The 72,089-nt window shown below is 42.5% G+C and overlaps 4 protein-coding genes across 4 annotated transcripts; all 4 read right to left on the bottom strand.

Moving 5' to 3' along the window:
• Positions 1 to 7,630: 7,630 nt before the first annotated feature.
• Positions 7,631 to 8,461, bottom strand: LOC122048804 (protein FAR1-RELATED SEQUENCE 5-like). Its single transcript, XM_042610328.1, has one exon. The coding sequence runs from the start codon at positions 8,459 to 8,461 to the stop codon at positions 7,631 to 7,633; it is 831 nt and encodes a 276-aa protein (XP_042466262.1).
• A 10,671-nt stretch (positions 8,462 to 19,132) lies between these two features.
• On the bottom strand, positions 19,133 to 22,353 carry LOC122049626 (protein terminal ear1 homolog). Its single transcript, XM_042610988.1, has 6 exons — positions 21,688 to 22,353; positions 21,434 to 21,593; positions 20,879 to 21,334; positions 20,608 to 20,733; positions 19,651 to 19,792; positions 19,133 to 19,566 (listed from the first exon to the last, which is right to left on the bottom strand). The coding sequence occupies exons 1-6, from the start codon at positions 22,331 to 22,333 to the stop codon at positions 19,207 to 19,209; spliced, it is 1,890 nt and encodes a 629-aa protein (XP_042466922.1). The 5' UTR covers positions 22,334 to 22,353; the 3' UTR covers positions 19,133 to 19,206.
• An 11,869-nt stretch (positions 22,354 to 34,222) lies between these two features.
• LOC122048805 lies at positions 34,223 to 34,642 on the bottom strand. Its single transcript, XM_042610329.1, has one exon. The coding sequence runs from the start codon at positions 34,640 to 34,642 to the stop codon at positions 34,223 to 34,225; it is 420 nt and encodes a 139-aa protein (XP_042466263.1).
• Positions 34,643 to 48,466: 13,824 nt separating this feature from the next.
• On the bottom strand, positions 48,467 to 58,509 carry LOC122047544 (MA3 DOMAIN-CONTAINING TRANSLATION REGULATORY FACTOR 1-like). The gene is made up of 4 exons (XM_042608900.1): positions 58,383 to 58,509; positions 58,074 to 58,314; positions 50,606 to 50,700; positions 48,467 to 50,471 (listed from the first exon to the last, which is right to left on the bottom strand). The coding sequence occupies exons 2-4, from the start codon at positions 58,297 to 58,299 to the stop codon at positions 48,696 to 48,698; spliced, it is 2,097 nt and encodes a 698-aa protein (XP_042464834.1). The 5' UTR covers positions 58,300 to 58,314; positions 58,383 to 58,509; the 3' UTR covers positions 48,467 to 48,695.
• Between the last annotated feature and the right edge of the window lie 13,580 nt (positions 58,510 to 72,089).

Here is a 72,089-nt window from a genome sequence, read left to right on the forward strand (position 1 = left end):
GCCGCGCATGCTCTTCACGCCCACCGGAGTACTCTTCCGCAGCTCTCTCGTCCTTCGGACGCACCGAGCCCGTCGGCTCCCTTCCCGTGCCGTCCTTTTCGCTAGCTGCGTCTTCCGCTCGACTTCCTGTGTTCCTAAGTTCCTGTACACTTAGACACAGGGATCAAACACAGCAGGACCTAACCAACTTGGTTGATCACATCAAAACTACCACGGGGTCCAACAGGATGTTACTTGTTAATTAATGTCATTAGTCCTTAATAAACAAGGAATTCAAATGATGCATGATGATGTTATGACATGTTGGAGTGTATACTAAAAGCCTAGCTTTTGGTATAAACATTTATCTAGAAATAAGAATCACATTGGTCAAATGTCTACATTTATGATAAATGTAGTTGTTCAATTAATTTATATTGTAGATGACATGGTGTGTGGTGTCACACACAGAAGATCATGTTATCAGTACCTTATAAATTATAAACAGTAGCTCACGACCATGATGGAAAGGAACAAACCATTGGAAGGTCATAGTGTAATTAGGTATTAGTTTATCTTGACTATATAATTACACTAGTACACTCAGAGTGTATTGAGTAGGACCATTTGAAGTCGTTTCTTTTATACTGACTTTATAAAGAAACAAAGACCTCGGTTATTATGGAAGTGTGTGCTCTTAATCCTAATGTAATAACAAGCACATATATTTGATATTTATTTCTTTAATTTATCAATGGGTGAGATTTAGTTCGTTGAATCAATAAACCCGATAAGTTGGGAAATGGTATCACTTATAGTGTGTGTTGTTGATTATAGAAGGAAACTGTGTCCTAGAGATACTAGGTTGATAATGTCCCCAAGAGGAGCTCATAAGGATTGTCATGTTAAACCCTGCAGGTGGACTTAGTCCGACATGACGATAAGATTGAGTGGTACTACTCTTGGACTTAGACATTAATTAAATGAGTTGTCAGTAACTCACTTAATTAGTGGACATTCGATATCTTAAACATAGGGAGACTAACACACTCATAATAAGAAGGAGCCCAAAAATGTAATTTGGGATTGGTGCGGTAGTTCAATGATAGTTCTCTAGTGGAATGAATTATCATTGATAAAATTAAGTTGTGTGTTCGGGGCGAACACGGGATGCTTAATTTTATCGGGAGACCAAAACCAATTCCTCCTCTCGGTCCCTATCGTAGCCTCTTATTTATAGAGTTCTATACCCACCTATACCCACCTTCTATACCCACTAATAGGGGCCGGCCAAGCTAGCTTGGGAACCAAGCTAAGGCCGGCCTAGGTATATAATGGGCCGGCCTAGCTTGAACCCAAGCTAGTGGGGCCGGCCAAATTAAATTAAAAAGGGATTTTAATTTTAGTTTTTATTATGTGGAAGAAATAATTTTTTAAAGAGAATTAAAATTAAAATATCTCTCTTGTAAAAGATCTACAAAAGATTAAAGAAAGAGATTAGATCTCTTTCCTTATTTGTAGATTGATGAGTTATTTTATTTTCTCTTTAAAAATTATCCACATGTTGATAAAATTAAAATTATAGAAATTTCCTTTATCAACCATGAAGAGTTTTTTAAAGAGAAATTTTATTTTTAAAATTTCCGGAAACAAATTAGGAAGTTTTAATTTGTTGATTAAAACTTGTCTAATTTATTTCCTCTAGAAGTGGCCGGCCATTAGAGATTAAATTGGGAAATTTTATTTATTTTTTCTCAATTAAATCATGTCAAGGAAATTAAGGAAATTTTATTGTAATTAAATTTCCTAATTTGCCTAGGCCAAGGAATATAAAAGAAGGGGTGAGGGTGCCTTCATGGGTGAACCATTATTATTATTCTCCCTCTTTTTTCCTTGGTATGGTGGCCGGCCCTTCTCTTTCTCTCCTCTCCTCTTGATGGCCGAAACCTATCTTCTTGGTGGAGCTTTTGTTGGTGGCCGGATCAAGGAAGGAGAAGAAGGAGAGAAAGCAAGTCTCGTCTCTAGCATCCCTTGGAGCACTGGTGGTGGCCGAAATTCTTCATGCTTGAAGAAAGTTATTTTGGCCGGCCATCTTCTTCTTTTCTTCCTCTTTGTGGTGGCCGAAACTTATATCTTGCTTGGAGCTTTTGTGGTGGCCGGATACTACTTGGAGAAGAAGAAGAAGAAGGAGAGGAAGCTAGCATCTCTTGGAGCTTGGTTGGTGTTTTGATTTTCTTCCTTGGTGAAGCTTCCTTGTTGTGGCCGAACCTAGCTAGGAGGAGAAGAAGGTGGTTGGTGGTTTCTCATCTTGGTAGATCGTTGCCCACACAACGTCCGAGGTTAGAAGAGGAATACGGTAGAAGATCAAGAGGTCTTTCTAGAAGGTATAACTAGTAGTTTTTCCTTTTCCGCATCATACTAGTTATTTATGGAAATAATACCAAATACAAGAGGCTTACGATTCTAGAATTTCGAATATGGTTTTTCGAAGTTGTGTTCTTTTGTTTCTTTCTTTTCCTTGTGATTTGATTATTCTCTTTGGTTAACCTAAAGTTATTTTAGGAAATTAAATATTAGCTTTCTATTAAAGGTTTTGTCTAGTCGGTGGTGGTTGCTCCCATATCTAAGAAGGCCATGTGTCTCGCCACGTCAGTACTGGGAACCTTTTATGAAAATTAATATTTAATGGAATTAATAACTTAAGGAGACTTGGGTCGAACGTGTTAAGTTCCGCAGGCGATCCAAAATTTAATTTAAAAGAACACATGGTAGCTAGGAAAAGGTTCAGACCTTTGTACAAAATTTTTTGTACAGTGGAACCTCTAGGCTTTCCGAGTAGCAACCAACATGACATACATCAAAAAGAAATAATTTTCAAAAGAAAATTTCTTATAACTATATGAAGTATGGATGACATTACATGGTATTTTTGTGTTTTTCATAATAAGACATGAGTGCAAACACAAATAAATAAATATGATGTCATGACATTTGATGGGCAAACAAAGCATGGCAAGTTAGCATAGATAAAATACCTAGATTACCTACCTAAGTATTCTTAACCCCATAACTAATTTTAAATCTAACCTAGATTGCCCAAAGTGCTTCAAGACAATGCCAAAGTCTAAATTGACATTTCTAATTCTCTTGATTAATTTATGCCAATTAAAATTAATCATATTCCTCAAGTGTTGGCATATTTCACTTTTCCACAAGAGTAGCACTTTAAATTAAGGCCCGGATTGCCTTTAATCTCTTAAGAACATACTAAACTCCCAACTTGGTAGTTCTTATGATTTTCCTAAATTGTGCCAATTAAGATTAAAATCACTATTTCCAAAATTTGGCACATTTTACTCTTCCAAGGAGTAAATGATATATCTATTTCATTTTCAAAGGTTAATAATAACCTTGAAAATGCTCCTTGAGTGTCAACTTCAACATGATTAGGTTAACTACCCTTTCACTTAGAGTTGACACTCTCTAACCCATCTATGGGGTAGAGAAGATGCTCCTAGGAACCCAAAATTTATTGGTGCTCCTTGGATGCTCTAGGTACTCACTAAGGATAACCTCCCTAGATACCTTCCTAATGACCTTGTTTGGCTTGTTAGAAGCCTTTGTCACATTTTCTAGGTCAACCCTAGGAATTGCTTCCCTTGTGACCTTCTTTATGACTTTCTTGGACTTCTTAGAAGTCTTAGTCACATTTGTTGCAAAAATACTCTTAGGGATGACCTCCCTAGTATTCTTTACTTGACCACTAGACCTAGGGTTTGTTCCATAACTATATGGAACTCTATGATAAGTAGGTACATCCTTTTTGGTTTTAAGTTTGTATCCCAAACCTCTATGACCCTTGGATGGCCCTTGTTGTCCTAAACCTAAATTTTGACTCTTGGACCCTTGTGCCATAATTGTTATTTTTCGAAGAGTCATCTCTAATTTGTCAAGTCTTGACCTCAAGACTTGATTTTCCTTCCATAATTCTTCACCCTTAGGTTTTTCACTAAAACCTTGATTTTTCTTCTTCTTAGGCAAATACCTAGAATTCTTAGGGTTCTTGCCTAAATTCCTATCTACCCTTCTAGGCCTAGGTTGAGAGGTTTAGCATGATAAGCTACATGATTTTCCTTAATCTTATCATGCCTTCTATTTTCATGGTAAATAGCATTAAAATGATATAGATTAGAACTATCATGCTTTTTACCATTATTAAAGGGGGTAGGTTCAATGAACGATACCTTCCTTTTTACCTTGGAGGCTCCCCCTTGAATTGTGCTTCCTCCTTGAGCCTTGACCACCTTTTTCCCCTTAAGGCATTGGCTTCGGTAATGCCCCTTTTGATTGCAAGAGAAGCACACAATGTGCTCCTTGCTCTTCTTTGTTCTGGGAGTGGTCTCCTTAGGCTTCTCCTTGCCCTTTTGTGCCACTTGGCCCTTCTTCTTGACCAATTTAAGGCATTTGCTCTTGTAATGCCCATGTTCCCTACATTCAAAGCATATGATATGATTTTTATTATTAAATGAACTATTTATAGCTTCTTGTGTAGGGGTGGCTTCTTCTCCTTTGGATCCGGATGCGGAGGCTTCCTCTTGATCCGATGATGATTCTCCTCCAATAGATATGCCTTGATTTGTGGAGGTGGAAGCTTCTTCATCCTCTTCTCTTCTTGACCCGGATGTGGAGACTTCTCCTTCTACTTGATCCGGTGTCACCAAAAGTTGCTCCCCCTCAATCCTAGAGGTGGAGATTTCTTCATCTTCATCTTGTACATGGAATAAGGAGTATGCTCCCTCCTTGCCCTCTTTATTGCATCCCTTTGAAGATGAAGCTTTTTCTTGGACTTCTTCTTCGGAAGTTGAGCATCTCTCAACTTCGGAGTCCTCCTCTTGGTCTTGATCCAATGAGCCACCCTCTTTGGATTCCTCTTGATTCGGTACAATGGAGGGGATCTCATGGATTGATGCCAATATACTCCAAAGCTCCTTAGCATCCTTGAACTCTCTAATTTTTTCAAGAATGTGGCTAGGCAATAGATTGACCAAAAGCTTGGTCACTTTATCATTGGCCTCACATCTTTGGATTTGCTCTTGGCTTCAATTACTTTTCTTGAGGACTTTTCCCTTTGAAGTTCTTAGAGCCTCGAAGCCTTCCATTAGAGCAAACCATTGCTCTATCTCCACCATTAAGAAGTTTTCAATCCTTGATTTCCAAAGATCGAAACTAGTAGATGTGTACGGTGGAGCCACCCTTGTGTCAAATCCAAGTCCATCTTGGAATTGCATCTTGAAGTTGAGCTTCTTGAATTCTTTGACTTTGATGAATTTGCTCCAACTTCTTCACCCTCTAGCTTTGCTTGTTTTCTTTGCCCCTTCCGGCGATGATTCCGGTGAAGAGCGGCCTTGCTCTGATACCACTTGTTGGGACCGAAAGTTAGCTAGAGGGGGGGGGGGGGTGAATAGCTCATCGCGTGCTTCGTGGTTGGCGTTGCTTGTTTCTTCAAAGATGTGTAGCGGAAATGTACAAGAAACAAAATACAACGCTAACAAATAGATTTTACTTGGTATCCACCTCACAAGAGGTGACTAATCCAAGGATCCACACACTCACATACCCTCCACTATGAAACACACTCCTCTACGGTAACTACCGAAGGCGGAGAAGCCTTTACAAACTCTCAATACAAGAAGAAAGGAAAGGATATGAAATACAAGCAAAAGCTTACAATAAACCCTAGCCCTAACTTCTCTTCTTGCTTTTGATCCGCCTCTTGACTTTGAAGAACCTCCAAGAATCTTCAAGAACTGGCGATCTGAAATTGAGAGAGAGCTGTGGAGTAGCTGGTGAAGATCAGGGATGAATCTGTAAGCACTGCTGAAGGAAACGCTTGCCTATAGCTAAATACGACGCCAACGGTCGGATCCCGATCGATTGGATTGCTCCCAATCGATCGGGGAGGCTTTGGATCGATCAACCGATCGATCCAGAGTGCCTCTGTGCTCTCTGGAATAGCCTGGATCGATCGGCTGATCGATCTAGGGCTTATCGCGCACAAACAACAGCTTCCAATCGATCCACTGATCGATTGGGACCTCTGGATCGATCCACGGATCGATCCAAAGGAGTTCTGTTTGTGGGGACTCACCCGATCGATCAGCTGATCGATTAAACATGATCCAATCGATCGGCTGATCGATCCAGATCTGCTGGATCGATCGGCTGATCGATCCAGATCTGTTGGATCGATCGACTGATCGATCCAGATCTGCTGGATCAATCGGCTGATCAATCCAGATCTTGGTTTTTGCCCAAAAGCAAGTCTAAAGCCCCCTAAACCAACATCCAGTCAACCATGACTTGTTGGTACATAAAACCTAGCATCCGGTCACCCTTGACCAGCTAGGACTCTCTCACCAAGTGTCTGGTCAATCTCTTTGACCCACTTGGACTTTTCTCCTCTTGCCAAGTATCCGATCAATCCCTTTGGCCTACTTGAACTTTCACCAGATGTCTGGTCAACCTTGACCCATCTGGATTTCCCTGTGCCTGGCTTCACTCACCAGGACTTCCCTTCTGCCTAGCTTCACTCACTAGGACTTTCACCTGGCTTCACTCACCAGGATTTCCCTTCTGCCTGGCTTCACTCACCAGGACTTTCACCTAGCTTCACTCACTAGGGTTTCTTTCTGCCTGGCTTCACTCACCAGGACTTTCACCTAGCTTCACTCACTAGGATTTTCAGTTAAGTATCCAGTCAACCTTGACCTACTTGACTCTCCTTCATAATCTCCCCACATGAACAATTGCACCTGCAATGTTCATGTGTTGTCTACAAGTATTGTCAAACATCGAAACCAAATCATCAAGACTCGAGCTTGACTCACTTCAAGCTCAGTCAAACAGGTCAACATTGACCTAGGGAATATTGCACCAACATAAATCACCAACCATAGATGCTTGTTGCACATAATAACCATGACTCACACTCATTTCACTTTGAAAGTCCAACCATTTTTTTTTTGGTGTACACACTGACCATTTGATATTCCGTAGGTCAGTTTGTCTTAATCTTAGGTTACTCGACCATATCAATATGGTCGACAACTAACTCATTGTATCGTTGGTGTCGCAATGCTCTATTAAAACGTGTGATAAAATCCATCAATGAGCTCTTATGTGATACATACTTCTTGAAAAATGAATGTGAGCTTTCAGATCGCTGACTGCTTGACATTCCAGCAGAAAAAACATGGTTAAAAAATAATATGACCCACCTTTGTCTTATTTCATATATCAATGTTAACCAATCATTATTCTCCAATCCAGAACAACTGATAACTTCTTCCCATGTCTTATCAAATTCGGCTGGGGATAAGGAGTTAACAATTACATCCTTTATCGTTTGATAGTAGTTGCGAAAAGTCAAGGGGAGTAATTTATCTTGAAATTTATTGAGTATGTGCCACAAACAATACTGATGCACTGTTTGAGGTAAAACTTGGCCAATGGCCTTCGTTAATGCTGAATCTTGATCGGTGATAATCATAGTTGGTGGACCTTTAGACATTGCTTCAATGAACTTTGTAAGCAACCAAACAAACGACTCAGTTTTCTCATCACTTAAAAAGGCACAACCGAATACGATGCTCTAATGATGATGATTAACTCCTATGAAGGGTGCGAAAATCAACCCATATTTGTTGGTGTCATAGGTTGTATCAAATACTACAGCATCACCAAAGATGTTGTATGCCCTCCTTGATACATGATCCGCCCAGAAACACCTAGTGAATCTTCCTGTTGAATCAATCTCATAAGCATAGAAAAAGACGGAATTCTTTTCTTTCTCAGTCGCAAAAAACTCAATTAGTGTTTCAGCGTCAATTCCCTTTTGTTCATCCCTTAACTTTCTCTCAAAGTTTCTAATATCCCGTTCCGTGCAACCTAGAAACTCAAGGCCTTCGGAATCTATCTCCAATAATCGAACTTGTTGGCAAGTTGGGATATTAGCTTCTGCAAACTGCTGCATCAAAACTTTCTTGGCTTCAGAAACATGGTGATGTGAGCAGAGCAAATGCACCTTCGAAGGTGTTGAGAGTGGATGATTATGACTTTCCAAGAATTTAGTGACAATCCAATTTGCCCCGGTCTGTTCTTTAACAAGTGATAGTTTTGCCCTACATCCAGTCCTTACTTCCCCACGTGCTCTTTCCTTTACACTGTCAACTTGAGCAACTTTTTCCCGTTTTTCATCTGTATGTCCTTCTTTAAAGCATACAAATTGTTTCCATCCAACTTCATTTGTTCGCTTATTCTTCTTATTGTTGCCTAATCTTGCACTAAAGCCGGATTCACGTGCATATTGATTATAGAACGCGAAGGCCTCCTCCAATGATGGAAATTCCATCCCAATTTGTGGTTTTTGATCTTCCCCCACTTGGGGATTGTATAGGTGAGGACCCTCAGAGGTGTCTGCCATTGCTAGAGGATGACATATTTAGGACCGATTGTAGGTATGAATTACAATCAATGATGATGACTAATTATGTTAAAATATTAGATTGCGGAAATGGTTATATGATCGAAGATATAAGTACGATAATCTAAAAGGCGAAAATATTTCATCTGAACCCTTACCGTCGTAACCCTATTCCCAAAGTGAAGAGTCAAAATAACTTACAAAAGTCGAAGAATCTAAGGAGGAAACAAGATGTCGCAGTGAGGTTGGGGGGAGCTGCGACGGTCCCGACGATCGAACTTAAGATGGGAGAAGCAGTTTCTATAGATTAGCTGCTACACATTTTCGGAGAAGGCACCGACCGTGAGCTGCTGATTTCTTTAGCATTTAATTCGAATTAGTTTCTAGACATTGTAGCAGCTACCCCCTATATGGAGATGCAACTCGTGTATTGGTTACTGTCGATTCAGATTCTCTTTGTAGCATCTACTACATAATATATACAAGGAAACAATTAGTATGCTTTTCGCCTTTCCCAGATATCTCATAGAAATCAGAGTAATGACATCAACTAGTTGGCAGTACTTGTAACTTGTTACAACCGTAACTGCTACAACAATAAGTTATAAGTTTTTTGTCAGCCGTAACTACTATATCATCACCTTAAGTATATTTACATTTCTCCGGCCCCATCCGTTGCTACATTGGTGTAGCAGCTATAATGTTGTAGCTGCTACAACGTGGACCTAATAGCTGCTACACTGCTACAACGTGGACCTAATAACTACTACACTTTCTGCCTTTTGGTAGCTTGTTAAGAGGTGATGCGACACTATGTCGCAGTTCCGGCCGAATAGCTGCTACACTTTGAAGTAGCCAACGGTCGAACAAACTATTTCGTACAATTAACATCTTAGAAATATAGTTTGGAAATAAATTTTTACAAACCTTGACACCTCCAATAAATATACAGACGGACGTGGTCTGTGTTGGTTTAGTTACAGACCAGTAACTGCTACACCTTAACGTAAGTTAAAATTATTATCACCGACTCCTCCCGGAGGTGTTAATATTGGAAGGGTAATTAAGTTCCTACAATGGTGTTTATGTCTGCCACAACGTAGCTGCTCTAGCGTGGACGTCAGTTTCTGAGGTCGCGTGCTTGTTCAAGTATGCATTAGTCCACTTGAATATATTAGTTCATGCTTCTACGATACACTTACGACACAAAATGAGAATAATAAATAAAAGAAATTATGTGGTTAACAATATATTGTAGTAACTGCTACATAATGTAGTAGATACTTAGTACTTGGATAACAATGTATAGCACCCATACATTGAATTATTACAAAGACAAGAGCTAATAATGTTAATACATTTACATTTCCATTGCATCAGTGATCATATATTGACCAGTGTTTAAAACCTCCAACAACACCTACTGCTCTCATACCAGCAACGTCATATTCATATAGGCCAAATATCATCCACATTCATCTCCATTCGGAAACACCCTTCATCAACCGTACAGAGTGTTGTGACCAGTAAAGTGATTGTATTATTTTCCACATGCCTCGCATCCTTTGTGACTGGCTGGGAAAACTTATTCGAGGCCATCATCCTCTCCCTAATGTACTCCAGCAGCCAAACCTCATCAACATACACGCATTAGGGCTTGATGATGGTGTTTGGAATGAGGAACTAATTTTACGAGTATGGAACCATAATCTAGACCGTGGAAGGATACATGACCGCTTTGTCTTGGCCAAAATGGGAGCTTGATACACCTCACATCACTTGGTCGCGGATGGTCCAAGTTCGAGGAGGAGAGAATCACAAAGAATGTGCTCCATGACGATTCCTCAGGGCGATGAAGAAGCCCTTTGTTGCGCACACATGATTTAAGACAGAAGTGAGAAATTTGCATGATCATCCGCCTATCATCCACGTATGTTGATGAGAGCTAGACGATGATGATTGTATTAAGGAAATAGGATTTAACATATGGAACTGTACTCTAGAGTGTAGAAGGCTAGTTGACCGCTTTGCCTTTTCTGATTTGGGAGTTTCATACACCTCCAGCTTTATATAGGAAGGCATGGATGGATTGACGGAGGTGGTGCCGAGAAAATGTGGGCAACCGATGAAACTGTTACTCATTACCCTTTGCCACATTCATGAACGTTGCGACCCTCAATTATATAGAGAAATCAGGTGCAGGCACGAGCCCAAACAAACCTGACTGACAAAGCTACTTAGAAGAAAACGAGGCAGGGGTCATTATTTATGCCAGCTATGTATAGTCATATAGGTAATGGGTCTACTCTGAGTGATCATTCTAGGGTCGATGCCTGCTATGAGTGGTCATTCAATAGACCCTCAAAGATTTATGTTACGATTACAAATTTTTAGAGCAGCCGCAACGGGCGTTAATGCCTAAGCATTAACACCGACGTGGCACCTTTTTTTTTACTTATGTAGAGATACGTGGCGTTTTTTTATTTACTGTAGCATTAACACGTTCAAACTTATGAACGCGTTAATGCTGCAGATGGCAAAAAATAAAAAATAAAAAATACACATTAACGCTTCACGCGTTAAAGCGCTGCGGATGCTCTAGATACGAGACGTTATTTAAGCAGCTAGGACCCTAACATCCTACAACGTGGAGTAGAGGCGAGTTATGCGTGGATATTTTGCTGCTACAACGTGTAGCAGCTAATTGAAAGGTATATTGGTACAATGTAGAGCATTTACTTGATAGGTCATAATGTCATATCATTTTAAGTTTTGTCTCCAATCTTATGCTACCATATTCGTTGTGGCCATGAATATAAAGGGTAGTTGGTTCTGTTGGCGCTATACTTTAATCCTCACAAAGGACACTCATATAATAAAATATTTTAGACCATTCAATGAAGAAAATCCAGCTACTACATCACTGGTACTAAGCTGAAAATCCTCAGTCTTTAAATTACCTATATAAATTTATATAATCTTGGTTGTGTTAGGTTATTATATTTCTTTGGATAAACATAATCATTTAAACATAAAACTAATAAAAAAAGTAAATAAAATTACTAATATATATATTAATTTTGATGAAAAAATTATATAATAAATTAAATAAAAAAAATAATAATAAATTAAAAATATTTAAAATTTAAAAAATTTTAAAAAAATATACATTAAATAAAATCGAACAAAAAGGAAAAATAAGGATACAACTGTCATTTGACAGTGAGAGAGAGGGCGGAAGAGGGGTGCGCTGTGAAAGCGGGAGGGGGCAAAATCAATCTACTTCACGCATCCACAATTGGCGGTCTGAAAAAGTAAGATTCGGATTTCCTTTCACTAGTCGTGGTTTATGACAGGTATTGCTTGTCACACCTCCCATAACTGACAGGTATGAGTGGTTATTTATGGATGTGACAGATGATTGGAAAGATGTCGTAGGTCACCTATACTCTATTTGATAAGTCTGCATACAAATGTATTTATGCAATAGACAGTGGGGTTTGTTAATTACTTCAGCATTAACGGCTACATCTTCTTGGATCTCACAAAATAGGATTAGTTCCTACACGCTGTAGCAACTAATTCAAATTAACTGTCGCACGATGTGGCAGCCAATTCGTAGTAACTGCAACACAGTGCAGGAACATCTCTTTACAAGGTGGCAAAAAGGGAATACGTTCGCCCCCAACGCTCCCCCCAACCCCTCCCAGGGCCATCATGGAGAACTGTATGTGTGTAAAAAATGAACCCGACCCGACGACCCAACCCGAGTCGATCCGAAAAAAATGAGGTTTGGCTTCGCCTTTTTCAGGTTAGGGTTGGAGGGTTGGAGTGTTAAAAAATTTCGGGTTGGGTTGGGTCGGCTTCTGGTTGACCCGGGATGACCCTGGTTGACTAAACTATAGGGTTTTGTGGGTTTTTTTTGTGGTTAAATCCAAGTTTATTTTGAAAATTAAGATGTTTTTATGTATATTAATATCATGTTTGTATGATAATGATGGAGTATTGAGATAAAAGTGAATAGGGTTTATCGGGTTGGTCGGGTTCGGGTTTAGGGTTGAACTCGGGTTTGGGTTGGGTTAAAAAAAAACTCAATCCGACCCGACCCGACCTGACCCACCCGAATTGGTTTGTTAGTTACATCAGCATTAATGACTACATCTCCTGGGGGTTCACAAAATCGGATTAGTTCCTACATGTTGCAGCAGTCAATTCAAAGTAACTGCTACACGAGGTGGCATCCAATCCGTACAAACTGCTACATAGTGTAGGAGAGGATTTTTATCTCGGCTTGGCCGAGTATTGCACCCCAGACGTCATGCCGGTAACAACTCATGTGCTGGCCACTAGACCGTCCTGCGGGGACAAGGAGCACCTCCTTACAAGCTGATGATATTGCAACATTGTACCGTTGAAGCTGCTACAACATGTAGCAGCTTGTGGCTAACTATAAACAAATAGATAAAACGTAAAGATGGCCAAAAATGAGATCCAAAGTCAACATTTAGATTGAGGGACTACAAATATTGTTCAGCGTAGACGAGGAATGCTTGGAGTCTATAGTTAGGTTTCATAATAACATAAGACAAATAATATCTTAACAAAGAGTTTATTCAAAATTTAGTGCGTAATTCATTCCCTTTATAGCAGTCACTAATGATACATTACAAAGACATAGGTATTGTCCTCCTTGGACACATACAGTTGTACTCTTTTTCTCTCGCCGAAAGGCAGCATCCCAATGGAGATGTGAGGCAGAGCTTCACAAAGAGTGATATTTAAATCATTATTTTGAATTGCGGCCTCCTCTAATGCCCCACTGACTTGGGACAGTTTACGTCGTAGCTGCACAATTTCTGTTTGATTCTTTTTCTCTCGAAAAAGGGTAGCTTCTAACTCCTTCCTCGCCTGGCCCCGTTGTTCTGTGAGAATCTTAAGATAGCTACAAACTACCTGATGTTCCATGGATAAACTAAGATACCTGTCACGAATATGTTGGAAAAATCGAGATTCAAAAGAAATAAAGATATATATAAAGAATAACACGATGAAATAATACAAACCTGGAAGCATACGGATCCAGTGATACAGATGATCTTTCTGGTGAAGAAGAGGCACAGCTTGAATCCTCTTCCAAAGGGGGGTCTTTAACCCCACCCATAGTAGGTTACGTCTTTCTGCTAAAGATAGACATGATCATGAAAGAGATGTAATGGGGACCAAATGCAAGGCAAGTTGGATGAGTCTGTCCAGTGAATCGCGTAATTATAGGAAAAAACCCCTACCAAACCCTACCGCTTCCTATAGAGAAGTCAAACGGACGCGTCTTTTCAAGTAAATGGGTCATTGAAACTCTCTCTACACCCCATTACGAGCTGGAAAAAGATAGGATTATCTTACATATAGTAAATACAAGGATTAATGAACCCTCGGGTATGAATTCCTACCGTGCATGTATTGTCTAACGACTCCTGCAACAGGTCGCATCTAAAAATATTTAAATCATACAATTAATTAGACATACGTTCCGTACCCACTATCTAGCTGCGCCAACGTTCAGAATTTTATGCTACAAGGACAGATAACACAACAAAAGGATAGCAATTTAACATGTAGCAGTTAATGGCGATAAGCTGCTACACGGGGTTGCAGATTATTTGGATTAACTGCCACACCGTTTAGCATTGACTCTATTTTTATACTTTATGATCTAGCTGCTACAACATCTAGCAACTAATGCAATAACTATGACCACAAATGTACTAGCTGGGGGTGATTAAATTTTTTTCACATTTTTTCCCCATTTAAAAATAACCTAGTATTAATATTTTTATCAGCTGTAGATGTGGTGCTACAAGTTGGACTAGCCAGCTTCACAAGACATTTAAAACTTAAATTGTTACACCCCATTTAATTTAACTACAATTATAGAGACACAGCGAATCAAAGACGCTGCTTTTGTGAAAGTAATAAATTTATAGAGACACACCAAATAAATAATTGTAACATACCACATCAAGGTCCATTCATCCGTCACGTCCATGGAATGACCACTCATAGATGTTTTTATGAAAGCTATGACTACTCATAACTATCATAAATCTTGACTAATGAAGACTCACAAAATTGGGCTTGTCAGAAGCATAGCTGTGGCCGCGTCATGGCAAGGCAACTATTCCCATACCGAATAGTAAGCGACTCTGATTTTCTATATAACACCGGCAGGGAGGCTGCTTACATGACCATCTGATTCCAAGATGAGTAGTTCAACTTGGATTTACGTCATTTTCACGACACCACCGTCCTCTTTTCACGACATAGAGCGTGTTAGTACCAGGTCGGAAAGGGATTTCCGACGATAGTCCTCTAACAGTCAAGTCAATTTCTGATAAGTAAAAAAATGAAGAATTGTAGTAAGAGCATGTAAAAAATAAAGTTGCACATACCTCTACCTATAGATGAGAATCCCTTTTATAGTGGTTCTATAGTATTCGTGCACACATCTTAAAGCATAAGCATGCTTTCTTAGGCATCTTAGAAAAAGACAAGTCAAAAAGTGTCCCTAACACCCTTGCTTAAGTAATCATGCGACTCTCTGACTTGACAGTCTGGAAGCTTTTAGAGTATAATTTGCCTGTTGGACATGCTCTCTTATCAACGACACTGATCCGGCGATAAGGCCGGGGAGCCCTCATGGGCAAAGGGTCAACAACACGTAGGGGTCAGGAATCAAGGGGGGTCAACCCCGTCGTCTCGCCGAGCGGGCACCCTATGCCGATCACCTGGCCATGCCCACCAGCCGAAGGAACTATAAGCCGGTCATGAGCCCGGGTTTCATACGCCTAGGTAAAAAGGCTATATGGCTGAGCAGGTGGTCCGGTCGGCCGTGGCCCAAGGCAAGGGTACAAGGCCGAGCGGCCTGTCCGCTCAGCCAAGGCGTCAGGCAACCAGACCAAAGTGTTCGTCCGAGCAGGGGACTATGAATCTCCCTCGGGCGGACCAACATCTACGACGGGTCGAAGGTAAGGAGCCGCCGAGCAGCTGACGCTTGGCTCGAGAAGATGAAATCAAAGAAGACGGGACAGTAGGGACGTCATCCTAGTAACATCTGTCGCTGACAACAGGCATGTTCGATGACCAGGCCATACGCAGAATCGTACGATGTAAGGTTCTTCTGTCCCATCAAGGAGGTATTTGGACTGTAGCAGTATGGCGTCAGGCATGCTCTTCTGACAAGCCCATACTGAAGTATGGTGCAGGACACGTGTACGCCTCGATGTGTGTGCGCCAAGTTCACCATAGCTCTATATAAGAGTCATCATATTTCGCCGGAGGTATGCAATCTTATATCTTCGGAGCCACCTCCTTGTTTCCCCTTTGCCTGACTTGATCGTCGGAGGGTCGTCGTCGGGAAACCCCACCCGACTCGGTTTTGTTGCAGGATCATCGGAGCATATGAGGAGCTAGCAGGGAGCGCCACGTCCCTAGCGTCCGTTGATTCAGCGTTCGGACAGGATCAGACACAAACTTCCAAAAAGATATGACAAGATAGCTAATAGGCCCACACGCGGCTGACTAACCGCTGTTAGGCCAAGTAGTCCCAGATTAGACGTGATGAAGAGAGTTATTGCTCTCCTTTTCATTCAGTCGTGTTGTTGTCGAAGAGCTACCCTTTGCCCGACTGGACAATCCTCTCGCTCGAGGGTAGTGGTTCGAGCGGAGTTGCTACTTGGCTATTTACCCTTAATCACGGGCTTTCTAAAGCGGTCGTTCAGATAGTCTTTTGGCCGATCGGATGGTCACGCCCGGCCCACAAGAAGATACCCGCCACTGGCCTTAATTGATTTGCTCCATGGGTCTGGTCCTTTGATTGTTCTGACCTCCACGTCCGTCATTTTTTCTTCTACTTTGACCCACTAGTGGGCGCCCCCTTTCATCCCGCATCAATAATATTAGGTGATTTTCTCTAGTTCCACCTTACGAAAGATCCATGGTAATGGTTTAAAATGTCTTCTTGGATATTTAATCTCCCTTATACAAAAGTTACTGTGCTAGAGAAAAATAAATTCGTGATTTATTTATTTATATTTTATCTTGGGGCTTTGATCATTATTGAAATAGTTTGTTTTTTACGGTGAAAATTATTATAATAATATTAGACTATTTTCTCTAACTCGACCCTAACAAAGATTCATTGCAATGGTTTAAAATGTCTCGTTAGATATTGATCTCCTCTCATACAAAGAACTACTGTGTTAAGGAAAAATGATACTAAATACTTTGGGATGAATACTTTACTCAAGTCATCATTTAGTTGAAACCCTAAATTCTAATTGAAAATGAATGAAATTCAAGATTTAAGAACAAGTCTAGACGTTTGCATGGGCCTCTGGATGGGCTCGAGGTACTACTAGTCCGGCGAATGAGTTATTCCTAGGACAAAGATTCTATGTAAAAAAGACGATCAAGCTAGTTTTACAGAATCGACGAACTTATGGCACTCATGAGTTCAAGAGTGGGCTGTCGTTCCTTGGGATGATAATTTTATTCAAATTCAATGGAGGATTCGATATTCGATCCAAATGAAAAAAGATATGGAGGGACTATCAATATCTGATACCCGACCCAAATATCCGATTAAATAATATATATACATATATTAAAAAAAAATTCCTTTTTTCAAAATCAATTTACTATTTTTTTTTATTTTAGGAGGTGACTATATAGATGTTTAATTTATTTTTTTAATTTTATATATATATATATATATATATATATATATACACGTTAATTTTAATATATTTTTATTGAATGATAATAGTTGGATAGAAAGAAGAAAAATTATAACTATAAAAGATATCCGAATCTTATACCCAATGAGTATTGGGACAAAGGATATAGAATCCGATTCATTATCATCCCTAATAGTTGCAAGCTTGCAGCCAAACGAGGACAAAAAGATCATCGCTGAGGGAGATGAAAGGAAGGAAAGATCCTTAGCTTGCCTAGGTCGGTATATAAATCAAATCTTTATGAAAATTTTGATGTGGGGTTCCCTAAATCTAGACTCGTTTACGCTTGTTCAATTATAAAAGGATATATATAAAATAAATAAATTTGAATAGTAATGAGCTCGATACATTAACTTTCATGAACAATATTAATTTATAAATAAATTTATTTATTAATTTATATAAAACTTAATTATATATATATATATATATATAATTTTATTATTCTATTAATAAAGAAATAGTATACATTTCATATGTATGTAAAAGTCAATATAAATTATCAGAATAATAAAGTTGATACTTGAGCTTAAAAATATTAAAATAATATTCATAAAAAATAGTCATGCATACTATTCATTAATAAATTTAAATTCTCAATTTCAACGGATTAATAGTTCCAAATTATCTTAACAACCGATAAAAAATTTTTAGACCAAATCAATCACCCTTAAGAATAATCCAGCAGATATAAATGAATAAATTTAAATTCTTTTACCTCGGCTCTGCTCATCTACACTCCTATCATAAACTAATACATATTTTTATATATATTAAATAATTAAAAATAATAATAATAATCTCTACTCTCATACGATTGGCCCTTCTAACTGCAACTTCCTCTGCCAACCTAAACCCTAATTTAAAACCCTAAACCCTAATTAATTATAAACCCTAACCAATCAAACCCCACAGACAATCACCACCTTCATCCCTTCGAAACAAGTCAAATCTTCCTCAGCCCAGTCTGAGAAAACCCCACCTCCCCCCGAGCAGGAGCAGCACCAGCCACCAGACCAGGAGCAGCAGCAGCATCAGAAGCAGCAGCAGCAGATCCTCCTCCTCCTTCTCCTCCTCACGCTCCTCCCCCATTCATTGATATGGCTCCTTAGCCACTACCTCCAAACTGGCGACGTACGGCCGGTCAACGTCGCCGACGACCGCAGGTGGAAAGAGAAGGAAGAAGGACACGTCACGGGGTATATCGTCCTACGTGGTCTCCTTGCCTACCTGTCAGGCACTTCCTCTGACACCTCCACCCTCCTCCTCTTCTTCCTCCTCTTCCTCGATGTCCGCTCCGCCTTCACTCTCCATTCATTACTCTCCCTTTCCTTCCTCACTCTTTTGCATGGAGATGAACCTCAATACCCGGGCAATTCGACGTCCCCTCACCTTATCTTTATCTCCGATCTCTCTCTCTCTCCTCACTCCTCACTCCTCAGATCGAAATTCAATACACAAACAAATATTTAATAATAATTATTATAATAATAATAATAATATTTCTGAATTGAAAGGGCAACATCGTACGCACGTCCACAGGCTCACTAATGCACATAGAAGCTGAAGATGGAGGAAAGGTTTATGGATATAGAATCATCATAGACGGACGCAGATATCTTCTCGCAGTTGCCTTTTTCAATTTTGCTTCGTCTGATGCAATTGCATTAACTGCGTGTAGCCCGATTGATTAATCTGAGGTGGTCGGAATTCAGCGGCGGCGGCGGCGGCGGAGGCGGCGGCTTCATCTTCCTCCTCCTCCTCGGGAGCACCACGCGCGTTAGGGTTCGTGTATGGAAGGAATCTGAGCGTGAACAGTGGCGGTCAACGCGAGGACTTAATTGAGGAACATGATGAGTGTAATAAATGTGAGGGGAAATCGAACAGGGGATCGATCGAGGTAGATGATGATCATTACAGGCATCGAGAGATCATTAAGTTTTTTTTTTTTGATTAATTGCAGGAAAGCTGCAGCGCCTCCACGCCCGTCGCGTCGCCGCAGCTGCTGCTCCTGTCGCCGCCGCCGCCGTCGTCGACGTCCACGTCATCGTCGTCGTCGTCGTGTTCGTCGGACGCGGCGCGCGGCGAGGTGGTGGCGGTGGACGACGCGCCGCCGCATTCCTCCTCCGCCGCCTCGGCGCCCGCTGGTGCTCCGCCGCGGGCCGGCGGCGGCGGCGGCCGGGAGACCACCACTGGAACCGGCTCCGTAAGCTGCTTTCCGTCGCGCGGCGGCGAGAAGATCACCGGCATGTACTCCTCGTTGTCGCACGCGAACTTGGTGTTCTTGAAGTGCTCCTTCAGCGCCTCCACCCCCTTCAACAATCAAATTCAACTCCATAAGATAATCAATCGATCGAATCAAACAAACAATAGAAGATTAATTCACCACACAACAACCTGCAATCGAGCATAAGTGACTTGACAAATCTTGCGCGAGTTGAAGGCCTCCCACGGCTGCAAGTGAAACCCCTTGTACAGCCGGAACGCCGCCTCCGGCGACGTCAAGTTCACGAATCCATACCCGACGTTGCATTTGTTACTGCAAAACCACCACAACAACATTGCACCGGTCACGGAGCTTCCCGATAACCAATTTCTCTGCGTGAAAAGCTACTTTCTTTCTCTCTTTCGGAGCTTATTAGATTCTAAAGATCAAAAGCAGACACGAACAAAAAAGGGATCGTATAATTAATAATCACACACACAGATATATATATATTTATATTTGGAAGCTTGCTGGCCATGGAGGTATGATTGGTCTTTTCCACCTCGCAAGAAACACAAAAACAGCACTAGGGCCGGTGTCTATATTCTATGCCTGCAACCTGCAAAGCGTGCTTTCTGATTAGGGTTTAGGTGGAAGGCCAGGCCTTCCTTTGTTCATCCTTGTTTCACGGTTTCCTTGAATTCCCGATTCGAGAGAGTAAGAGAGGGGAATTGGGAAGAGAGAGAAGGAGGTTGGCGAGGTGTTGTGCGTCTTTATATGCGACGCAGTGAGTTGTTGCCATTTGGGTCTCACAGAGTACGGAAGGTAGAGAAGAAGCACAGGTGATGAAGGCGGCAGCAGCTGCTAGCTGCAGCGGCCGGCAGGGGGATCTCTTTCTTTCTTGCTTTCTTCTTCTTCTTCTCTGAGCTTATGCATTTGATGGCTTTAACGTGGGCTTCCATTTTTACTACCCTTTTTGGGGCGTATAATGTGAATCTCCCATGTACTCGCCATGAACGCCTGCAATGACTCCATCCCAATTTGTGGAGACTTTGTTGCTTTTCTGGCTGCTGCTGCTGCTGCTGCTATTACACTTCTACTGAGGCGAAAAGAGGGAAGGGAAAAGGAAAAGGAAGCTTTTGGCTTACTTGAAGTCGATGGGGAGGTAGACGAAGTCGTAGGCGGAGTAGGGCTGCTCCTGCTCGCCTTCCTCGATGATCTGCTTGTTGCACTGAATGCAGTGGCTGTCCAGCACGTTCAACAGCAGCTTCTGACTGCAGAGGAAGAGGAAGAAGAAGAAGAAGAGAGAGAGATGAGAGAGGAGAAGAGATAGAGATAGAGATAGAGAGATAGATGATCGAGGGAGGGAGCTTGCGAAGGTCCGACATGGGGGACAAGATCGTGGGTGGGGGACCGGACCTGTACTTGTTGGGGATGTTCTTAATCATGACTGTGGTTCTGGAATCCCTGAGGGATGATTCCGACGAGTCCTCCGGTTCCGCCGCTTCCTTAAATAGGAACCTCGACTCCCCGCTGATCTTGTTCCGGCTCTTCCAATTCCGCCGCCCCCCGCCGCTGCTGCTCGACGGCTGCTTCGAGGACGACGGCGGCGGCGTCATCGACGACGACGATGATGACGACGGCTGGTTGTAGCTGCTGCTGCTGCTTTTGTTCCTCCTCCCGCCGCCGCCGCCGCCAGTTCTGCCACCGGCAGCGGCTGTTGCGGCAGATTCCTGTCCCGCCGAAGAGGACGACCTCGAACTCGTTTGCGCCCACGATCTGCTCGACTGAGGACCGCCGCCGCGCTGGTACCTCGGCAGTAAGTGAGAATTGTGGACGCCGTGGCCTTGGCCGGAGCTACGGGGGTTATTGCTACTGCATAGAATATAATGCAAACGTACACGAATCAAGGAGCTGGCCGGAGAAGCTTCAGGTTAGAGAAGGAATGGAGCGATAGATAGAAAGAAGAATAACCTCCTGCCGCCGTGACGGCTAAATTCGAGTAGCAGGCGCCTTCCGTTGAACTCTTTCCCGTTGAGCCCGGAGAGGGCGCGAGCGGCATCCCTTGTGTCGAAGAACTCCACCAGCTTGTGCTGCGGCTTCGACGGCATCTCCCGCACCTCTTTCACCAGCCCTATGCATCATCATCGCCGTCGTTCAAAATAATGTTGATGATCGAATATTGCTGTCTGTGGGTGATGATGAGGGAAATGGTTGTGATTTCTTACCGAATGGTTCGAAGATTTCTCTGAGAGAAAGCAAGGAGACGGTCGGGTCGGAATTGAGGAGGACTAGGCAACCCTGATGGGGGTCGTCGGCGGCGAACTGAGCCCAGACTGGGTGGCCGGCCACGGTCCCCCTTCCGAGCTCCGGCGAGCGCCACGACCACGGCGCGGACCAATTCCCCGAAAGCGGAGCGCCGAAACCGAAGCCGGCAGCATTCGTTAACCGAGCGTGCTGCTCCCGGACCTCCGCTACCACCGCCTCCGCGCTCCGGAAGTCGAAGAAGTAAACGGTCACTACCCCCTCGGCCGCAAGCGCGCCCATCTCCACAGCCCGCACGCCGCCGAAGGCCTCCATCGCCGCCCGCACCTCCCCCTCCCCCACGTGGCGAGGCACCATGCTCAGCGCCACTGCCCGCGTCGTAGTCGCCGCCGCGGCCTCCATCTGCTGCGGCTGCGGGAGGTGGAACACCGGGAGCGCCACCACCTGCGTCGGCGGCGGCGGCGGCGGGTGAGCGGCCGCGGGGGGATAGGCGTAGTAAATTTGCGGGTGTCCGAGGGCGTACTGCCCCGCCGCCGCCGGCGCCGCCGGGTAAAACTCCGCCGCCGCCGGATCTAGAATATTCCCCCGCCCTGCTTCCTCCTCCTCCATCTCCGCACCGCTAAAAGATCCCCAAACCCCCTCCCCTCGCCCCTCCTCTCTCTCCTCCTCCTCCTTGTTATGGCTGGTGTCTCTTCTCCCCACTGTCAACTTTACCAGCAGACCGCTACAGACTTAAAAAGAATCCGGTACGGAAGGCCGCTTCGCCGGAGCGCGAGGCTAAAAAAATTAAAAAAACAAGGAGAGAGAGAGAGAAAGTGTGTGTGTGATGAACTCAATCAATCAATAAAAGCGAGGCGGGGGGAGGGTAAAGGAGAGGTTTTTAATGCGGTGACGCTATGCCGGCGCACCCACGCAACGGAGGAAAGACAACCCTTCTACTCTCACGCCTCAAATCCCTTCACTCCACGCCCCCTCTCTCTTCCTCTCGCGCTGGCTCTCCTGCTGTTGCTGATGGCGGCCAGCTCACAGGGCATCGTAAACAGAGCGTGGGCATATCAATGACGTCGGAACGGGGTGGTGGTAACGGGGCGGCACCCGCCAAAAGGGGACCGCAATGACGATTCTGCCCCTGATTCCTTCTGCCTCGCTTCTTATTCCTGAACGCCTATGATTCCATGGACGGGGGAGGCCGGGGGAAGGGAAGCTCTCGATTTGCTTGCTCGCTCGCTCTAAAATGAGGACTGCACAGCGGCGGAAGAGGAAGAGGAAAGGCACGGCAGGTAAGCAGGCAATGAGAATGAATTCGTTGTTGTTGCTGCAGCTGCTGCTGCTTCTGCTGTTGTTGTCGTCGTCTCTGCTTCTTTTGGTTGTGGACGACGACGCAGCTGACGATGATCTGGTAATAGGGGGAGGGAGCAAGATCTGCTGCTGTCTTCTTTGCTACATTAGCATGGACATGGACACGGCGGAAGGCGGAGGAGGGGCCGGAGAAAAGTTGTTGGGAGAGGAAGCGAGGGAGGGAGAGGGCGTCGCTTGGACCGGTGGGTAATGCTCTGTGAGAGAGAGAGAGAGAGAGCGAGGGCTGCGCTTGCCTGTCTGCTTCTCGTGGGGTTAACTTTGGGAGTGACAAGTTTCTTTTCTGTTATCTTCTGCAAAATCTGAAAAATAATAATCATAATAAATAATATTTATTTTATTTTATTTTAATAATAATAATGATGGTAGATATTAATTATGTCTTTTATTATATTTGTAAGAAATTATACATACTTAAAAAAATACTCAAAATTAGGATAAAAATAATTAATTTCTTATTATCAAAATTACTATCCATCGAAGAAATTTTTATTTAAATTATTTATAACATTTATAGAAGTTTAATTAAGAATGATAATTTAAAAATAAAATTTAACTCACTGCTGGATTTATATACGTTTTTAAATATATTTGAGGCTCGGCAAATAAAAATTTAGATCTTTAATATTTTTTTTTTAAAAATAATTTTAGAAAATAAAATTTAGTTTTTTGATTGCGATGAAAACTTACTCATTAAATTTATATATTTAAGGTTTAATAAGAACAAATTTAAATTGATAGATTATTAAATTATTTAAGAATTTATTAATAATTTTTATTAGCCTTAGTATCTCAATGTTATTTTTAATTTTAATTTATTATTTCTTTTTAAAAAATAATATTAAATATAAATTTAAATCATCAATATCAACTAATATTTCATATTTTTTTAAAAAAAATAACTTTTCTTATAAAATAATTAAACATGTCTTTATATATTTTAAATCTATTTTGAAGTAAAAAAATTGATATTATCAATAATATAATTAAAATAATTGATAAGGAATCCGATTTTATATTCTTATCGAGGTAAAGGAGGCAAGAGTAAGAAAGATTACTGATAAGGTAGGAAAATAATATCCAGATAAAGATGATAATTTTCTCCAAATCTTACATAGGATTGAAATTTAATCCCAATAAAGTAGGATATGGATATATTTTTTAGATCCTGTAATTGAATAATTGAGTATAAGTATTCAGGAATCAGTTATAAAGACTGATCTAGTAGAATTCTACTAATAGATATATATATATAGATATATAATATTAATTCTAATATATTTTTTTTTAAGATGGTAGTCAAATGGAATAAATAAAAATATTAGTACAGAGGATATGGGTGTTCTAATAGATATTAATATAGGAATAAATATTTCGGATGAGAATAAAAGATAGAATCTAATAATTCAATTCCAACCCGCATATGCGAGTTGAAAGATTTGATTTTAAAAAATAATATATATTTAAAATTATTTAAAAATTCTATAACAAATAAAATTAAAAAAATTTAAATTTAAAACGGATTGTTTAATAAAAAATTGATTATAAATTATTTTATTTAAAAATCATGGGCCCCAATTTAATTGGGCTGGCGTAGGGCAATAGTAAATATGGAGAGTAATGAAATTTTAGAAATTTATGAAAATTTGTGCAAAAACTTAACATCATTAATAATTATAAAAAATATCTAAAAAAACTCATTTACATATAAATAAATTACTATATATATATATATAAATGCAATCATCTATACTTAGAGATGTAAATGAACCAAACGATTCGCGAACTATTCGGAACTCGATTCAGTAAAAAACTCGTTCGAGTTCGTTAGTTTATCTTATCGAGCCGAGCTTGAGTTCGATTTCGAGCTCGACAGTTTTATCGAACCGAGCTCGAACTTAAGGATATTCGGCTCGTAAGCTCGCGAGCATGTTCGTTTATAGGCTCGCGAGCAAAAAAAATGAATATTAAAATGAGCCTTAAATCGAGCCAAAAAATGAGCTCTAAAACGAGCCTTAAAATAAGCTTTAAAATGAGCCAAAAAATGAGTTCTAAAACGAGAAAAAAATGAGCTCTAAACGAGCCCGAAAACAAGCCCGAGCTCGCTTAACGAGTTAGGCTCGTTAACTTTGATAATCGAGCTAATAACGAGGCGAGCTCGAACTGTTCGCGAGCTTGATAATTCTAAAACGAGCCGAGCTCGAGCTTTGTGATAAAAGCTCGATTCGAGCTCGAGCCGAGCTCGAGCCCGAATATAACTTAAACCAGCCGAGCTCAAACTTAATACTGTTCGGCTCGATTCGGCTCGTTTACATCCCTATCTATACTCAACGCCTCGTATTATATTATTATATGTACAAATTTAAATTAATTAATAATTTACCTGTCATTCTCATACTCAATAATATTTATATTTTCATATTATAAGATAGAATAATATAAAATTTTTATTAACACACTAATAATAATCACATTCAATATTAAAAAATATTCTCTTGATTTACAAGATGATCTAATTTAAAAGGCCAATAAAACATCTAATGTATATAATAAAAACTATTGCATCTTTTGATTTAAATATAAATATCAAAAATAATCTTTTAAAGACTTTTTGATTTCACATAATACTAGATAATAAACATATAAAAACTTATTATTTTGGTGAAAAAATAATAAAATATTATTGATACAAAATTAACTCAAAAGTAATTAAACATATATTTAAATAATCTCAAAATCCTAACCCTAACTCTGTAAAAACTGAAAAAAAAAAAATAATAAAAAAAAGGATAATCTTCTAGGCCTTTAAAAAACCTTTAAATGATGTTTTTTGGATTTGAAATGAGATGGTTAAAGGTAAACCTTGAAATTAATAATAAATCTATGAGTAAGTTTTGATTTAATATATTATAAGTCTTGCAATTAAATCCGAGTCAAAAGTTATGGTTCCTTAAAACTTCCACTGATATTGCTACGATTCTGCTCCGATCCTACCGATTCTGTTATGAATCTTATGATCCTACCGATCCTGCTACAATCCTACTGTAAAAATCAATTTTGTACAATTTAAGATTGATTTGTACATCCCGATCATAGGATCGTACGATCCAGGATCATGATTTTACCAACACTAGACTCACGTGATTAGTTGGTGTATAATGAGAATGTGCTATTTATTTTTGAAATTATAAAAATTAGTTATGTAAAATTGTAAATATTAGGGTGTGTTTGGTTTATGCATGTTTCGTTTTCATTTTTTGGAAAATACGCGTTTTCTAGAAAATAGAAAATGACTTTTAGTCATTCTCTATTTTTCCAGAAAATGCTAGCTATTTTTTTAGAAAACAGATATAGAAAATGCAAACCAAACATTATTTTTCAGAAACACACGTTTTTCAAAAAATGAAAATGAAAAACGTGCAAACTAAACACACCCTTAATTTTTTAAAGTAAAATACTGATAATAATAATAAATATTATTTCTATATCTTTTATTATACTTATGAGAAATTATGAATTTGTTACACTTTCATCCAAACAATACTAATAATTATAGTCTTTTTAATTAATGGATTAAAGCAATAGATAAAAGGGGTTGCTTTTCTTTTAAAATTATCTAACAATTTGACTAAACTCATAATAATAAATTTGCTTCATCTTTGTTCCTTTTAATCTAAGTCTCAATTACCTTTTCTCCATATTATTTATTATAGTTCTAAATTTGATAGATATTATGATTTTATAATTATTAAAGCATAATTTATATATCTTTTAGAGATTTTTCATATATGAAAAAAATTGAATATATTATTTTCAAAATATAATTTTATTTTGAATATTAATTGTATCATGATCAAATTAAAAATCTTTTTATTTAATAAGATAAACACAATTCATCAAAATAAAATTATATTATTTACTAAGATTAATTAATATTCTCATAACAATATGCACTAAAATTTTGTCACCTTCTAAAAATTAGCATTACCATTAATTAGTATTTAGTAAGTAGTAGAGGAGGATGAAGAGCTAAAAGATAAAAGAAGAGAGACCGAATAGTTATGGTATATGTATAATGAGGCATTGTCACTTAGGTGATATTATGTTATATGATCAACTTAGCTAATTGATTTTGTTTGGTTGCGCGATTGAACTAGGTTAAATCATGTAAGCAAATTCACTCGTCAAAGGATGAGCTCGGAGGAGCATCTTAGTTAAATCGTGAACCAAGATAGCTACATATCGGTCGACTAGGTCAGTTCGAGTGCACTTAGACACCATACTGTCTCGGTCAAACATTTCATTTTGTACTTGGCTACCCTCCGCGAGCGAGCGTGACTTAGCAAAGTAGCCACCCCTTACAAGATCTTCTAAAGGCTCAAATTCGATGGAGGAATTTTCAAATTGGTTAAATTGTGAAATTATTCAAATTCATCGTGTTGTCTTCCATTTCCTTTTTTTAATTTCGGTGTGAGATTTTCACATCGTCGGCTCGATGGATGTTTGTATCGATTTAAGCAAGATTTTGACAACTAGAGCAAGTTCACCCCTTCAAGGATGAGCTCGGAGAAGCATCTTGGCTTAACTACATTCCTCACAGAGACATTGACACAAACACCTTTCGGGCGAGGTTGCACTTGCACTGCTTCCACACAGGCATTAACACAAACACCTTCCTCGCGGAAAAAATTGCACTGCACTGCACTGCACTGCGCTGCGCTGCACTGCGCTGCGCTGCACTGCGCTGCTTGGACACAAACATTAACACAAACAGGTCCCGACCGTCTCTCCAACCACGTAATTCTCGAGACCATGCACGGCTCCTGGCACTGCATTCCTGCTCTTCGTTCTCCACGCACCACGCCACCCCTTGGTCCCTTCCATTTCCTCTATATTTTTTACTTATTGTCTCCTCAAACGCTTCGCGGTCTCGTCCTGCGTTGCCCGCCGCGTGTGCAGTGTGCGTCATAGGCACCACTTTATGGGAGACAGCTTAGATTACTACTGCTGTCTTCGATGTTATTCATACACATACAAAAATACACATACACACGCGCGCACTCTTTCTCTTTTCTCTTTTCTCTTTTCTCTTTCTCGGTTCCTATGCAAAGTTTTTTTTTTTTTTTTAACTTTGAAAGAACACCACACTCTCCGAGACTGCGAGTAAGATATCTATGCATAAACAATCAATATAGACAAAGAAATGAATAAAAAATAAATAAAATGTTTGTTTAGTTTTCATGTCTCCTGTGGAAGTTTGTTAGTTTTTATGTTGACTTGGACTTGGTCACTGAAAGTAGCTTTTGGTTGATTTGGTGGAGTTGATTTAGAAATTATAAGAATAGACATGTGAGATAGATGAGAGGGTGGCTAATGGATGGGTTGTTGGAAGGTTTTTTTAGATTTAGGGTTTAGGATTTAGATTTTTTAATTTAGAATTTAATGTACTGTTTGGGAGAAGGGGAAGAGAAATTTGAAATTCTATTTAGGAAGAAGTGAATTGCGGAAAGGAAAAGTAAGGAAGGGTAAGTTTTAACCTTACTTACTGATTTTGTCCGAGGGTCGAGGCTATGGATACTGGGGGGCGTGGCGCTCCTGTTGAATATTGGTGGACTCCGAGTCAAAGAGACCTGCAACCACAGCAGCATCAGTGCCGAGCCAGGGAGAGGTTCCCTGGCGATGACCCTCCGACGCTCAAGTTAATCTCCGACGATGTATAAATGAGGAAACAGAGAAACAGTAGCTATAGTAAAGTATACATACATCCGTTAAAGCTTGGGGCCCTTTATATAGGGCTCCGAAAGCTCGCATGCACGCTCCTCAAAACTTATCGTGAAAAGACATGTCAGGAAAGCGCTCTTGACACCATACCTCAATGACCCGAGTATATCTCTGACATGACAGTGGAAGCTTCTGTCATACGATCTTCTGTCCGTCCATGCCACCAAACATGCCATCTATCAATGGCACGAATTCCTACGAGGATGTCGACTGATCCTCCTTTTATCGGTTAGTGGACCGAGCGAGACAACCGCTCGATCATCCCTTAGCCGTTCGGGTGGTCTAGCCCTTTGGCCGAGCAGAGTGGTCGTTTGGCCAACATTCCACTGTTAGAGCTCCATTGTGGTGTTGTGATCCTTTTTCACCGGTTCCGAGGTTTGATGTAAGTCTGAGTGAGCTGGCCGCTCAACGCATGTCTTATTTTGAACGTCGGAAGTTTGGTGTCTGACCGAGCTGTGGTGATATCTGATAGGTACTTCTTTGTTCCGGTCGGGAGAGTGAGTTGTCCGACCGGCTAGCGACACATGGGCGTCGACCGCCTAGACTTTGACTTCCACCGTGGTCATGACCCTTTGAGGGGTGGACCCTTATCACCTTCTGAGGGGTTGGCCCTTATCACCGGATCACATGTCTCCCTCTCAAGTCTTATTGAAGGAGATTGTAAGTCCGACTGACTGGACAAACAGAAGCATGGAGATCGGTTGGCCGATCAACCATCATATGGGCAAGACTCCAGTCGGTTCACCAGAGAGTGTCGGTCGACCCCAAGACTGATCCTTGCAGTCGATCGATGCTCCAAGTATTTGCACTTGGGCTTTTTTCCCCAATGTCCTCGGGCGTATGCGGTCAATGCTGACATCACTAGAATCTCTTCGGAATTCGTGCAAATCACCTCGTTAAGGTCGAGCACGCACCCCTTAAATGCGAGCCAGTGGGAGAATGTCGTGTGTCGTTGCCGCATTCACCGTCTGCCCGAAGCGACAGGCGCTGACGCGACGTCGGGCGGTTTGAATTCCACTGCTAGATCTGCATCTTGGATTTTATGCCCTAGATCCGATGGTTCTGCTCGGTCGAGCCAAGGGCTTATAACGTCAGAGTGCCCCTTCTTCTTTTACCTTCGCGTTCTGCTCCAGTGCTCCGGCGATTCCTTTGCGACCAACGCTCCGACAGCTCCCCTTCCTCCTCCGCGACAACCTTTTCCACTCTTTCTATAAGCTCCCTCGATCCTCTGCCATTCTTTTGGATCCTTGCCTCTTTCCTGTGTCTGTTGTGCTTCCGGTCCGTTTTTATTCCTATCGAAATATCGTTTTCCTGTTTTCCGACGATGGCTAGCTCTTCTCGGCCATTTGACCCCGCTCTTGTTCTCTAGTACAGTACCATGGAGATCAGATTTGATGCGGGCGATGCCGAGAACCTTAGGAATATCTTTGAGATCCCCTATGACCACGAGATAATCTTGGCCTCCCCATCCGATTGGCTAAATAACCCACCGACCGACACTATTTATCTTTTCCGAGACCAATTTGTGGTCGACCTTCGATTCCCGATCCACTCGTTCATCATTAAAGTTTGCAACTACTTCCGCATTCCCCTTCCGCAGCTCGTCCTCAATTCTCTTCGTTTGTTGTGCGGCGTCGTAGTTTTTTTTAGGTTGCACGACATTCCCCTGACCTCGCGCACCTTCCATTATTTTTATTACCCCAAACAGTCCGAGCTAAGGACTTTCCTCTTTCAGTCGCGGGTCAAGCTAGTCTTTTTTGATAAGATGCCCACTTCCAACAAGCATTAGAAGGAGTATTTTTTCTTTTTGCGTCTTCCCGAGCGGCCCTGTTTCCGAACGCACTGGTAGGTCGGCTTGCCCCCTCAGCCCGATCTGAAGAAGTACAAGAGCCAGCCAGACTATCTTCACGCAGCAACCATGCTGACCGCCCAAAGATATGACATCCATAAGCTACTGCTGGAATGTGTCATGTATATCTTCGGCCTGAGTCTGATCCAATCCCACCTCCCGCGCGGCTTAGGTAAGAAACTTCTTGGGCTCTTTCCTTTGAGTCTAACTGATTTCTTTTTTTTTTCTTTTGTAGCCCGAACCATGATGCGAGCATGGGTGGCCGGCTATAGCAAGCTGAAGGATGCCCAGGTCGAGGAGGTTGCTGCCAAGGAGTTGGCGAGCCTCTGCTTAGCGCCGATCAGTTCCTAGGAGGGCACGGCTGCTGGGAGCAGGGAGACGCCCGCTGTGGGTGAGGGCACTGCCGACTAGACAACCAGCATTGAAGTCGTTGGTGGTCCGCTCCCAACCCCCGAAGCACAACCAACCGATCGAACCGAAGGCTCCGAGTCTTGCGATGGAGTGCCCCTCCTTAGGCGCAAGAGGCGCCATATGGACAACCCATCCCGCTCCGCCACCTTGGCCGTGGGGGTCGCCGAACGGGTCGGCACCTCATCATTGTCCGAGCTACCCCCGGAGGCCCTTGTCGCCCAGTCGGACGCCTCTTTGCCGCCGACCCGAACCCATCGAGACCACTGCTGTCCCGGATCGATCCTGCGTCTGCTACCGCTCCTTCCGGTCCGGTGGTCTCCTCCTTATCTGACCCAAGCGACCGACGATCGGTGACAGCGACCCTCAACCTTCCAATAGAGGATTACCTTGAATAGTGCGCCCGTCCGACCATCCCCGAGCATAAAATTCTGATTTGCCGGCCACTTGCCGGTATTTGGGAGAAAGTGAGGGCCTGAGCGCCGACGATGTCACCAGGGTCGCTCAGCAACAGTCACCTGCAGATGTCCACCGGGGTACGTATTTCATCAACAATTCATAATTTACCTCCAACCGAAGCTTAACATTTGCCATCTGCAGTACTGGATGGAGAGCGTGACCTTGTGCTAGCGACTCGCTCTTGTGGAGGAAGAGCTGAAGAAACTCAAGATCTCGGGTGGTGCCTCTTCCTCCAGGGGCCATCGGTCTTTGAGTTAAAGGCTGATCTGGAGAAGGCCCAGAAGCTTCTTGAGGTCGAGCAGAAGAAATCCGCCGACCATGCAATCTGGCTGGGCCAGCTCGAGTCGCAGGTGAAGATTTATGAGAAAAAGCTTGAGCTGCCCACAACAAGGAAGAGACGAGCTATCACCGATCTAGATCTGAAGAACCAGAAGGCTCGGCAGCTATCCCAGAAGCTCAAAAAAGTCGAGGATTACCTAGTTACCAAGCGGGACTGCCGCTCAGTTGGAGAAGCTGCTCTAAAGGGGTAGCTTAAGGAGGCTGAGGACACTCTAGAGGCCTCCCGCTCAACTCTGGTGACCTACCAGGAAGCCGAGCCAACTAGGTTCGAGACGATTAAGCAGGCGTACCTTCGCTCAGACCAGTTTACCGACAAGGTGGTCCAGCGGATTGTCCGCGTCTTCGAGCTGGCGATCGACGGGACACTCCAACAGCTTAAGGCGGACGACCACCTTCCTCCCAAGACGACGGACAACATCGTCAGTCGTAGCAAATTGAACGATTCGATGTCTGACGATGTTTATGATTGCATACAGTGAGGTCGAGCGTCTGTCTTGTAGAAGTCTTTTTTAAGTCTCCTTGTACTTCCGTCGATCGACGATCTTTCCTTTTGATTAATGAAGTCATCTGCCCACTCGGCGGGCTTTCTCTTAAAAATGTCTTGTTTGTTTATATGTCTTCCCATTCGGCTATAGTCATCGTCTATCTACGATTTATCTCCTCTTGGTTTTAAGGTCACCGCTCGACCATCGATGGAGACAGAGGTTTAACGTCGTCGTTCGATGATTTGACGAAGTCGTGGGTTTAAGGTCGCCGCTCGACCGTCGATGGAGTCAGGGGTTTAACGTCGTCGCTCGACCGTCGATGAAGTCATGGGTTTAATGTCGTCGCTCGACCGTCGATGGAGACAGAGGTTTAACGTCATCGCTCGATCGTCGATGGAGACAGGGGTTTAACGTCGCCGCTCAACGATTTGACGAAGTCGTGGGTTTAAGGTCGTCGCTCGACCGTCAATGGAGACAGAGGTTTAACATCGTCGCTCGACGATTTGATGAAGTCGTGGGTTTAAGGTCATCGCTCGACCGTCGATGGAGACAGGGGTTTAACGTCGCCGCTCGACGATTCGACGAAGACTAAGGTCTAAGGTCGTCGCTCGACCGTCGATGGAGACAGGGGTTTAATGTTGCTGCTCACGATTCGACGAAGACTTGGGTTTATGGTCGTCGCTCGACCGTCGATGAAAATAGGGGTTTAACGTTGTCGCTCGACGATTAGACGAAGACTTGGGTTTAAGGTCGCCGCTCGACCATCGATGGAGACAGGGGTTTAACGTCGTCGCTCGACGATTCGACGAATACTGAGGTTTAACGTCGTCGCTCAACGATTTGACGGTGATCCCACGTTTAACATTGCCGCTCGATGGTTTGTTTGGTCGTTCGGCACAGAGCTCGAAATTTGAGTTTTTTATTTCTTCCTTGTATACAGGGAGCACAAGGATATAAAGATACATTGATTACTACATTGGCGCACCTCTCACCCGGCTCGGTAAGGCTGGAGATGGTTTGTGCTCCACGGCTGCTCCAGTCGACGCCCGTCCTCATCCTCCAAGTAATAGGCGCTCGAACAGAGCCTCACCGCGACCTTGAAGGGTCCAACCCACGGGGCTTCTAGCTTGGTGACATCATCGGCTGACTTTACTTTCTTCCATATCAAATCACCGACCTGGAACGATCTAGGGATCACCCTCCAATTGTAGTTCTGCTTCATCTTTTGACAGTAGACCATTAGCCGAATAGCGGCTTTAGCACGCGATTCATCTACCAAGTCCAGCTCCATTAACCTCCGCTCGGCGTTATCTTCATCGTAATGTTGTAGCCAATCGAACTCAACTCCGACTTCGACGGGAGCGATTGCTTCACCGCCATATACCAGGTGGAAAGAAGTTACCCCGGTTCCCTGCTTGGGTGTCATGCGGATTGCCCATAGCACGCTGGGCAGCTCATCTATCCAACTTCCTCCAACGTGGTCGAGCCGAGCGTGTAGGATTCTAAGGATTTCGCGATTAGTGACTTCCGCTTGTCCGTTGCTTTGCGGATAGGCCACTGAGGTGAAAACTTGCTGAATGTCATATCCTCCGCATCATTCTTTGAGTCTCTGACCAGCAAACTCCCTTCCGTTATTCGAGACGAGCCGACGGGGGATGTCGAACCGGCAGATGATGTGCTGCTAGATGAACTTCATGACCATCTGCTCAGTATTCTTGCTAGCGGTTCGGTCTCTACCCATTTGGAGAAATAATCCACTGCGACAAGCAAGAACTTTCGCTGACCTGTTGCCATGGGGAATGACCCAACAATATCCGTGCCTCACTGGTCGAACGAGCAAGAGACCGTGGGCATCTTTATCTCCTCGATCAGCCGGTGCGAGAGGTTATGATACTTCTGGCAAGACAGACAGGTGGCCACCGTCCAGGCGGCATCCTCCTGGAGGGTCGGCCAGAAATATCCTGCCAACAAGATCTTCCTTGCTAATGAGCATCCTCTCGGATGTCCCCCGCAGGAGCCTTGATATACCTCTCGCAATATGTAATCGGCGTCATCCGATCCGACACATTTAAGCAAAGGCCTAGAGAAGGCCTTTTTGTAAAGCTGATCCTCTATCAGGGTGAACCGACTGACTCTCCTCCTTAATATGCGAGCCTCCTCTGAATTGGACAATGTAGCTCCTAACCGCAAGAACTCCACTAGAGTCGTTCTCCAGTCATTTGGAAAAGAGAGTCCTTCCATTCGATCAACATGAGCCACCAAAAATACTTGCTCGATCGACTGTGCTATAACGATCGACAATAGTGAACTGGCTAGTTTGATCAGCTCGTCCGTGTTGGTTGCTACTCAAAATATCATACTGGTTCCCCTGTACAAATATTTTGTACAAGTCATGAACCAATCCTAACAACCTATTGTGCTCTTTAAAAATTAAATTTGGAATAGCAAACAGAACTTAACATTATTGATTCCAAATTCAACTTATCTATTCTTAGAGGTTTAGACTTGGATTGCAAACGATGCTTAACATTATTAATCCAAATACACCCATGTTACAAATTTGATTAAATATTTATTTCAGAGATCGGCTTCCAGGTTAAACATGGCGAGGCACTAGGCCTTCTTGGTTATGAGATCATCCACCACTTCCTAAATGATCCGGTGGTAAGAGCCCGGGATCCCCTAGCGAGGGGTCAACGCCACGTGGAGGTCAAAAGGCCAGGTGGTCCGTCGAAGAAGGGTGAGCCGACCGGACTCATGAGAAAAGGGCAGGCCGATCGGTCTGCCATTAAACATCTGATAGTAAAATGTGCCCTGACAGGGATTGGGGTTCCGACGCTCAAGGAAACAGTAAATAATGACCGAGCGGAAGGCCTAAGAGAAGGCAGGACGTAACAGGTGCGCCGCCCGGCCGGTGCAGGGAATTAGGGCCGTCCGGACGGCGCTCTTCGTCCAGCCGGCCGGACGGACGTCCTGGCCGGCGGTGGGTAAATAGGGACAGGAACATCCGCTGACAGCCGTCAAGTCGTATGGCTAGGCCATACTCCTAGTCTGACAACGGGGTGTCCTATTGTCCCATCGAAGGTGCGATGGGACTGTTGCAGTATGGCGTCAGGTAAGCTTTCTGACAAACCCATACTTAGGTATGGGCTGCGGACACGTACGCGCCTCGGTGGGCGTGTAGAAGCTCTTTCACTGCTCTATATAAAGAGCCGCAGACTTCGCCGGAGGTACGCGTTCTACGAGCTTTGGAGCTACTTATTCCACCACTTGCTTACCTGACTTGAGCGTCGGAGGGTCGCCGCCGGGAACCCCTTCCCGGCCCGACTTCTGTGCAGGCTCGCCGGAGTTTCGTGAGACTAGCCGGAGATCTACATCAGCAACCCGGAGAGCGCCACGTGCCCAGCGTCCGTTGATTCAGCGTTCGGACAGGATCAATTTGGCGCCTCAGAGCTTGCCCTCGGAGAGTCATGTGGGGTCGGAGTACTCTCTAGGGAAATCGTCCCGGACAACACCGGAGCATCCGCGCCCCGCTCGGGTTGTGGCTCATCAAGTGGAGTTGAGGCAGATGCAGATTCCGGTCGTCGGCGCTTCCGAGTGACTAGCGGAACATCATCGGCCGAACGGCCCTCTACCTCGACTTGGGTAGAAGGTTCTGTGCCGCCCGCTGCCTCGTCAGGAGAGGTAGTAGCTGCTAAGGCTTCAGGGGCATCCTGAGTCCCTTCGCCTAATTCGCCGGTCAGATCGGCTGGATCAAGGCCCCGCTCGGCGACCTCCTTGTTCTTCACCGCCTCAATCTGAGCGGCTTTCAATTTGAGCTTCTCGGTCGCCTTAGCACGCCATATAACTTCAGCTGCAGAAGCAAAGATTAAATCAATTAGAACAAAAGAAAAAGGAGGGATGAGAATCGCTTACTCATGCTGCAGGGCAGATCGGCTGGGGTGGAAGACAGGCCGAATATATATATTACTCCTGGGAGCAGCAGCTTGTCAATGTGATAGCGCTGACCCACCAACCGCTCGGCCGCATGAAGGTTGGCCGCATCACCTCTAAATTTGCCGAGCTCTGGTTGCGCCGGTATCGCCGTCTGCCACTCGATACGAAAAGTTGGCCGCTCGGGAAAACACACATAGAAAAAGTGCTCCTTCCAATGTTTGTTGGAGCTCGGCATATTATCAAAAAAGATGAAAACTATCATAGATTGGAAAATAAAGGTACCCCACTCGGCTTGCTTGGGATAGAAAAAGTAGTGAAAAATCTTAGGGTCGAGGGGGATGTTGTTCAGCTTAAAAAGGACTATCACTCCGCTCAACAGCCTGATGGAGTTAGGGACTACCTGGCCGAGCGGAATGCGAAAATAATTGCAGATTTGTAAGAAGAACTTGTGGGGTGGAAAACGTAGCCCGGCCAAAAATTGGTCTCGAAAGAAAAGAACGGTGCCGGGCGGCGGTTCATGAGGCCGATCGGCCGGTGTGGCTAACACTATTTGGTGGTCGGCTGGCAGATCATAGGTTCGAGTGAGGCGCAAGGTGTCCTCCTCGTCGAACCAGCTTTCCATGGTCGGATACCAAAGACCCGGAGCACCGCCGGTCGGCTGTGAGGTATTGGTCATGGTATAAGGCCAGGGATGGACGTATGATGGAAGGAAGGAGAAATAAAACTAGGAAAGAGTGCGGGATGATAAAAGAAATAGCTAATAGAGAGAAGAAAGGAGAGGCAGCAAGGAAGATGAAGTCTTACGGGCAAGGGAGATGATCGGAAGAAGCTGTAGGGTCGCCGGAGAGCCGGAACGCAAGGTCGCCGGAGATGAAAAGAGCAGCGAAACATCGGGAGAAGATGAGGCCGAAATGCGGTGGAAAGCGGAAGTCGGCGCTTTATAAGGGCGGCCGCTATTAATTTCAGCCGTCCGATCCAGGTCACCGATATCGAGGTCGTCATCTAGCCATTCATTTCAAACGGCGACTGTCCCATCGGAAGTGACGCCACCGTCATGCGCTGACAAACGCACGATCGCCACGTGTCAGCAGGATACTGGCCGCATTTAATGAGCTCCCCTTACCGTGAGCGGCGCACGTGATGGGTAGTAAGGGAGAGCATCGGACATGGATTCCAAGAGAACACAAGGCACGGACAAGATACCGCCGAACGGATGAGTATCCCTATGCCTGGCCGAGCGGCCTAATACAGTGATCATTGCTTAGTCAGATCGGCAGTATAGTCAGTCGGACTTCGCCTCCTTCGACTAGACTCGAGGGGAAGGCAAGTGATCCGGTCGTAAGAGCCCGGGATCCCCTAGCGAGGGGTCAACGCCACGTGGAGGTCAAAAGGCCAGGTGGTCCGTCGAAGAAGGGTGAGCCGACCGGACTCATGAGAAAAGGGCAGGCCGATCGGTCTGCCAGTAAACATCTGATAGTAAAAGGCGCCCTGACAGGGATTGGGGTTCCGATGCTCAAGGAAACAGTAAATAATGACCGAGTGGAAGACCTAAGAGAAGGCAGGACGTAACAGGTGCGCCGTCCGACCGGTGCAGGGAATTAGGGTCGTCCGGACGGCGCTCTTCGTCCAGCCGGTCGGACGGACGTCCTGGCCGGCGGTGGGTAAATAGGGACAGGAACATCCGCTGACAGCCGTCAAGTCGTATGGCTAGGCCATACTCCTAGTCTGACAACGGGGTGTCCTGTTGTCCCATAGAAGGTGCGATGGGACTGTTGCAGTATGGCGTCAGGTAAGCTTTCTGACAACCCCATACCGAGGTATGGGTTGCGGACACGTACGTGCCTCGGTGGGCGTGTAGAAGCTCTTTCACCGCTCTATATAAAGAGCCGCAGACTTCGCCGGAGGTACGCGTTCTACAAGCTTTGGAGCTACTTTTTCCACCACTTGCTTACCTGACTTGAGCGTCGGAGGGTCACCGCCGAGAACCCCTTCTCGGCCCGACTTCTGTGCAGGTTCGCCAGAGTTTCGTGAGACTAGCCGGAGATCTACATCAGCAACCCGGAGAGCGCCACGTGCCCAGCGTCCGTTGATTCAGCGTTCGGACAGGATCACTAGACAAAGTCTTTCAACGAAATTCAATATTTAATCTCCTTATAGTAACCCTAGGTTTAATCAATAAGAGCAATCGAATCACAAGATCGAAAAAACAAAACAAACACAAATTCGAATCATAAATCCGAAACCTAGAAACGTTAGCCTCTTGTGTTTGGTATTTCAAAATCTATACAAAAAAAACTAGTATGATGTGGAACAAGACAACTAGTTATATCTTTCTTTGTAGCTAATAAACCTCACGATCTTCTATCGTATTCCTCTTCTTATCTCGGACGTCGTGTGGATGACGATCTACCGAGACGAGAATCCACCCAAGTCTCCTTCTTCTCCTTGCAAGTTTCGGCCACCAACAATCTCCTAGGGATGAAGAACTTCGGCCACCAACCAAGCTCCAAGGGATGCTAAGAAACAAAGCATGCTTTCTCTACTTCTTCTCCAAGCAAAGTCCGGCCACCAACAAGCTCCTTGAGAGTTGATGCCGCCGGCCACCAAAAAAGAAGAAAAGGAGGAGAGGAAGAAGATGAGGGTCGACCACCATAAGGAAGAGAGGAACAATAGAAGATGTATTGTTGTTGTGAGGTAAGGCACCTCTACCCTCTCTTTTATATTCCTTAGTCTTGACAAATACGGAAAGTTTTAATAAAAACTTCCTTATTTTCCTTGTCATCGAAAGGAAAATTTAATTGATAAAAAAAATTTCCTTTTCTTCTATTAATGTGGCCGCCCCCTACAACTCCTCTAAACAAGGAAAGTTTTAAACACAAAATTAAAACTTCCTAATTTGTTTCAGAAAATTTTTAAAATAAAAATTTCTCTTTAAAAATTTCCTTCATGGTTGATTATAAAAGGAAACTTTTATAAATTAAAATCTCTCTATTAAAACATGTGGATGATTATAATAAGGAAAGTTTTCTCCAAAATGAAATCTTCTTTTCAATCTACAAATAAGGAAAAATATCAAAGTTTTCTCTTAATCTTTTGTAGAAACTATAAAAGGAAAGATTTAATTTTAAAACTCTCTTTTAAAACCATGAGAATGGTTACAAAAAAGAAAATTTTTATTAAAAATTAAAATATTCCTTTTAACTACAAATAAGGAAAGATATCAAACTTTTCTCTTAATCTTTTGTAGAAAGCTATAAAAGAAAAGATTTAAATTTTAAATTCTCTTTTTAAACCATGTCTTCCACATAAGGAAATATTTTAAAATAAACTCCTTTTATTTTTTATGTGGTCGGCCACGTAAGCTTGGGCTCCAAGCTAGAGCCGACCACACCTCAATCCATCCAAGCTTTATCTTAGTCGGCTCTTGCTTGGGCTCCAAGCTTGGCTTGGCCAGCCACCTAAGGATGAGTAAGAAGGTGGGTATAAAACTTTATAAATAAGAGGCTATGACAGAGACCAAGAAGAGAAATTGATTTTGGTCTTCCGATGAACTTGAGCTTCCCGTGTTCGCCCCGAACACCCAACTCGAGTTCATCAATAATATCTCATTCCACTAAAGAGTTATTATTGAACTACCGCATCAATCTTATATTACTATATGAGCTCCTTCTTATCATGAGTGTGTTAGTCTCCCTGTGTTTAAGATATAGAATGACCACTAATTAAATGAGTTTCTAACAACTCACTTAATTAATATCTAGCTTCAAGAGTAGTACCACTCAACCTTATGATCATGTTGGACTAAGTCCACCTGCAGGGTTTACATGACAATCCTTATGAGCTCCTCAAGGGGACATCATCAACCTAGATTATTAGGACACAGTTTCATTATATAATCTACAACACACCATATAAATAATATCATTTCCTAACTTATCAGGTTTATTGATTTAACAAGCTAAATCACACCATTTGATAAATTAAAGAAATAAGTATTAAGTATATGTGTTTGTTATTATATCATGATTAAGAGTAATACACTTCCATAATAACAGAAGTATTGTTCTTTTATATAGTCAGTATAAAAAGAAACTACCTCAAATGGTCCTGCTCAATACACTCAGAGTATACTAGTGTAATTTTATAGTTAAGATAAACTAATACCAAATTACACTACGACTATTTTAATGGTTTGTTTCTTTCCATCTTAGTCGTGAGCTACTTTTTATAACTTATAAGGAACTGATAACATGATATTCTGTGTGTGATACCATACACCATGTTATCTACAATATAAATTAATTGAACAACTACACTTTGCATATAAATGTAGACATTTGACCAATGTGATTCTTTATTTCAAAATAAATGTTTACAAAAAGCTAGGCTTTTAGTATACACTCTAACAATCTCGCACTTATACTAAAAGACTATGCTGCTATATACCCTGTCATACATCTGATTCCCAACCCTTCAACATGCCCATCAAAAGCTCTTGCCTTAAGGGTCTTAGTGAAAGGATCTCCCAGGTTATCATCTGATGCAATCTAGGCGACAACAACTTCTCCTCGTTATACGATGTCTTGTATTGGGTGGTACTTGTGCTCTATGTGTTTACTTGCCTTATGGGCTCGTGGTTCCTTCGAGTTTGCTACTGCACCACTTATTACACTGTAATAAGTTTTAGGCAAATCAGGAATCACATCTAAGTCCATCATGAAGTTTTTGAGCCATACAACTTCTATGGCTGCCTTAGAGGCTGCCACATACTCAGTTTCCATGGTGGAGTTCGAAAAATATCTATGCTTATCACTCCTCCATTGTTATGGTTTTACCTCCTAAAGTAAACACAAAACCTCGAGGTCGACTTACTATTGTCCCTATCTGATTGGAAGTCAAAATCCGTTTATCTCATAGGGAGCAAATCATCTGCCTTGTAAATTAGCATATAATCTCTAGTTCCTCTAAGGTACTTTAATATATATTTTACGATAGTTCAGAGTCCCGGTCTTGGGTTACTTTGATATCTGCTAACCATGGCCATAGAAAAATAGATATCTGGTCTCGTGCATAGCATACATTAGGTTTCCTATAGCTGAAGCATAAGGAACTGCCTTCATTTCTTCTATCTATTTTGATGTCTTCGGAGACATCTCTTTAGATAAATATACTCCATGCCCAAAATGTACAAAAACCTTTCATAGAGTTTTGCATGTTAAAATGAGCTAGGATATTATCGATATATGAAGCTCGGGATAAGCACAACATTCTTTTCTTGTGATCCCTTATTACTTTGATCCCGAAAATATGTGCACATTCACCCAAGTCCTTCATATCGAATTGCTTGGACAACCATACCCTTACTTCTGACAACACTTTGATATTGTTTTCAACTATCAAAAATGTCATCTACGTATAGTACAAGAAATATCACCACGTTTCCATCACACTTCTTGTATACGCAAGACTCATTCGGACACTGAATAAATCCATATGACTGGATTACTTCATTAAACCGGATGTTCCAAGACCTTTAAGTTTGCTTCAGTCCATAAATCGACCGATTGAGTTTATAAACTAAATGTTTTTTGCCCTTTGCTATGAACCCCTCTAGTTGCTTCATATGGATGTTTTCTTCAAGACTTCCGTTAAGGAAAGCTGTCTTGACATCCATTTGCCAAACCTCATAATCCATAAGAGCGGCAATAGATAAGAGTATCTGGATAGACTTAAGCATGACCACTGGCGAAAAAGTTTCCTCATAATCGATTCCCTCTTTCTGAGTATACTCCTTCGCAACAAGCCTTGCTCTGAAGGTTTTCACCTTCCCATCTATCCCTCTTTTCCTTTTGTAGATCCATTTACATCCAATAGCTTTTACACTATTTGATGGTTCTACTAGCTCCCAGACTTTGTTAGAATACATAAATTCTATCTCTGAATTCATTTCTCTTTGCCAAGATACTGCATCTTTATCTTAGAGTACTTCGTCATATGTTCTGGGATCAGTTTCATATTTACATGGGATCAAGTCCGACGACTCTCCCAAAAACATGAATCTTTCAGGTTGCCTAACAACCCTCCTAATACGACAAGGTACTGTCTGTAGTTGTGTCTCATTTGTGATACGTGTTGCAGTTTTTTATGATATTTCATCTTGCACTGTTGGTACTAAAGTAGGTGTGTCCTCTCGCATTTCTTCTAAAATAATCTCACTTATGGCCTTATGGTTTATTACATAATCTTTCTCTAAAAATCGAGCATTGGTGCTAACAATGATCTTTTGATTTTTAAGATTATAAAACAAACGATCTTTCGTTCCCTTAGGATATCCTACAAACAGGTAAACTTCTGGACAACCCCATATCCGAATATGACTCAGACTAGGCTTACGCTTATTCCACAATTCTATGGGAGTAAAGGGTACTGATTTAGAAGGTATCATATTCAGAATGTACACTGTTGTTTCCAGAGCATATCCCCAAAACGAATTTGATAATTCTGAATAACTCATCATCGATCTAACCGTTTCTATAAGAGTCATATTCCTTAGTTCTGCCACACTATTCTGTTGGGGTGTACCAGGTGCAGACAATTGGGATTGAATCCCGGTCTCTGATAAGTAATTCCTAAACTCTCTAAAGAGGTATTCGCCACCACGATCAGACTGTAGTGTCTTAATACTTTTACCATGGCGTTTCTCCACATCAGCCTTGTACTCTTTGAACTTATCAAAGCATTCAGACTTGCGGCACATCAAGTAAATGTACTAATATCTCGAATAGTCATCTATAAAAGAGACAAAATATTCGAACCCACCTCTTGCCTGGATAGACATAGGACCACACAAATCAGAATGAACCAGTTCTAACATATCTTTGGCTCTATACCCCTTGGCCTTAAAAGGTCTCTTAATCATTTTACCTTCCAAGATTCGCAAGTTGAAAAGTTTTCCAACACTAATGAACCCAAGAGTCCATCGGCTATTAGTCTTTGAATCCTATTTAAGTTAATATGACCAAGCCTTAGATGTCAAAGATATGTTTGATTTATTTTCGAAGATTTCTTTCTCTTATTAGAATTAGAAGATGTGCTATTAATTTCCATTTGTTGTTTTGTAGAAGAAATTGGATTTAGAGTATACAAATTGCCTACTAGTGTACCAGAATAGATAATAACCCTATTATTCTTGATAACTATTTTATCATCAAAAGAAACAGAATATCCATCCACAAACAGTTTAGAAACTAAAATTAAATTCTTTCTAAAAGTTGGTACATAAAGATAATTTCTCAAAATCAAACTTCTATTCCTATCAAATGATAAGTAGACGTCTCCCAATGCAACAGCTGTCACTTTCGTAGCATTGCCCATGTAGACGGTTATCTCTCCCTCATATAGTCGTCGGGTTATCTCTTCACGCCGAACAAGCACTTGTTAGGATTCAGTTTGATCCCGTACGTTCTGAGTGTCTGGCATTTCTTCTTGATATCTACACATAGGTCAGCTGCTCGGAGGGATTTAATTAATAGGTCGTCGACATATACTTCCATGTTGCGACCGATCTGCCATCGAAATACTTTGTTCATTAGCCTCTGATAGGTGATGGCCTGCTTCGCTCGTGCGCGACTCGGGAAGGGTCAATGCTTCCCCTTCGCAGATGTTGCTGTTGTCGCTCGGGTGATCTTCTTGCATCTTCCCGCCGCCTCGTGGATTGATGCCCATGTCGTCGATCGGGAGAAGGAGATCGTCGATGGTAGCCTCTTGGGGCCGGTCTGGTGACTAATGTCAGAGCACAGCAATCGCGTGTGTTGTGCGACGCCGACTGGTGGAAGGAACAGAACATGGGTCGATACCTTGCCCTTCGGTGCCTTTGGCCAGTCTGAAGCCACATGCTGCACAATATGCACCCTCGTTTCCTGGTGCGGTCGGCCTTCAGCTCTCGGCCCCTTCGGCGGTTAGTGGTTGTTCGACGGTTGTCGTTCGGTCGGCACCGCAGGGTCGGCTGGTGCCTCTTTCCTTCTTGTTGCCTGGGTCTCCTTCACATTTATACACTAATTAGCCTTCTTAAGCATGTGGTCGTAGTCGCGAGGCAGCTTCTTGATGAGCGACTAGAAGAAGTCTCCCTCGACGAGCCCCTGCGTAAAGGCGTTCATCATGGTCTCAGATGAGACCGAGGGGATATTCATTGCTACCTGGTTGAAGCGCTGGATGTACACTCGAAGGGTCTCTCTCGGCTCTTGCTTCAGGGAAAATAAGCTGACGCTCATTTTTTGGTAGCGCCTACTACTCGCGAAGTGGTATAGGAAAGCCATTCGGAAATCCTTGAAGCTTCATATCGATCCGCCCGACAACCTTCTGAACCAACGTTGCGCCGAGCCGGAGAGCGTGGTGAGGAAGACCCGACACTTCACCCCATCTGTGTATTGGTGAAGTGTAGCTGCGTTATCGAACTTGCCCAAATGATCGTCCGGATCGGTCGATCCATTGTACTCCCCGATCGTCAGCAGAGCATAGTATCTCGACAACGGGTCTTGCAAGATTGCTTCAAAGAACTGGTGATTGATCCGCTCGGGGGGCGCGTCGCCTCACGGCGCTTTGCCCTTCCGGGCATCCCGAACGGACACTTCGTCCGAAGAAGACCCATGCTCTTGATTCACCTGTGCGATTTCCAAGGGCGTCTGGAACAGAGCCCAATGGAACGGTATCGGCACGAGGGGTGCTTCTCCTTGCGTGTTGGTCGGCCCTCTATTTTGTCCCTAGATGGAGAGCTGTTCCGGCCGGTCCTCCTGCGCCGCTCGGCCTCCGGATGTCGATGTTGCCTGCTGCGCCAGTCGATCAGCTAGTACCTTTTGCTGTTGCTGCTCGACTATTTTGGTTGCTCGAGCTCTTCTTGAGTGAGTGTCATGGTGTTAAGTCGTTCAACTTCTTCCATCTTCTTGGCTCGGATGCAGGTGCGTTCCCACAAACGACGCCAAATTTAATCCTGTCCGAGAGTCAAGGTTATGGATGCTGGGGGACGTGGCGCTCCTGTTGAATGTTGGTGGACTTTGAGTCAGAGAGACCTGCAACCACAGCCGCGTCAGTGCCGAGCCAGGGAGGGGTTCCCCGGCGATGGCCCTCCGACGCTCAAGTCAGTCTCCGACGATGTATAATCGAGGAAGCAGAGAAACAGAGTAACAGTAACTATAGTAAAGTATGCATACCTCCGTTGAAGTTTGGGACCCTTTATATAGGGCTTCGAAGGCTCACGTGCACGCTCCTCGAGGCACGCACGCTTCTCAAAGCTTACCTTGAAAAGACATGTCAGGAAAGTGTATCTGACACCATACCTCAATGGCACAAGCATATCTCTGACATGAGAGTGGAAGCTTCTGTCGTATGATCCTCTACCCGTCCATGCAGTCAACCATGCCATCTGTCGGTAGTACGAATTCCTACGAGGATGTCGACTGATCCTCTTTTTATCTGTTAGTGGGTCGAGCGGGACAACCGCTCGGCCAACCCTTAGCCGTTCGGGTGGTCTAGCCCTTTGGGCGCCGAGCGTAGTGGCTGCTCGGCCAACATTCCACTATCAGAGCTCCGTTATTGTGCTGTGATCCTTTTTCACCGGTTTCGAGGTTCGATATAAGTCTGAGTGAGCTGATCGTTCAACGCATGTCTTGTTTTGAGCGTCGGAAGCTTGGTGCCTGGCCGAGCTGTGGTGATATCTAATCAGTACTTCTTTGTCCCGGTCAAGCGAGTGAGTTGTCCGATCAGCTAGCGACATATGGACGTCGACCGCTTAGACTTTGACTTCCACCGTGGTCATGACCCTTTGAGGGGTGGACCCTTATCACCCTCTGAGAGGTGGACCCTTATCACCGGATCACTTACCATTAAATAAAAGAATTTCTTACATCCTGATTTCATGTGTAAGGAAGTGTAAGGGGAATAAAAAAAAATGTATTACAATTTTATCTCTATTTTATTATATTAATTCAAAAAATTATTGTCATATTTTTTGCGTCGTGCCGAAAAATACTCGCACCGTCAGACACTCACACTTTGTCGACATCAATGTTGACGCCAACACTGACTTTGACGTTGACACCGACTTCGACGCCAACTTCGATGCCAGTGTCGGTGCTGATGTTGACTTTGACATTGACACCGAATTCGATGCCGACATCGACGACGATACCGACTTTAACAAATGAGTTACAAATATTTGAATGTGTAAGTCTTAACTAATAAATATATGTAAGATGTACTAGGTTCTTGAACGTGTAAGTCTTTAATAAAAGTGAGAGTTATTTTATAACTTTATATATTTAATCTTCATTATCCTTACTTTCTTTCTAAATAAGATAATACATATTATATTAATGAACCTTCGTAGGGTAAGATTAAGATTCATGACAGGGTGAGGAAGAGGAGGTGTTTAACTTTTTAATGAGATCTTATTGGACTGTATAAATTAATATGCCTTAAATTCGAGAGAAATTAAAAAGAAAGAAATTAAAATTGAAAAATAAAACCTCTAAGGAAAAAAAAAAAACATAAATTCGAATCTCACGGTTCGCAAAAGAGGCCCTGCAGCCTCGTGGCCACGACTCACGAGCGAGGCTCTATTATGGAAAGCGAGATCCGGTCACCTTACGGCTGTGAGTGAGGCATCATGGTAGCCCCTCCAAGTAAACAGGAATATTTCTCTTTTTATCTCATAAGATAGGAAATCAGTTGCCAGACTGATATTTCTTTAAATATTCAGAAAATTTTCCTTTTTTACAATTATATTATTGTATTTTTTATTTGTTTTAAGTTTTTAAAAAATAAAGTAAACAATAATAATCCTTTGTCCCAACAAAGGAATAATGATTAAATTCCCTTTCCTATAAGAAAAATAATATCCTATCATTTCTCATCTATTTACTTTCTCTCTTTCAATATTTCTTCTTCACCCAAAAAAAAAAAAATAAACTCTAATTTTGAAGAACTAGGAAATATGACTGTGCTTTTGGCAACAACGGTGCGGTGATAAATTTCGATCCGATGGCCACCTCTAAAATTAAAATTTAAATACTTGAATTAAAAAAAAAATATTGACAACAAGCACCGACAAAGCATTGAAACTTGCCGACTAGTTGGGTACATAAACACGTGGAGCTCATCGCATACTGGTTCTTCTCCTTGTAAAGCTAGTTTAGAGAAGAGCAAAAGGCTAATCACATTTGAGGTCCTATAGATTTTTAAGGTTTTAAGAATAACATTCATTGTTATTTTCAACTTTTCTAAAAATAAATCTTTCTTTCATTTTTTTTTCTTTTTATATGCTGGACCTGATATCCCCAATCAAACCCAATGTGATCGTCATATGCTCTATGCTCTCAGGACCATCTTTGTATGCTTTCATATAAGAGCCAAAGAAAAAAAAAATAGTTTTTTTAAAACCTCAGTATCACTACTAGAGAGCTCATATTACACAATTCTAAAATATATAAAATATGAGATCTTTAAATTGATAAATGAATTTTAATTAAAATGATCAAAACTTATTAATCGACCTAAAAAATTCATATTACACCTATTTTAAGTCTTATTAATTTTTAAAATTATAAAAAGTTCAAATACATCATTTATTATTATTTTCGATCTTCCTTGATAGTGGTCCAAAAATTTTAAAATAAATAAATTCAAGTTAAATAAAAATTAATAGATGAGAGAAAAGAATAGAGAGATTTGTTTTCCAGAAATGGAGAGTTAGGGATGGAGAGAGAGGGAATGAGAGAAGTTAACGTTGCATGCAATTAACATAAAGGGTAGAATTGAAAGACCAAATAAATTAATATGCTCTTTGATAATTATCAAAGTGTGATGTTTTGAATGTCCAACCTTTGGTCAATTGGTTAAAGGCTGATATTATCTTATCTCCCTCGCCGGGGAACCTAGCTAAGCATCTAAAGGGAATTCCAGGTCTCTCAAAAATATATTGTGTAAAAACCGAGCCTAAGATTGAGTATAGTTGAAAGGAAAGGTGAAGAGTACTTCAAAATACATGATGATAATTTCGACGACTAAACCTGCATTCTAGTGTTATGCCATCATCAATGAACTTACTCGAGATCACAAAGCAGATGTGGGTTCTCCTTTCCTAACTAGTCCTCTGCATTGCATTTAAAAAAAAAACAAAGACCCAGAAAGTGCGTTTTAGAGTAGCTATTTTCTGACCTGACATGGATGCCAAAATACATCGAAAAGCCACCAGCTACATCAAAGGTCTATCCTACCAATGTGCCATGTCCCACAGAAGAAACAACACAACCCTGCTTTTTGGCATGTCTTCAACTCTGCTGAGATTTGGAGCGTAACGTCACTGTTAGAAAGACATCAGCAACCAGCCCTGTTTTTTGGCATGGTCTAGGTATGTTTGCAACTTTGCCTGTGCATTGGGTATATCGAGGGCTAAATCATCCAGCCCGTCCTTAACTCTAGAGAACCCTTTTGTCATTTGATTGGTTGTGATCAACCCCTCGCAGAAGCATTCTTGCAAGAAGTCTAAGACTCTGTCACTCTTCTTCTCCATGGCCATAATCAAAGCCTTCTTAACCACTTCATGATTGAAAAAAGGCATCCCCAAGTCACGGATACATTGGCATGCTTCCCCTACATCGCCTCCGCTTTCATACTCCTCCAGAAGCTTCGTTATCTTATCCTTTGCGTCTTCCACTGCCAAGCCAGTACCACCACCCCAGCACCTCAGAAGCCTCTCACCAGCATACCGTGCGGAAATAAGAGAACGAGCCATATGAACAGTCTCACTTCCACTGCAATTGGGAGGGAGCTTGTTGCTAATCTCTTCCAAGTTCAAGGGTGCTAACACATCATCAATCACAGCTCGAGCAAGAAAAAGAGCCAACTCGTTAGAGGCATCCAAGATATCAAGTGCAGTATCCTCAGCTGACTCCAGAAGCATTATGAAACCTTTAACAATATCGTCTCTTGAAAACATCCCCATACTTAGTGTGGAGAGCAGAACAGAAGCCATCTCTCTTTCCCTGTTTTTCCTTTCCATCGACAGAGTGATCAGTTTTTTGATAAAAATAGGATTGTAATCTGGAGCAGCAAGGTCCCGAAGACTTTGAGTTAGGTCAGATTCGTCACCTGATAGAAAATATTCATGAATTGTTGTAACAATTTCTTCCTTGTACCGTTTTAATTTCATATGTTCTTCATCAGTGCAATCCTCAAACACATCCTTAGACTTGAGAAAGGAAGGGTCCAGCCATCCCTCAGAGATTGCTTTAGACACTATCACTTCGAACAAAGACTTAGCAGTTGGAATATCAAGTGAAAGGTCATCAAGGCTATCGGCAAGCCTTGAGAATCCTTTGACCATTTGACTAGTACTGATCAGACACTCTTCTGCTGCTTCTTTTAATAGAATTAATATAGAAGGCTCTGATGTTTGAATCTCCATCGCCAAAATTAGAGCCCTTTTCACAACCTCATGATGAAAGAAAGAAACCCCAAGCTCCCTGATGCACCTGCAAGCCTCTGTTGTGTCTCCACTCTCAATATATTCCCTCAACAGATCTGTGATCTTCTTCTTAACCTCTTCAACAGTAATGTGAATGGTACCACCCCATCGTTGTTCAACTAATTCTGCATGGTGGGGAGCTGAAAGGTAGCTCTTTTCAGCGATTTGTATAACCTGAAAAGCTTTAGAGGATTCATTGAGTGATCTCTTTACCCTGGTGAGGAAGGCAGGAGGTAAGATGTCATCAACAACAGCGCGAGCAACAAACAAAGCTAGGACGTCAACTGCATCTGGGATATCCACAGTCAAATCGTCGACAGAGTCTAGTAGCATGACAAACCCTTGGCTAATCTGTGCTGGGCTCGTCACATCAGCATAAAGAGAGGACAATAAAACAGATGCCATTTCTTTCTCTTTGTCATGCCGATCCATTGCCATAGAAATGAGCTTCTTCACAAAGAAATGATGGTACTTATCAGAACCAAGCTCTCTAAGATCAGTAGCAGCCAATTGCACATCACCTGTGTTGAAGTATTCCTCGATGATTGTCACCACAGATTTCTTGTAGTTATCTACAGGGTCTGAAACCGTAGCTGCCACTAGCTCATACAGTTCCTGAAATTCGCAGCAATAGCATTTATTTGTCTATGTAATCCAACAAAATAAACAATAATAGCCGACAAAAAGGACTTTTTATCCACCGAATGCTTGTGTATGCATCTGTGCAAGGGTCATCAAGAGGATCATACCTCTTCACTCTCATAGTTTGGATCATTTCGGTCAAGACATGAATCTGTTTCAGTATCAAGGAGTTTTCCCCATGTTCCTTTACCACCAGCACCATCTAAAAGAAAACTAAGATCAGTGTGCATAAACCAATATATGTGTAGAGATATGCTACACTACAACAAAATAAATTTACAAAGGAGAATTAACCTACCTAAACAGATTTTTGTAGTGATTTGGATGGTAACATATTTAGAAAAAAAAACATGAAAAAAATTAGTGAAATGACAGAAACCTTGCAAAGAAGCATTAATCATTGTTATACCTAAACTTTATATTGATCCAAAGTGAGAGAGAAATCACATTTAATCCAATGTATTTTCAATCCTATACTCCTGCTCTTCAGAAATTATTATCAGTCTCTATATAACGAAAATATGACATCTAAGTAAAGATAAGAAGTAATGAATTTCATAGGCCGTCATTTTGGTAGAAATTAGGATTTAAAACAAGAAACAGATATGTATTGTTTTTGAAGCTCAAATCTGAATGTATAATGGCTGGATTATAAAGAATATAGCATCATTATTCCAAATGAAAGGAAAATAATGAGAACAACTAGTAATAAACAAACCACTAGCCACCATGTACAAATTTAAGTATACGCTAAACGTTTTATAATACTGAAACCATTTTAAGAAAGTATATAATAGACTCCTAAAACCACAGATTAGTGTAGTAAGTTCAGGTTATTATTACTCTTCTGAATTAAGATGTTTGTTCTTTGACAAACAAGAATATTCAGGTTAGCCCATGCATTCTCGTTTCCTTTAGTGTAGTAACTTAGAATTTGAATCTAGTTACAATTGAAAGTAATTTTGTCAAAATTCAAGCTTACAGATTTTTGAGGTCAAATATCTGGCAAGCTATACGACATTTGTTCAAGTTACCACATAAGGCATATGCATTATGTGGGTGCATATGCAATCAATATCAAGAAATTATTTAACATTCACTATATTGATCCAACAAAATTTAAATTTTATTAAGAAAAATCAAGTTAAGGCTAACTCCAGAGGATGGTGTTAATATCTACTAAAAATTTAAAAAAATAATAATAACACTAATCACACAAGGATTAACAAAATACAAATAATATTTATATTTCTAACACCGCAAAGAAAATATGAACCATTTATCTAAGAATGGCAGAGGGTAGGATACATGCAAAATTTGCATACACACCCATATATATAGGACGCTATGCGCAAATATGTATGGATTATTATATTCATACTATTCTCATAATGTGAACATAAATAGCCAAGGTAGCCAACAAATTCACTTGGTTCTAACATGCAACAAAGAGAAATGAGACATTAAGGATTTTAGTTTATTTGAGTACTTGAGCCTTTAAATCCTAACTCATCTGATGCTCATCACAATCTATTACTTTTTAAAAACTAATACCCGACCAATTCAATCAACATGCTATCCCAATTAAACGAGTTGAGTCGAGTCAAGTAGTCACAGACTCACAAGTACCCAAGAAAACTTATCCCTAGTGCCATTTCCAACTTATTGGAAAAAAGTTATGGTTGTTTTATTTTCAACCTTCTCTTATTTAAGATTTATCATTTATAAGTCAAATAACAGTACATTTCTCAGTATGTTGATTCTATATAATTAGAAATAAACACAAACTAAGACATCTCATGTTATAATCTGAGATTTGATTGAGGCATTAAAAGAATTCATTTGACACCATTAGTAGAAATTAAAATTAGACTGAATTAAAGCAAATGTATGCAGAATTTAGTGGTTTTTAGGATTCAATTTGGGTTCAAATTGGAGTTGGATTGGCCGATTGAGGGTTGTGCCGGTTGAGAATAAGTTTGATTCATTTTAGGTTTGGACCTAATTCAATTTTGGAGTTCATTTGATTGTCTTAGTTATATTGGTTCAAATTAGTTTGGTTCAAGCGAGTAATCTGTCTGTCACTACCTCCTATTGCAGTTCTGACCCGCCCACAACCTCATCTCTGGCAGCCCCCTTTCTCCCCTCTCTTCCTTGCGGAAGTAGCAGAATGTCTCCTTGTGGAAGTGCACGAGGTATCACTCTCTATTGCAATGTAGAATAGCATTAGTAACACCCATGGATGGGTTCAACAGTCTTGTTTGTTTGCAATTTAGAAGTTAATATTGGGATGTTAAGATGCTTGTGCAATATGCTTTCATGATACACACTGCAATTTGAAATTTGTATGTATTTGGTTAGTTATTTTGCAATTGTACTTCACCCTTTTTTCATTTCACTTATGACTGAAATATCATTCTGTGCTAGGCAGCACAGATGATTTTTACCATTCCTTCAACGGAGCGAAACCAGCACCACGCAATGAACGATTTCGCGTGCATCACGCATGCATGTTGCATACCAAAAGGTGTGTCGTTGGCATACCACATTTATAGTGGCATTGGAAGCATCGCAAGACGCTTTCAATGCCGTCAAAAGCGTCCCACGATGCTTCTAGTGGCACCGACGGCATCATGGGATGCCTCTGGCGCCGCAGGCAGCATGCCATCAGAGGGTGATCCACGTGCGCGATGCTCCTATTCCTCGATGAAAATTAGATTTAATTAATTGTGATACTTCGAAGAGGCTTTCATGAACCCTAATTAAATTATCACAATAAAATTTATAAAAATATATTTAAAATTTTAAAAAATAATAATAAATTTTATTAATTAATAATCTGAATTTTTTTACTGTTTTAAATTTTATTTAAAAATTATATAAAAAAAATCTAAAAAATCAAATTTATATTTTGAAAGTTTTTTTTATTTATTCTTTACTATTTAATTGATATTCTGATATTTTTTACAATTTTAAATATATATTATTTAAATTAATCATTAATTAAATTATATAATTATTATATATAAAATAATATCTTTGTATTAATTTATATAATTATGATTATTTAATCTGGAGAATCAATGCTTATATATGATTAACACCACTACTTTTGGTATTAGTAACGTAACATATTATGATGTGTCAATTTTATCGCGAGTTATTAATAAATCAATTTTCTTTAAAGAAAACTATATTTAATTTTTTTCTAACAATATTAAATTGTTCAATAATGGATAACTTATAAAATCAATATACAATTTTTTTTAAATTATACATCATAAACATATTTATCTAATAATTACTATATATAAATAAAAAAATATCAAAACCTTATCGGCATAACACGATACGATACCAAAACTGTATCATTCCAGTCTAGTACCAAAACCACCTTGATTTGTTCTACCCTTTTGACTCTCCTTCTGTTGCCACTCCAAGGCCATAAGAAGAGGGTTGTTTGAATTATGATAGGAGAATTGCTCTAAGGATATCTCACACATTTTTAGTGAAATATTTAGATTTCCTTAATCCCCTTATAATATTTTTCTTAAATAGTTGAGTATATAGATCTACAATGCGCATGTACGAACTAGAAAGAGGCAAATGCAAAGGTTTAAAGACGAGAGGCGTTTTAGAAATTTACTTTTTCCTTTTTCCCCTATCTTTTGAGGAAATAAAAATATAAAGTTTTATCAATCTTCTCCTTAATTTTCTAATTCCTAATTCTCTCATTTCTCATACTCTATCTCTACGGTGCAACGGAAAGGCGTCAAGTTGTCACCTAAGCATTTGCGGTTGGATCCCCAACTACGGTGCATTTACAAAGATTTTTCCTCCAAATGGGGGATGACCGCCCACCGCGAGTGCTTCCCGATATACCTTGGTGGTTGGTGGGAAACCTCCGTGAGATTAGACCGACTACCCCAAGTTTAGTGTTACCTAGTTCAACAAATTTTTTTGAATGAAAATGTAGCCCCCAGGGCTTGGTACAAATGGTAAGCGCATGATATTATGTCTGAATAAGATAGGGGTTGATCCTATGTTTCACCGCCTGCAAAAGCCCCGCCATGCGCTTACCATCTCTACTCCTGTTGATCCTCCATCCATACGACGTGGGGCCGTTGTAGGAGGCCATTAATGTGGCAGTTCCAATTTTATTTTATTTATTTTTTATTTTATTATTATTTTTTTTTGTGAATGAAAATGTAATATGCTCGATCATCATGGTAGCATAGAAAGATGGCTGATTTTTCTAATTTGTAAGGAAATACCATGTGCTAGCACCATACATCAACATGGGCTTACCCATGGATACTATGACCAATATCTTGAGGATGAAAAGTGTGAAATAACAAATTTTACGTACAATATGCACTTATGGACTCTGACTTCTCAGATGGGACAAACTCAATTTTAATTAAAGAAATCTCCAGTCCCAATGAAAAAGGACACTGTACACTGAGATAATTTATCTGAAGTTAGCATAGTACTGAATTTGATGGACAAGTTCATAATAACTTGTTTCAGCTTGATGGAATAACAAGAAGTGTATGGATAGATATGCAAATCTGTAAATAATGACACCACTCTATCTAAGATTTTAAAATAGGTACACAGCCTGGTATGCAATTGGATAACTTGATAGAATAGATACTATATGCGGATGCATATTTCCTTCCAAATTAAGGATCATTTAAAATAAACTGCAATGATAAAGTGCAACTTATAATTTTTAAGAACTAATCAATACAAAGTTAACAGGCTGTCTGTAGTGAGTTTAAGAACAGAGATTAGAGAAAGGATTTGGCTTGGGAACAAAGATTAGAGAGGATGTAAGATGATGTAAAGTTATAGACAACAGCGACGGGGAGAGAGAGAGAGATCATGGAGCTCCCTACTACTAGTAACTGACTGAATAATGTTTGCTGAGACTAGCCTACTATTTTTTAACAATAGTTGTGCCAGAAGAGGCAAAGAAATAGGGAAATTAAGGGCACAGTTCATTTGGAATGAATATAGAGATACTTAGATACATTGTGTTTGGGTATATGGGATATGAGCCAAACTAATAGTTTGCTCCAAGTTGAGCCAGCCTGATAGATGCTGGAGTATGTGGATAAATAATTAATCTATAGATATTCCGACTCATTTGATGCAAAATTAGGATCCACATATCTAGCTCACCATTTATAAAATTCTCAAGAAAACATCTACTTCTCTAGATAAAGATCCGCACAAGATGGAAGGAAATATTATGTATATCTGAATATATGATCTGTGCAAAAGACTCAAATCATCCTTGTACTGTTAAGACTAAGACCAAGAGCAAATACTGTAAGAAGTGTCTCAACTTTGCGGGTGCAATAAATGCAAAAGAACATGGCTCTTGCTTAGAATTTTATTTCCACCAGCCAAAGTCTTAATCACAAATGGGTTTATTCACAATTACATTATTCACAACATATAATAGTGCTTCAATTAACAAAAATTTTCTTCCAAATATTAAATGTAAATTGCACTATATGTGATACGGCACTAATCAAAGAATAAATCCAAATTCAATAAATGTATGACATAAAAAACATACAATAACTCAATGTCAGTTGCATACTACATAGAAATAAAAGGCTACGGAATCTTTTTAGAGCCTAGGATTTAATTTCTCAGAAAACCTTCTCAACTTTATTACTTTAACATTGCATTTGGTGTGTATAGATGAGATGGAATCAAAATGAGAATGCAGATGGAATAGAATGAAACAAAAATGGAAAATGGTCCATTTCATCCTTTTGTTTGGTAGCAATACTAGAATGACATAATTAGTGAAATGCTTCAATCTATGTTTAACCTCTTATTCATTTAATTCTTTAGCCAATTTGACTTGCATGGTTCATTTCGTTAGTCTTGAAGTGTATAATCAATCCCATTTATTCTATACATTTGATTTGGTTGATCCACATACCATCCTCAACTTGGTTGGTTCACTTAACACGTCTAGCTCATTCAATTCACCAATCTATCCAACCTGATTAACTCAGCCAACTTAAGTTAGTTTGACCTATCTACCAAGCAGCTTAACCGACCTGACTGATTAACTCAACCTACTTAACTCAACCATCGCAAGCACAACCTATCTGTGAGGCCTACACGACTAATTCAAACTGTATATCCCACCCATCTTGTTCATCACAACTAGTTTGCTTGACTCGAATATCTCAACTAGTCCCCTCCCTCGCTTAACCATCCTAACTAGCCTAATCAGCTCGGTTTATTTACTTAACTTGATTGGCTTGAACAGCACAATTGACCCAACAAGCCTAGCCACCCAAGCCAACTAGATCAATAAAACCCATCTTGTCTGTGCATCCTATTCAATTGATCATCCAATTCACTCGGTCCACCAACCCACATTAGTTTTTAAATGATAATTTATTAATAAATATCATACTTGATCGAGGCGACAAAGTTTTCCACCTCTTGAAGTATGGAATGGGTTGAACGGAATAAGTAATTTGTTAGAATCAATCAATTCACCTCAAATTTCCATTCAAACATTGGATCAGAATCATAAGGAGAATGAATCACTCTGATTCCATTCCACTGATGTGAATCATATGCAACCTAAGCACTTTAAGCTTCTAAGAATAAATGATACACAGGGAAATGGATGTATACAGGACGGAAAAAAAGATTGCCACAGGGAATGACTAGACATTTTTCCGGAACCTAAACATATGTCCCACTCCAATCAGTTTAGACGCCACATCTAGATTAAAAGTTTTTCATACCAAAGAGATACGGAAAGAAAACTGAACTAACAAAGGTAAGGGCTGCATGAATTTCAAACATTAATATATGCTTTAAAGAAAAAAAAAACTCACATGTCTAGGCTCCATTGTAAAACCTAATTGGTTAGTTATAATCAGGTCATTGATTCAAAGCATACTCAAAGGTAGGTTATTTCCCATTTATATGTAGAACTTTTGTACTGCAATGGAATCTACAATAATAGTCCCTCTAGGATCTAAAATATATCTCAGTACATTATCCCTATTGTCCATAAGACAAATGTATACATTTCAATTACGATCGTATTCTATGGTTACAATTTCACCACATATGACATTTCCATTTCGTTAATTAATTTTACACCCTCCCATTGGTATAGAACTTTTGTACTGCAATGGTATCTCCAGTTACAGTCCTGAAATTATCCCCATAGTCTATGAGACAAATGTATACATTTCAATGAGGGTCATAATGTCTGATTACAATTTTACCACATATGTCATTTTCATTTTCTTAACTTATTCTACGCCCTCCCCTCCATGCCCTTTGGCTGTGGTAATGATTCATCATAGAAATTAATTTTACGATGTTCATATTCTATGGTTACAATTCTACCACATGTCATTTTCATTTCGTCAAAAATTAATTTGTAAACCCTCCCCTCTCTCCAATGATCTATATATCATATAGAGATGTAGTAAACGGTTCTACTGATCTCTGCTTCGATGCAAATCTAGATATTCAACAAGGAAACCTCTAACCGGGTAAAACACCATAACTCACCCTTTTTAGCCCGCAATGCTTTCCCCGAATGCGAGCGCCGTACGTGCTTAGCACCGCCACCTCCAACCGACGAACCTTTCCCACCGCCGACTGCCTTGCTCTTAATCTCCGGAGCCAGCAAAGAGCTCCAAGATCTCGGAGAAACAATCTCAGCGTTCTGAGCCGCTATCCTCATCACTTCCCTCTGCTCCTCCGTCAGGAATCCTTCCTCCTTCGGCGACGCCATATGACCCAGAGAGATCTGGAGAAGACAAAATGTGCGTCAAATCCTCAACTACGACAGCAAATACAGTAGAAATCGAAGCTTACCGAAACGAGAGACGAAAATAGGGTTCTCTTCACTGAAGGTTGCTTGAGATGGGCGAGTTGTGAAGAGGCGGAGGAGAAGGAGGTGCATATAATATAGGCGAGACAGTAGGCGGACGACGCGGACCGGAACGGCCCGTTTAGAACGCGAGTCGCGTGCACTGCTGACACGGAAAAAAAAACCTAGACCGCCACTGTGCCAGGACAGCTCATGGGCGGTGGAGCCCAAGCCATTCCGGACTTGCTTTGACCTAATCTACCCCTTGGACCTTGGATTAGAATTCGGATCCACAGTCCTAAACTTTCATGTCCTCTGTGTCCCGCTCATCGATTGGATCGGTCAAATAATATCTCAAGGAATACCATGCACATCACAAGGATATCACGTGCATCATGAGGATACCATGATCATTCGATCGATAAGAGAACACAAGACACAGGAGTTCGGACAGAGAATCTGAACTCCTTGAATTAGATTGCTTTTCACTAATTTGGTTAACCACGATAATCTAGTCCAAGAGTGGATTCATATAGAGTATTGTAATGGAGATCATTGTTGCATTGACTGATTTGCTTAAGTGGACTAATTGAGTTTCAAGAAAACTTTTTTTCTAAGTCAATTTACTATAAAGGGCCGCCTTATATACAAAGTGCTCATCAATGAAAAGTTTACAAGCTGCTTAATTAGAACCATGGAATGGGAATGACATTGGTATTCATAAAGTGGAGAATGAGAATGGATATAATTGATAGAAGTGTGTTGTTTAAGAAATCATTACCATTGCCATAGATGGTGTTTGGTTTGCTAATGAAAGAATCAATATCAATATATATGTTACCTATATTTTATTTACTTTTCAACATGAAATGTATATATTACCTATGCAAATTATTCATTAGATGAAATAAATATTTTTGAACATTAAACACATCCACAACTTCTATCATAATCTCAGAAATGACACCAGCTTCAAAATCCAAAGCATACAAAGATCAGATCATAACCTCAAAATAAGAACATCAATGTCACCATCTACATTCACACACAGATTCAAACCAAATAGCTCACAACATTAACACAACGAACCACCAAATAATAGCTTCATTTCTTCACCGTTGCAATATAAGAAAAATAAAGATACACCATCCAAAAGTCAAAAGCCAACAACACCAAATTCCACATACAAAAATATCCAAATATAAGCAAATCCAATGACAATAGAGATCTTTTGAGAACCCAAAAACCTGCATCATCACAGCCACTTCCCTAAAGAAATCTCCAAACATCAACCTATAAACTTAAAAACACCAACACTTGCACACAAAACACAACATACCACATCTCATACACAAGAAATCCATACACCAAAGGTCATATTCACCAACACTAGATAAAAATCAAGCACTGCAAAACAAACTTAAACAAAGCCACACCAATCAATGAATTCCATTACTAGCTCAATAGAGCTCCATCATTCTCTTTCCTGCACCATCTGAAAGCCAACAAACAACAAATTCCACACATAATATATGCCAACAATAACTTCATCAAAATAAAACAGCATCTGAATCAGCAAGTGCTAAAGTTGCAGCATTGATACAAGTTTTTGTCTAGCTGATGCCTCAATATTACAAAATATTTTTACTGATGTACAATATAGCTAGGTTAACACAATATTGCATGCACCTAACTATAATATTACAACTTCAAAAATACCGAATGCAATTCAAAATAACCTAGTTATTTAACATCAACAAAAAACATGAATCCACACATGTTTCATGGAATAGAAGATGGATAGATAAATCCAAGCACATAGGATCGCCGCAAATGGCTTGGCAATGCAAACATAACTTGAACTTTGGCAGGGTCATTGTAACAAATTTCAGCAGCCCTACCAACATCCATTGGAGATATGCCAATATTAAGTAGTTCAACAATAATCTCTTGCATTTTTTCACCACCTAGGGATTCTGGCTTGGACTCTGCAATCAAAGCATTTGTAATAGTAGCATATTGTGTTGCCATTTGATCGCAAATAGACTCAAACTTATTAGTAAAGTTGTCCAATCTCGAGTCAATTTTTTGTTGGGGTGTTGCTGCTTTCTTTTTCTTGTAAAAACTTTCCCTTCTTGGTGAAAGTTTTTTTCTCTTTTTCGATCCATTGTTACATGACGAACTCGAAGGTGAGCCTTGTGATAGGATGTCCAAAACAGGTTCATCTTCATTGTCCGAGGAAGAACTCACATTCAAATTCTTTTGCCAATTAGCATCCATGCTTGAGTCAACCACATCTTCAGCACTAAGTCCCGTGGCTCTGTCCTTTCCCCACACAATGTCCAGTTTGCGCAAATATGGAAATTTAAAATCCCCCAATCCAACAACATTAGGGTGAGTCTACACAAAAAGAATACAAATAGAGGTACAAAATAAAAAAATAATATTTTAGAAAATGTACTACTATTATGAGAAATACTCACTACATTACTATCTTAAAAAATGATCTATGCATACAAAGCTCTTACCATACATCATTCATCGAACCATTGCTTTTCACAGTTAATCTTGTGCTCCACATCATCCCACTGACACCCACTTTGCATACACATTTCAGAGAGGGGATTGTACTCGGTTTTAAGATATTTGATCTTGGATTCAATATGAGGAATAACTGCTTTATTGAAACTTGGAATCTTACCCAATACCATTTTGTGTATTTGAACCATATAATAATTTTTAAAACCAGTATCTACCTTCCATAAAGGATCAGAAGCCAGTTCTATGAGAGCGTCAACTAACACTTCCACCTCCTCATCCGTCCAATATTGTTTGTTTTTCCCTCTTCCACGTGCAATTGATGGAGTAATTGTAGTCATCCTAACAAAAAAGATGACAGTGTAAGAGGTATGAAAGGAATATCATATTGGCATAAGGGAACTTTTTTAATCATTAATAATGGCTGATGGATAAATCTTATAATGTCGAGTATACATATAAAACAAAACACCACATAATATACCAATACATGAATCTTATAATGTCGAGTACAACTGGTACCATTCAAATACATATATAAAATTAGAATACACAATTGTTATAACATGCTTACAAAATAGAACTTAATCACTAACATTGCCACTATGTCTAGTGGACCATGTGTTATACATATTGGTTGCCATATTATTTCTAAATGATGACCACTCATTGCTTGGATTAATTTGTGTAATATACTCTACTTCTTCATCGTCACTTCCCCCATCAGATTCCTCTTCCTCATCTGCTATAAGTGACTCTTGTGGATCAAAACTCATAAACCTGCGAATCAAATTATGCATAAGACAACATGCCATGATAATCCGAATTTGGGTTTGAATGGAGAAAAATGATGGTGATGCAAGAATCTTCCATCTCCCCTTTAACAACCCAAAACATCTTTCTATAACATTCCTAGCCTTGGAATGCTTCATGTTGAAGTATTCCTCTGGTATCTCCGGTCGATGACCATCAAATTCTTTTAGGTGATATCGTTGTCCTCGGTATAGAACAAGAAATCCATTTGCATTGCAATATCCATAGTTAACCAAGTAATAACAACCTTCATTGTTGAATATAAATGAAATTGTTTAGTAACATTAAAAAATAAAAATAAAATTCATAGTATACATTACAACGCAAATGTACCTTGAGGGACCCTTAGACAATGCGATCTTGATATCGCATCTCGAAGCACACGACCATCATGTGTTGATCCCTCCCAACCAGGCAATACATATATGAATTACATGTTTGGGCAACAAACACCTAATACATTTGTTGAAATACACCCTTTTCTAGTGCGATAACGAGGTTTATCTTCTATAGGAGGTGTAACTTTAATTAATGTTCCATCTAACGCTCCTAAGCATCCCTACAAAGTTAATAATTATACGATTAGCACTTATTATAAAAAAAACATGTATTAAAGTTGATGTTAGATGTAAAAAGTACTTGAAAACATTTCCACTTCTCATCTTGACAATCCTGAGTAATAGGTTCTTGCTTCTTGAGAAAAATAGGATATAATTTTAAAATTGCATTAAGAACTTGATGAAATTGCTGACTCACTGTTTCTGTACTACGGTAAAAAAGTAGGCTAATTGTTCTACTTTTTTTGTGATGAGCCAAGGTATATATGAACATTGCTACAACCTCCTCTATGGATGTGCTCTTAGTGGGTTTTAGTCCTCCAATGTTTGCTACCATATCACACAATATCCTAAAGGTTGCTCTATCCATGCGAAGTTGTCTAATGCAAGTAGAATCACAATCCATTGTCAATCTACACATCCATCTCATTCGATTGACTCTTTTTTCTTCTTTTGTTTTGATATGACGAACATTATCTCGAAGGTATGAACAAATTAGTACATAAATAGAGCAAATAATAAGACCAACATATTGTTGGTTGTTTGTTGAAGCAATAATAGTTTCTTTAGTTTTCGCCGTTGTTTGGTAATAGGAAGGCGAGCCATTTGATCTACATAAAAAAAATCTAGCAAGTAATTGTAACTTCTGGATTGGAAGGTAGTGCAAGCATCATTAGTAACAAGCAAATTGGTTACTGATCCGATAACAAGAGTGGAATCTTGTACAGGACAGAGGGTAAATGACACTTGGAGGTCAAAGCCAAGATAGTCAACCTAAAAGTATGGCCGATTAGGAAGGCCACCTAGCTGATTGACCACGACCGTGCCCGGAGCGGCACAGAAACAGCTCGACCGCGGGTCGAGTTTCCGACGCTCATGAGTCCGCCTAAGAGAGTTAAGGCATCGGGTGGCCTGTTCGCTCAAGTGAGCTGCGGATCAACGAAGACGACATTCCCGTCCGAGTATGAGGCCGAGCTGCCTTCCCGCTCGGTCCAAAACATGTCCTCTCCCGGACGGCAGTGGGTCCAAGCATCTCTCCCGTCCAAGCTAGTAACAGACAAAAGGTGCAGAAGAGGACGAAGGGGACAGCGGGTGATGTCATTCTCGAGAAATGTGCCACCGACTAACAGCATGGTCGGCGGCCGGATCGGACAGAGAATCGTACGGTAGAAGTTTCCACTGTCATGTCAAAAATATGCTCGAACGGTTGCGGTATGACGTCAGACGTACTTTTTTGACACATCCATTTTGAGGCATGTCTTGGGAAGTGTGCACGCCTCTAGAAGCGTGCACGCGCCTCTCAGGGGTCCTATATAAGGACCCCCAGATTTCGACGGAGGTATGCATGATCATCTACTATAGCTCTTTGCCTCGTTATTCTGCTTCAATTTCTTATCGTCTGACTTGAGCGTCGGAGGGTCGTCGCCGGGATCCCCTCCCTGGCTCGGTTTTGCTGCAGGTTCACCGGAGTCCACGTCAACCCAAAGTCTACATGGAATCAGCAGAGAGCGCCACGTCCCGAGCGTCCGTCTACTCGACTCTCAGACAGGATCAAATTGACGTCGTCTGTGGGAAAACACCTGAATCCAAGCGGAGAAGATGGAAGGAGATGGACGATCGCACACCGTGACGCTTTCTCAAGAGGAGCTCGATGCTCTTATCGAGCCGAGAGCAACGAAAATTGTGGAGCAGCAGCAGAAAGCGTTGGCTGAGCGGCTGGTGCAGTAGGCGACCTCGGCATCAGGTGGCCGAGCGGCTCAAGAAGAGCGACCGGAACAATACTCCACTTGGGCACAGAATAAAGGTCAAACTGGCACACCAAGAGATGCGCCGCCCACCCCTATTCCGTTCCATCGGGCCTTGTTCCAAACGTCGTCTGAGCTAGCTCAAGCCAACCAGTGGTCATCCGACGAAGCGCCCGTGCGGGATGCCGGGAAGGGGAAAATACCTCAGACAGAGTCATCCCCCGAGTGGATCAATCGCCAGTTCTCTGAGTCGATTCTGCAAGATCCACTTCCGAAGTATTACGCCCCTCTATCGATAGGAGAGTACAACGGTACAACTGACCCAGACGACCACCTCGGTAAATTTTACAATGCCGCCACTCTACATCAATACACCGACGGAGTCAAATGTAGGGTCTTCCTTACCACCCTGTCCGACTCCGCACAACGCTGGTTCAGGAGGTTGCCGGACGGATCGATACGGAGCTTCAAAGACTTCCGAACGGCGTTCCTCCACCACTTTGCCAACAACCGACGTTACCAGAAGACCAGCGTCAGCTTATTTTCTATGAAGCAAGGGCCGAGAGAGAGCCTCCGAGCTTACATCCAGCGTTTCAACCAAGCACCCATGGATATCCCCACGGTCTCATCCGAGACAATGATGCATGCCTTCACTCAGGGACTAGTCGACGGGGATTTCTTCCGCTCTCTCATTCGAAAGTCATCCCGTGACTACGACCACATGCTGAAGAAGGCGAATGAGTACATCAATGTGGAGGAAGCTCAGGCGGCCAGGAGGAAAGAAGCATCATCTGAGCCTTCAACTCTGACCGAGCGGAGACCGCCGGCCAGTCATCAACCCCCAAGGGGACCCCGTGCTGAGGGAGCACACCCTCATCAGGAGGAAAAGCCGCACGTCGTCCAACATGTGGCAGCCGATCAACCCAAGCAAAAAGGAAAGGTATGGACTGCCATGTTTTGTTCGCTTCACCAGTCCGCAACACACAACACCCGTGACTGTCGAAGTCTCAGCCCGATTGCTCACCCGGCGTTGAGAAGCTATCGCCGTTGATCGCCTTCGCCCAATCGACGGCATCGACACCAGAGTACTGGGCGACGGGTGGCTAAGGAGTCCCCCGAACGGCAACAACATTATTAGCCGAGGGTCAATTCCCGAGCCTCGCAAGAGTGAACGAGAGCCCCCACCCGAGAGGAAGAAAACAGGAGCAATATTGCTCGGGACGAGATCAGCATCATTGCTGGTGGGCCGATAGGCAGTGACTCCAACCACGCAAGGAAGTCACACGCTCGGCAGCTCAGGATCCATGCGGTCGGTTGCAGCCAGGAGCGGGCGCAAGGACTCGAGATCAGCTTCGGGCCCAGAGACTTAGAAGGGGTCGAAGTGCCGCACGACGACGCCCTCATCATCCGAGCGGTAATAGCAAATTATACTATTCACCGCATATTTATTGACACAGGCAGCTCGGTCAACATTATTTTCAAAAAGGCGTTCCACCAACTTCAAATTGACCAAGCCGAGTTGCTTCCAATGACAACTCTATTATATGGATTCACCGGCAACGAGGTTCTGCCAGTCGGCCAGATCCGACTGGCTATATTGCTAGGAGAGGAGCCGCTTCGAAGGACGCAGACCTCTAACTTCATTGTGGTCGATGCCCCGTCCGCCTACAACGTGATACTTGGCCGGCCATCTCTCAATGAGTTTCGGGCGGTTGTCTCAACCTTTTGTCAGAAGATCAAATACCCCGTGGAGGACAAGGTGGGCGAAGTTAGAGGAGATCAGCTGACTGCCCGACGATGCTATGTGGAGATGGTCCGAGCAGAGTCAAGATCCGCTTGGAAAGTACCGCGGTTGGAGGTAAACACTATAACTGAAAAGCCTCCAACTTTAGTTTATGAAGAAAAAGAAGAGGTGCGGATCCACGATGGTCGACCGGAGACAACCACATTCATTGCATCCGACCTGGAAGCGGGCCAGAAGGAAGAATTGATCAAGTGCCTACGATGTAACCACGATGTCTTTGCATGGTCAACACACGAGCTACCAAGCATCTCGCCAAGCGTTGCGCAGCACGAGCTCCATGTCCGGCCGGACACGCGACCGGTGAAGCAGAGGAAGAGGGACTTCAGTGCTGAGCAGAACGTCATCATCCGGGCGGAAGTCGAGAAGCTTCTGGAGGCCGGCCATATACGGGAGGTGCAATTCCCGAGCTGGCTCGCGAACGTGGTTCTGGTCGCCAAGCCGGGTAACAAGTGGAGGGTCTGCATCGACTTTCAAGATCTGAATAAGGCGTGCCCGAAAGACTTTTACCCTCTGCCCCGAATTGACCAAATGGTGGACTCAACTACGAGATGCGAACTGATATGCATGTTGGACGCTTATCAGGGATACCACCAAGTCCCGCTTTCCCGGAATGATCAAGAGAAAGTAAGTTTCATCACGGCGGATGGCACCTACTGCTACAACATGATGCCATTCGGACTGAAGAACGTCAGTGCCACATATCAGCGTCTCATGAATAAGGTGTTCCGGAAGCAGATCGGGCGGAACTTGGAGGTATACGTGGATGACATCCTTATTAAATCACTCCGAGCGGTCAACCTATGTGCAGATATAGAGGAGACCTTCCATACACTAAGGATGTACGGAGTCAAGCTAAATCCTCAGAAGTGTCTCTTCGGTAAAGAGTGGTCGCTTTTTAGGCTATATCGTCACCGAGCGGGGCATAGAAGCGAACCCCAGCAAGGTAAAGGCATTGCAGGACATGTCACCTCCCAGAAATTCGAAAGAAGTACAGCGCTTTACCGGTCGGATAACGGCTCTCTCGCGGTTCATCTCCAAAACGGCCGACCGGAGCATGCCCTTTTTCAAGATTCTTCACCGAGCCACCAAATTCCAGTGGGACGAAGAATGTGACCGGACGTTTGAAGCTTTAAAGATTTATCTAAACTCTTTACCTGTATTAGCCAAGCTGACTATCGGCGAGCCGCTCCGCATATACTTATCCTCCACCGAGCATGATGTTGGCTCGGCATTGGTAAAGTCGGACGACGAAGAACAGCTTGTGTATTTTCTGAATCACATCCTAAAGGATGTTGAATCCCGCTACACTGGTCTCGAGAAGCTTGCCTTCGCGTTAGTCCTCGCCGCCCGAAGACTCCGACCCTACTTTCTTGCGCACACAATCGTCGTCATGACAAACAACCCTTTGAGAAGAGTACTTCTTAATCTCGAGGCGTCCGGACGATTGATCAAATGGACAACTAAGCTCAGCGAGTTTGACATACAGTACCAGTCCCGGACGACAATTAAGGCGCAATCCTTGGCGGATTTCGTCACCGAAGTACAGAACCCCGAGCTCGAAGCCACTTGGAGGGTGTACGTGGACGGGTCAGCCACGTGGCAGGGAAGTGGCATCGGTCTTTTGTTGATTTCACCACAAGAAAAGTGGATGCATCTGTCCGTTCAGTTGGAATACCGCGCAACCAACAACGAGGTGGAGTATGAGGCCCTCATAGCAGGATTATAGGCCGCTCGGCACGTAGGAGCCAATAAGGTGTTAATTTATTCAGACTCACAGTTGGTCGCTCGGCAGCTCTTGGGAACCTTCGAGATCAACAACACCAGGCTGAAGTTGTACGCAGAGGCATTCGACAAGCTCAAAACCAACTTCAGCGAGGTTGTCATACAGAAGATCCCCCGAGCGGAGAATCGGGCGGCAGATGAGTTGGCGAAGCTAGCGAGTTCGATAACGCCGATTGTCACCCAGCAACCGATCAAGCATGTATCCTTAGTGGCTCACATTGACAGGATGGAGGGCCTCACGTTCTCGAGCGACTAGAGGACGGCCATAGTATAATTCTTGCGATCAGGAGCTGCTCCGTCAGATCGGGCTGAGGCACAGTTGCTAAGAAGGAGAGCAGGTCGGTTCACCCTCATAGGGGACCAACTCTACAAGAAGGCATTCTCCCATCCGCTGCTAAAGTGTGTCAGCTCAGAAGACGCAAAATATATACTAAAGGAGGTGCATCAAGGATCCTGCGGAGGACACCCGAGCGGTCGGTCGTTAGCAAAAAAGATCGTGCTAGCTGGATATTTCTGACCGACCCTCCAGGAAGACGCCGCTCGGACCACTGCCACTTGTCTTTCCTGTCAAAGATATCACAGCTTCTCCCATCGGCCGACGAAGGAGATGAAGGCCTCTACAGTAGCCTGCCCGTTCGACCAGTGAGGCATGGATATTGTAGGACCCTTCCCCATGGTGACCGGACAACGGAAGTTTTTACTAGTAGCGGTAGACTATTTCTCAAAGTGGGTGGAAGCCGAGTCGCTCGCGAAAATAACCGAGCAGATGGTCAAGAAGTTCATCTTGCAGCATATAATATGTCGGTTCGGCATTCCATGACGTCTCATGTCCAACAACGGGCGATAATTCATCGGACAGCAGCTCCGAAAATGGTGTGAGGGGTATAACATTCAGCAACACTTCACCTTCGTGACTTATCCGCAGAGCAACGGGCAAGCAGAAGTCGCCAATCAGGAGATCCTGCGGATTCTTCGAGTTCAGCTCGACCATATCGGTGGCAGCTGGGTAGATGAGCTCCCAGGCATGTTATGGACGATTCGCACCACCCCTAAGGAGGGAACGGGGGGTCACGCCTTTCCACTTGGTGTACGGAGGAGAGGTTGTCGTTCCCATGGAGGTCGGAGTAGAATCCGATTGGGTGCAACAGTACGACGCGAGTAACGCCGAGTGGAGATAGTTGGAGCTAGACCTGATAGACGAGGCGCGAGCCAAAGCAGCCATCCGGCTAATGGCGTACCGGCAAAGAATGAAGTAGAATTACAACAGGCGGATTCCCAGGGCATTCCAAGTCGGCGACTTTGTATGGAAGAAGGTGAAGCCGGTCGGCGATGTGAGCAAGCTGGAGGCACCCTGGGCTGGGTCCTTCAAGGTCATCGAGAAGCTCCGATCGGGCGCCTATTACCTCGAAGATGAAGATGGACGGCAGCTAGAACAACCATGGAGTGCTAAACATCTCCAGCCGTATCGAGTTGGATGAAAGGTGTGCCAATGTAATTCATTACATGTACTTTCCGTTCCTCGACTCCCTTTGAATGCAGGAATGATATCAAAAAGCAAAGAATACGTCGAACGTCTAGGCTCCATGAAGACCGTCGAGCGGCGATGTTAAAATCTAGAGTCGGACCGACGACTATAAACCCCCCGGCCTGAAGACCGTCGAGCGACAACTTTAAACTCTAGAGTTGGACCGACGACTATAAACCCCCCGGCCTGAAGACCGTCGAGCAGCGACGTTAAACTCTAGAGTCGGACCGGCGACTATAAACCCCCCGGCCTGAAGACCGTCGAGCGGGGACGTTAAACTCTAGAGTCGAACCGACGACTATAAACCCCCCGACCTAAAGACCGTCGTGCGGAGATGTTAAACTCTAGAGTTGGATCGACGACTATAAACCCCCTGGCCCGAAGACCGTCGAGCGGCGATGTTAAACTCCAGAGTCGAACCGGCGACTGTAAACCCCTGGCTCGTAGACCGCCGAGCGACAACCATATGGTTCAGCCTTGGCACCGCGTAATCCTAATGGAACTTATGGAAGAGTGATGGTCTTGTACTCGACTGTCGAGCGGTAGCTCGAAGATCGAGAGGCGAAGACTCGCACGAGTCAGACAGCTCGCTCGAATACACACGGTAATTGGACGAGCAGACAAGGAAAGGCCAAAGAAGGTTTATTGATCAAAATAAGTCGAACGGCGAGTACACATAGTGAAATAGGTCGAACGACCAATACACATCCACGACTTCACTCTAAATAATTAAAAATCTCATCCAGAATCATGGTCAGAAGATCAGCATGATCGCGGATGGGAATAGTGAAATCCTCAGGAAGCCGGTCCTTTATCTTTAGATAGTTAGCCGTGGCGATGATGACCAACTCGAACGCATGGACGAGCCGAGCGCAAGCTTTTTCAATAAATTTCTCCGAGCGGATGTAATTCTGCTGCATGACAATGACTCGGCCAGGTTCGGCCTCCTGATATTCTTTGAAGGTGGCTCGGGAGGCCTCCAGTGCGTCTTGAAAGGTCTTCAGATCACTCTGAAGAGCGCCCACCTCCGCCGAACGACCATTCTTCTCGGCAGTGAGCAGATCGGTAAACTCGTTGACTTTCAACTCAAGCGCCCGAGCCTCAGCATTCTTTATCTCCAGGTCGGTGATGGCCTGATTCTTCCTTGTGGTAGCCAAAGTGATCTTCTTGTCGTATGTTTTGACCTGGGTTTCGAGCCGGTCCACCATAGTTTGCAAGCCTGAAGATTTGTGCCGCTCGGCCTCTAGCAGTTTGTTGGTCTTATCCAGGTCGGCCTTCAGCTCGGCATAAGAAGGGCCTTGAGGGGGAGTTCCACCAGAGACCTTGAGCTTTTTGAACTCCTCTTCAAGGAAAGCTAAGCGGTGGCATACCGCTATACTTTCCACCCAATACTGCAACCCGGTTAAAAGAAAAAAATAGTCAATACCGAATGGAGAAGGAGAAATGAGGCTTGTGATAAAAGTTACCCCGGTGGTTTGTTGCAGATAGCTGTTGCCGAGCAGCCCAGGGGGCATCAGACCCACGTGTGCTCGGGCGTCCTCCCAAACTTTCGTGAGGGGTCCCCGGATGGTTATTAAGTGTTCGAGGCTCGTCGGCTCTTCGCCCGCCTGCATATATTCCTCTGTCAGTAGATGGAGTAAGGCCTTGACAGTCCTGCGCCGGCCCAAAGTAGACTGAGCGGACGCGGAAGGGGCAGAAGATTGTCCGACAGGCTCAGAGCGAAGAAGAGATCGCTTGATTATCCGTGGAGCCGGAGGGAGCTAGCTGAGAGGCTAAGCAGCGACGGGGTCGGAAGGCCAATCTCCTTGAGAGGGGGTCCGGTCAGAAGATAGGGCTTCCACAGTCACTGGAGGCAGTGGAGGAGGATCGTCCATCTGCTCGGACACGTGAACAGTTGAGGTGGTCGAGCGGGTTGGTGTGCGCGTTCGGCGACGTTTGCGTCCAACCAAAGGGAGTTCATCATTGGAAGACTCAGCTTCCTCGGGCCGAGTGGTCGATTGCGTACTCGATGGAGCGGTCTCTCCAGCTGCATCAGTAGTGACCGTCCGAGCGACAGACGCATCGCCCGCCGTCTGCACCTCTTCGCTCTCGCCTTCATGAGAGCCGACCGGGGTGATGCCAAGTCTCTCTGCCTCCTGCGCTACAGCCGCCTCTATCTCGGTGACCTTGCGTTTCAGCATGCCGAACACCACCGATTTCATCATGGTCTCAGCTGCAAGAAAGAGAAAGGAAATCAGTTAGACTCAAGAAAAATGAGGGAAAGTTATTTCTTACCCGGGCCGTTCGGAAGCCGCGTTCGGATCGGGCTTAAGCCGAATAGATACAGCATCCCTTCGGGCAGCAGCTTATGGATGTCCTGTTAGGATCGATGGACGCGGCTAGAGAGGGGGGTGTGAATAGCCGCCCCAAATTCTTCGTTTCTTTCTACAAATCAAGGTTAGCGCAGCAGAAAATAAAACAAAGAAACAAAGACAAGAAGACCAAACCTCAACACGCAGCGATGTAACGAGGTTCGGAGATAAACTCCTACTCCTCGGCGTGTCCGTAAGGTGGACGAAGCCTATCAATCCGTCGGTGGATGAGTCCCCGGAAAACCGGCTAATATGAACTCTTTCTGGGTGGAGAAACCTCGCCACAATAACTTTGCAACAGCAATAAGGAGTACAACAGTAGAGAAAGCAAACAAGAACAATCGAAATGTAAAACCCTTTGCTTGCCTTCTCGTTGTCGACTGGAATCCTGATGAAGCAGCAACTTCTTGGATCCAAGCTCAGCTAGAAAACCAGCAGGAAGCTCACCCGAAGCTTCGGCAGTGAGAGCTCAGCAAAGCTCGCAGAAGGAACCAGGAAGAACTTACAGAAGCAAGAAGTAGTGATCCTGTAGAGTCGCTCGACTCTTTATATAGCTGAACCTGCAAACCTGTGAAGGCAGAAGAAGACACAGAAGAC

This window comes from Zingiber officinale, chromosome 2B (genome assembly GCF_018446385.1).
Source record: "Zingiber officinale cultivar Zhangliang chromosome 2B, Zo_v1.1, whole genome shotgun sequence".
Taxonomy (NCBI): domain Eukaryota; kingdom Viridiplantae; phylum Streptophyta; class Magnoliopsida; order Zingiberales; family Zingiberaceae; genus Zingiber; species Zingiber officinale.

Excerpts from the sequence above, each read along its gene's own strand:
- LOC122048804 (XM_042610328.1), bottom strand. The coding sequence starts at position 8,461 with ATGGCAGACACCTCTGAGGGTCCTCACCTATACAATCCCCAAGTGGGG.
- LOC122049626 (XM_042610988.1), bottom strand. The coding sequence starts at position 22,333 with ATGGAGGAGGAGGAAGCAGGGCGGGGGAATATTCTAGATCCGGCGGCG. Across the intron at positions 21,594-21,687 it reads AGAAATCTTCGAACCATTCG|GGCTGGTGAAAGAGGTGCGG; the intron begins GTAAGAAATCAC and ends GATGATGCATAG. Across the intron at positions 19,567-19,650 it reads TCACTTATGCTCGATTGCAG|GGGGTGGAGGCGCTGAAGGA; the intron begins GTTGTTGTGTGG and ends TGATTGTTGAAG.
- LOC122048805 (XM_042610329.1), bottom strand. The coding sequence starts at position 34,642 with ATGGAAGGACTCTCTTTTCCAAATGACTGGAGAACGACTCTAGTGGAG.
- LOC122047544 (XM_042608900.1), bottom strand. The coding sequence starts at position 58,299 with ATGGCGTCGCCGAAGGAGGAAGGATTCCTGACGGAGGAGCAGAGGGAA. Across the intron at positions 50,701-58,073 it reads AGCATTGCGGGCTAAAAAGG|ATGGTGCTGGTGGTAAAGGA; the intron begins GTGAGTTATGGT and ends GTTTTCTTTTAG. Across the intron at positions 50,472-50,605 it reads CAAACTATGAGAGTGAAGAG|GAACTGTATGAGCTAGTGGC; the intron begins GTATGATCCTCT and ends TGCGAATTTCAG.